This window comes from Melospiza melodia, chromosome W (genome assembly GCF_035770615.1).
Source record: "Melospiza melodia melodia isolate bMelMel2 chromosome W, bMelMel2.pri, whole genome shotgun sequence".
Lineage (NCBI taxonomy): Eukaryota > Metazoa > Chordata > Aves > Passeriformes > Passerellidae > Melospiza > Melospiza melodia.
In genome coordinates, this window is record NC_086225.1 from 17,033,328 (window position 1) to 17,105,416 (window position 72,089).

Here is a 72,089-nt window from a genome sequence, read left to right on the forward strand (position 1 = left end):
AATTCACTCAGTCATGAATAAAATTTACTCAGTCATGACAGTAAAATTTGCTCAATCATGAGTAAAATTCTTAGTGTGAGCTAAGTACCATAAGCAAAGGGTAGCTCAAGCATAACTGGCATTTGATGTCAAAAAAGGCAACTTGGCATGCATTTGTCACATCTACTCCATTAAAAAGCTTACTCTGTCTCAGAATCCTTTTCAGGGATACCAGTGCAAGCCATGAAACTGCATGAAAATGATGATTTAAAGAAGGATATCTTAGAAGAATGGAATAATGGTTAATGTTCTTTTCCTTCCAACTGCTTTGTTTTCCCTTTTAAATTTTTTAAGTCCTTTCTGGTATCACCATGGTAGCACTGCAGCAAGTGTTTGGTTGTAAGCTGTCCATATTGCCAGCTTCTGGACTGCCTTCAGAAAACTTCCCACTGGTTTTGTATAGAAATCACAAGCAGTAGAGATGGCAAAGACTGCAGAAACCTTCTCATCTCCTTCTAGAGCAGGACCATGTCTTTGACCCACTCTTAACTAGACAACTTTCATCAGTCATGAGGGAGTCTCATGTTCAAGAGCTAAGCAGTGACAGCTGTAAATGAAAAAAGCACACTGAAATTCTCTTGGGACCCCAGCACAGAGCAATGAAGGAGCTTGAATTTACCTTCTTGGGAAGTTTTAAAATGCACATTAACTTTAGGACAGGAGCTAAGCCGTGGTAACCTTTGTTGAGTATGTCTGCATAGACAGAGTTTCCATCACTGCAGAAGGAATGTCATTTAACCCACGTTATCACCTCTATCTGCTAAGCTGCACTTACTGCAGAGTATCCGCAACATATTTTACAGGGTAGGCTTTTATGTGTAAGCCCTGAGTAACATTCCAGGGAAAAGTATTTTGGGAGGGGGAAACTCCTAACTTTTAACTATTTCAAATAATGGTTACATTTGAAAGTCAAAAAAGATGTAAAACCTTTCTTTCCTAGACGTATTACCAGCACAAATGGTACCAGAATTTACAACACATTTGATTATGGCAGCCTAACTCTACTGTGAACGCTCTTGCTCTGCACTATTCCTTAAGAAACAAAATCCTCGCTAAAAATAAAACAAAATTAGCCCAAATATTGGGCTGGATGATTTCAAAGGCTATGTACTAAAGGCCAAACACTTGTAATAATAGTAATGAGTGGACTAAAAGTTAAATCAATACAGCATTACTCAGTTCAAAGACATCTAGTGTCCTAATGTTCTCACAGAAGACTGTAAAAAAATCTTTATTTTTGTGGGTTTGTTTTATCCATTTAGATGTACCTTCTACTTCTTTCCACTGTATGAGAATGTTTATGACAAGGTTGGAGGACCTCATGTAACCTTCTATAATTAAAGAAAGAGAAGCCAGTAAAAAAAGGCAAAATTGTTAATTGCAGGTGGAAGGAGGGTGGCCAACAAAGCAAAACAAAAGAACAATAATAATTAAATGCCTCTCTGTCTTCTGTGAAAAGTAGAGGCACAGACAAGAAAGAACAACTGCAAAATTCTCACTAGAAAAGCGCACTTTATCTGCCTCAAGTATTTTGTGGTACATTTCTTGCTGTTTTCTCATGCCAAACATCTAAACCATTGAAGGTGTCCCTTTTCTCTTTCTGGAATGCAGCTAGGAAGATGGCTGTGTCATTGCTGACAAGCTGCTATTCTCAGAGGTGTCCAGCTGAAAGTCCTAGATCAACTGATTTGCTCAGTCACTTTAATATGGCATGACTTAACCACTTACAGTTTCAGCAGCTGAACTTGCCCAGCCCTACAATTCTTTGCCCCTTGAATGGTTATATAAGCTCCTTGGCAACTGGCATTTGCACTGGCTCCTTGCACTGACTTGCTCATCTATCCTTCTTTTCCTTCCCAGTTGTCCAGCTCCAATCTTTCATTTCCTTCTCCTTCTAGGACTCTTATTGCCTTGCCTCCCTCTCTTTTGTGTTGCCTGGAAAAACCACCACTTGTCTTGCCTTGCCCTCGAACCCCTTTCTTGCCTTGCATTACCTTGCTCACCAGACCCCCACCTGGAATTCACCACCTCACAATTTTTGTGGAATTTCTTCAACTTGCATTGACCTGCGTGCTTCTCCTAGGATTCTCCAGGTTTCCACTGCCTTTTTTTTTTTATTCTCAAGGCCCCAGCGTTTCAGAAGCATGTGAGAGGAAGCCTGGAGGAGGTCATGTGCAAGCACACCTATCTGTCCTGACAGCTTTCTTCTGACATCTATCCTTACATGTCTTGAATTTTGGAGACAAAATTCCTCTTTCACCCTTGGGCTTCAGGAGCAGAATGACAGTTCTTTTGCATACAAAGGAAAGCAGGCAACCCAAGTGTCTTAGGTGCAGATTAGACATGGCCCATGCAAGATCAAGGGTGGACAGAGAGGTCTGTCCGGGCCGCTTTTGTGTACCAGCAATCTTTGAGTGGGCCTGCCACTTGCCTTGCTTTGGCAAGCCAACAGTTTCCTTGCCTTGCCCTACTGATTCTCCATTGCTTTGCATTCCCTTGCATGCCCATGCCTCACATTTGTCCTGCCTAAAGTTTTCCTACAGGGCTTTGCCTTGCCTAGCCCTTCCTGTTACGATTACTTCCTATGCCCAGCCTTGCCTCTGACTTCTGGGACTTCTCTCACCTACCATTCCATTGGCTTCCCCTCACGGCTTCAGCCTTGCCAACCTCTCCCTTGACTTGCCTACAATTGCCTACACTTGCTTTGCATTGCCTTACCTGCATGGAAGGCAAGGCAAAGAGTGGTAGACATGGCAAAGCAAAGCCAGGAAGTTATTTGTAGGGCTAGGCAAGGCAGACATAGGCAAGCAAGCAAAGCTAGGGTAGGGTAGGCCAGGAAAACTAGACATGCTACTGGAGGCAAGGCAAAGCCAAGTGACTTGGAGTGCCTTTCCTTGCTTGGGAAGTAAAAGATATGGTGGCAATGTTGGTAGGGCAGCTGATAAGTTATAGTGGGGAGGTATAGTCCAGCAAGACATTTCTGTCCTGGCTCCTTCTGTGTAGGAGCCATTGAAATCGTAGGCAGCAAAGAGCTTTCTCCACCAGCAGTTTTGTGAGCTCTGTTGTGAGCTCGGTCGACGTTTTCAAGTTTGTTACCAGACTCTACGAGAGAAAAAAAGTTTTTTAGGGCAGAAGAGCTGGTGTTGGCCTTTGAGTGTGAGGCAAAGAAGAGTATCCACTTGGAAGGGGAAGATCAGTGAAATCTTTTTGTCCCGACACAGTTGGTTGGAGAACAGGTACGTTTCTGACTTGGCTGTGTCCTGGGGTGGTTTTGAGCTGGGCTCGGTGTGTGTCCTTGTTTTGTGAGTTGTCAGTGCTGTGGTGTGGTTATTTAGATGAGCGCTGACAGTGCCCAGGAAGAAGCCAAGCACTTTTCTAGCCCAGCCCCATTCGTGTGGGAGCAGTGTTGGGGCAAGAGCTCCGCTCTGGATCCTGGCTCTTGGGCACTGACAGAATGAGATCCTGCATGTAGCAGAGAAGGAAGAGGAATCAGTTCATTATTGGCTGCACAGTTTATAAGCTTCAAAATAAAAGGCAATTGCAGCACGGCCTCTTCATTTTAGAACGTTTTCTGGGCCATCAGCTGCTCAACATGTAACTTGCACCCAGTGAACTGCATCCAGCTCCCTGGAGATATGCACTTTCCCTCAAGATCTATGTACCATCCTGCACTCTAATGCTTGAAGATGCCAAACCGCTTCAAAATGTCCAGTGGTTGCTCTCAAAGAAAAAGTCCCACAACAAAAAGGCAGTGCTGGTCATGACAGTTCCTTTTGCAGTCTGTCAACCAAACGAAACATACTAGCGATTTGCACATTCTTTCTCAATGATATATATACATGCATCAGCACATTCTCTCAAAGTGGCAGAGACTATCGTTACAGCCAAGCATTTTCAACTGCACTTCTGACTGACAGATGTGCCAGGACAGAAGGCATTTGCCAACCTACCCTCTTTCCTGTGCAAAAGGCATTCAGATTTTAACATTGGCACCTGGTGTGGCCACTGGGGACCTTGGATACGCCTTAGAGAACACATGGGTTAAAAAGCAGAACACTCCCCTGGGAAGCTCTTTAGGTTCCGGCAAGGGAAGCAGGTCGGACCTCCCCTGCCCAGCTCCCAGCTGGGCGGGGGAGGGGGAAAGCCATGCGGCCCGGGTGAGGTGGGCTGGGCCCCAAGGATGGAAGGGTGGAAGAGCACCGAGAGGCATCACGGGCAGCCCCCCCCCCCCCCCTTCCCCCCCGCCAGGAGACAGAGAGAGACAGAGAGAGAGAGAGCCTGTGAGACCTTGACATTTGATATCGTGCTGGCTACCCCAGCCCAGCCGGTGGAGAAAGTGGGGGGAGGTGCAGTGAGAAGGTGTCCGGCCTCTGTGGGAGGGCAGAGCCCGAGTCTTTTAACCCTTTTTTGGACAATGAAAACTTTACAGAACATTAACCTTTCCTAGAAGAGAGATAGAGATGGAATAGAGGAAGAAATGGACGAGTATGGGAGGTTCATGCGAGTGAAGATGCTGAAGAGGAAAGAAGAATCTTAAGCGGGAAGAGATGATGGAGTGGCTTAGTTGTACACTTCCTGTTATAGCCATGGACAGAACCATGTTCCTTGTGACACAGAAACTGCATCCAGGGGGAGGTGATGGCTCAGACTCACAAGGGTTCAGTGTTGAGACTCCTTTCCCCAGGGAGTGAAATTTGGGGGGGACAGGTGTCCCAAAGGTGTGACTGTGCTCTTTTTGGAACGGGACAAAGCATCCTTAAAAATGATGACCCTAGAAGCAGCTCTGGTCCATGTTCAGTGGTGAGAGCACTGGACATGAAAGGAAGAGGTCACGATGGCAGATGTTTTCTGGGCGGAGCCACGAGTGACATGGAAGCACAAGAGGTCTCAATGGTGTTTCTGGGGAAAGCCTATGGCACAAGAAGGACTCCTCTCCTCTTGATGAACTGAGAATTGATTATCTAAAGGGTGGTGATGGACTGAGAGTTGGTGATCTGAGGGATGGATGCATTGGAATTTAATGGGGGGAGAAGGAAATGTTTTTGGAAAATTTTCATTTTCTCTGTGTGTTTCTTGTTACTTAGAGTTGTAGTTTAGTTAATAAAGTTTTCTTTTTCTTTATTTCCAAGTGGGAGCCTGCTTTGCTTATTCCTGGTCGCATCTCACAGGAGACACCAGGGAGAGTGTATTTTCATGGAGGCACTGGCATTGCACCAGGGTCAAGCCATGACACTGAGATTGACCTGCCCTCACTTTTTCACTCTCACATCTTTGTTGCAAACGTCCAGCAGCTGTTTGCGTAGAAAAAGGCTCTAGGAATAAAAGTGAGCCTTGGGCTACACCTTCCGCCTGCCCCACGTAAGCCACATCAAACTCAACTGTGCGCTCTGTCTTTCCCTTCTCCACTGCAACTACCATTGCATTCTCTGGATCTTGGAACCTAAAGGTAGGCCCAGTTGTTTCCACAGAAGGCTTGGAAGGGCCATAGGTAGCAGCACAAACAGCTCTCACTGAACTTTAATCCTTACCACTGCCACCGTGAGTTTGAGTGGTAGGCCAGTAAGAGTCATGCTCCTTTTACAGCTGGTATGTTGCAGCCACCAACCCAGTGCTCTTTGACTCTTGATACCAGACCTGCTTTTACTCTCCCAGAGGGGAATAGGCATCTATTTCTCACACAGATCATTGTGGCAGCAGCCAAGGGCTCTAGTGCACTGCTCTGCCAAAAGACGCTTGAGCCAGGCCCTTAGATTCTCAGCACTACGTAGCTCCTGTGTATTCTGCATCTCTTGCCGTCCATATCATACTGCAAAGCATTTCACAGAGAGAAAATGCGCCAGGACAACAAGCTTGGCTGGAGCGTACCCCTGAACCTGGTGGAAATTTGTATTTGCACCACATTCAAGGGGCAGTCCTCTTTCCTATACAACCTGTAAACCACTGTCAAATCACAGTTCTCTCTGCCTGCTCCTTCTTACCTTGAAGGACCAATGTGCGTGTTACAGCCTCGCAGGACTAAAGATCCGGAGAGATGTCACAGTGCTTTCGTGCAGCACAGGCGCTGAAAACTGGCAAAGCTGAATGCCTTCGCTGAGCTTCAGTTCTATGCAGATTACACAATGAAGTAGCAGAGTATTGGGATGTTGTGTGCAGTTTACCTCATTGCAGAAGTCGAGAAAGAGTTCATTCACAGTCAGGTGAGAATACACTTGTAGCCATAGAACTTTATAATCCAATGTACAGTCGCCAGAGAATATGTCTTGCTTTTCTAAGCTGTCATCTTTACTTCTTTCTACTGAAATATGGATATTTTTGCCCAATAAGGCCTGATTACATGTACACATCTATGTCTCTATTATAATAGCTCAACTCTCAGTTTATTCTAGTACAATCACATGACTACATGACTATACTATAAAACACTTCCTTATCTAATACAATTTCTTACTTATCTAATGCCTATTCTTACTTATAACTAAAGAAACATAATGTCTGGTCAAACCACCACACATAAGTTGATGATTTCTCTGTTCAGTGTCTGTGCACCTTGATTTCACACCAATCTAGGCTTCTTGTAAGGCTGTAAATCAAACCCTCTTGAGTCTGTGACATTTCTATCGTTGCAATTCCCACACCTCTTCCGATTCTCTCAGGAAATTCCAACTGGAGTGTTTTTCAGTGTCTTCATAAGTGGACTTTTTCTGGCTATATCATGCAAACACTGCCTGTCTAAGCAAAAATCAAATGTCCCAGCTATGGAACATATAGACAGAGGTTTGTGTGTCATCAATGAGATGCGCATGCTCACAGACACATGCAGTGAGAGCAAAGCGGTGTTATGGTGAGGGCTGTGGCTTGCAGTCAGAGATGATACACATTCCAAAGGTCCTTGTGACAAACAGCCTGTTTTATTGTTCAGAGCTTACTTTTATAGGGAGTTCAAAATTCCCGGGTCTAGACAGCTCCTTTGGTCTGATCCTCACACAGCCCAGCTCCTGACTAATGAGATACCTGCAGCCCGGGCTAGAAGGTGATAGGTCCCTGCAGGTCCCTGGCTATCAAACCAGGGACTCCAATGGCACGGAGCAGAGTCTGGAACCCCTGATGCAGAGCAATGTAACAGCAACCCCCAACCAAAACTAAGAAGAAAAAGTATTCCTCAGTCAAATGTTTGGACAGTAAGGCAGAGACACATAAAGAAAGGAAAATTTCCTGCAGAACAGTTGTGATTATGCTAAGAGTGGCCTCTTATTAGAATATTAATCTTCATGGGGGGGATTTTTTTTCCCTTTTTGGAATAACTTTGCCTTTCCCACATATTTTTAGCTCCTTGGAGAGAAGGAAATTGTATTGACAGGGCACATTTCAATAGCACAGCAATTTCTTGCTTTATGTATTAAGCTTGCCCTGAATGAAACAAGTGAAGAATGGTTGAAGAGGGAAGACTTTGCATGGGTAGGGTGTTGTCTAGAGGCTGATACTGCAATGGGTTTGTTACTGGCATTTGAAGCATCTGTGTCATCGGAGACCTAATAGCAAACTAGTTGTCAACCATGGGTAACTATCAGCTGGATTAAAACCACAAGAGTGTAGATGTCTGAGTGAGGAAAGCAACCATTATTTTTATAGTTAAGGTTCTTATAAGACAAAGGGTAAAAATGTAAATGAAAAGTAGATATTTTCTACACTTCAGGGTGTATCTTCATACAAGTCAGTCCTAAAGAAGAAAGAAATTCACTTCTGGGGACATTGCAAAATTTGGATGCAGAGTCACGCTCATCTTTTGTTTCTTTGTTGTCTGCTTGGAATGTAACACACTGCTTTGCAGAGGGAAGTGCCTAGCAGACATTCCCCTTTACAAACCCATATGCATCTCTCTTCATCTGAGACCTCAGCACAGAGCCCTTATTGGCATGGTTGTTTCCTTCCATTAGAAGGGAAACTCATCTAGCCAGGCTTCATCACCTCCTGCATTTTTTGGGGTAGTTCTTGGAAGAAAATAGATAGCAACTTTTCCACTCGATGTGAAGAATTTTTCATTCTCTTCCTAATGTACTTCAGGGAAGAAGCTATCAATTCCCTACTATTTCTAAGAAAAGGAATGAAGCGAATAATTAAATTCCCATAGATATAATAAGGAATCAAAGTCTTTTATGCCTGCAAGCATGCCCTTATGGTATGAAAACTATGGATTGTCAAGGCTGGAAGAAGATATGTATGAAAAGGGAGAAAACCCAGAAGCATGCAGGGATTTTCAGGTATGAAAGGGAAAATGACATTGAATTGTCAACGGAAAGAAATTGAAAGAGGGAGGAGGGAGGAGGGAGGAGGAAGGAGTAGGAGGCAATTGCCGCATTTTAGGCAACTTACACAAGCACCGTCAGCCTCATGAGCAAACAAGAAAATCAAATGAAACTTCTCATCAACAACTTAGTGGACAAATGTGCAAACCCATTTGTTCATTTGTTTTGTGTCTAATATATATAGAGATGTTCTTCATTCTGAAAGAATTTTCAGGGAGCAAGCTAGTGTATGGCACCTGGAACCAATGGTGTGTTGGAAATGGCCAACATGCAGAACACGCTCCATCCTGAACGCGACCATACCAGAATCACAGGATCATGGAATGGCCGGGTTTGAAAAAGACCTTAAAGGCCATCTAGTTCCAACCCTCTGACATGGGCGGGGACACTTTTTACTTGCCCGGGTTGCTCAGAGCCCCATCCACCCTGGCCTTGAACACCAGATTGGGGTGTCCAAAGCTTCTCTGGGCAAGATGTGCCAGTGGCTCACCACCCTCACAAGGAAGAATTTCTTGCTAGGATCTAATTGCAACTTGCCCTCTTTCTCTTTGAAGCCATTGCCCATTGTGCTGTCATCACAGTTCCTAATGAAGGGTCCCTCTCCTGCTTCCCTTCAGATACTGGAATGTGTTGTGAGGTCGCCATGCAACCTTCTCTTCACCAGGCTAAACAGCCCTAATTCCCTAAGCCTGTATCCTGTGCTCTTGTCCTGAATACTGAGCTGCAGTACTGAATGATGATTTTTTGAATCCTTTGAAGGCATGTTCTTTTTCAGCCTTAAATTATGCTAAATAGCTTTGATTTGTGGGTATTGCAAGTGAGCAACAGAAATCACTGCCCTGGCTTGCCTTTCTTGCAGCTCCTTTCAGTGGGAGACTCGGTGCAAACATCACAACTGGTGAGACAGTGGGCACACCATCATTCTGAAAGAGCTGTGCACAATAAACATAGAGGAGGGTTAAATATTGAAATGCAGATGATAGAAGCTGACCAATGGACTCTGCTGGTGGAAATCAACTACTAGTCTGGTATTTTGAATGCAAATAATTCCTCCCAATGAGGCCAGACAGGATTGTTTGGCTTTGAATCTGAGCACGTGGACAGTAGTGGATGGTCTGCAGGTTGAAAACAGTGTAGATACTTCTCCTTTTTTCCATTAGCGGCTCAGAAACTGAAAAGGCAGCTACTAAATGGTGAATACATCCCTATAGATTCAAAAATGGTTGTTCCTTATTTGCATCTCCACCATAACAACAGATCGTTAGAACTAAAATACAGATGGGAATTTTATAGCTTCTCAGAAATGAAGCAGGAATTGGCCAATGGGCTTTACAAGTAGCTACAAGTTTTTCAGCATGAGGCATCTCAAAAGTATTTTAACCGTACAGTACTTTTCTGTACTTTTGGCCTTTTATCTTTTTATCTCAAGGATGCATTAAAAAAAAACAAAACAAAAAAAAAAAAAAGATAAAGAAAACAAGAAAAAGAAAAAAGAAAAAACTCCTACCAAATAGTTATATTTATATTTATATTTATATTACATGCCTAAGATAATAAACACAATCAGTAAAATACATAGAAACAGAACCCATGGTTTTTAACTTTCAACCTTGTCTTCTCAACACACTCTTGAAAATGGAATTGTTTCCCTATCTGCCTTGAAACATTTTGGAGCAAAAAACACTCTAAGGTCCTGATAGGTGTTTTGGTCAAAAATCTCTTCTTCTGGTTTTCTGTCCATAAGCGGAGTAATGTGTCTGTGCTGGTAGCTGGCCAAAGGAGGTAGGAAGAGTAATCATCATCCACAACCCTGGGGCTAAAGAAATTTCCACAGAAAATTACCTGCCTTTGACTTGTTCATGTGTTGAGTTGAAATTTCAGAATCTGTTTCCATTTTTCCCATCCCTTGAATGTTATATTTCACAGAATTCGAGCCCCTCAAACATCAGTCCTGCCAGAACAGCCCGCCGTGTGCTGTCGTAGGACATCTGCTGATGTCCACTGACTCTTACCAGTCTAGTGCTTGTAACTGTTGCAGATCAAGAACTTCTGAATAGTTTTGATTAATGCTCTTTGAGTGGTTGAAAAGAAGGAAAGAATGACTAGACATTTGTATGATCAAATCCCCTGATGGAATAAAAATAGGAGCATAATAAATGTATTCATTGTCATAAGAAGGGAGATGAAGGGTCCAAAAGATTACTTGCATACTTACTGTTCTAAATCCCTTGTTATCTGGCAAATTGCAGAAGATGCCAGGCTTTCACCAAAATGCAAATCAGATTAAAATGTGAAGCCTTACACTTTACTGGATATAAAACTTCATCATCCATTTTTAAATCTTAGAGATTGCCATGTATTTCCTATTAATACCCTGAGGTTTAGAGCTGTAATTCAGAGAGAAAAGAAAGCTATTTTGAATTCATTCTATTCAATCATCTTGTCTGCACTCTCTCCTCTTGCTTTTCACTTCTGAATCTCTGTATGAAAGGCAAAGAGTTCTGGATTAATTCTTTTCCACTGTTTCCCCTGTAATTCTTCTTTTAAGGCAAACCTGCAAAAATCCACACTTTCTTACCCCACCACTTCTAAAATTCCATTGAGAAGCAAAAAAACCCCCATCAAACAACTAAATCTCTGCTCCAATTTGTAGAAAAAACCCCATGCCATTAACTGCTTTCTTAACATATTCTTTATCTTGTCTTAATATGGCAACCTTTTCTTGCTTTTATAGATTAGAACCAAATTCTTAAAGCTATAAGGAAACACAGGTTTACTGTAGCTGATTCTGAGATACAGAAGTCCAGCAAGGAGTTCAGACGTCAAAAGAAGTGTCTGTACAACGAGATTCAGCACAATGTTGAGACATATTAGCTATTTTTCAAGAAAAGACGCCAAACTGAAACTGTTTAGACTTCTATACTATCATGGGTCCCTGCTTCCAGACCCTGACCCAAGTTACTGGAAACTAGCTGCAATATTACTGTAAACAATGCTGTGAATGTAGGACATTGTAATTCTTCTCTTCCATTGAAAACCACCAGTGGAGTCGCGTCACCTGTCTTCAAAATTCTGTATTTCCTTGCAAACTGGAAAAATAATGATAAATAAAGTGTTCTGTTCAAAAAGCCTAAATGTAATAATGTCCAAAATGAAAAAAAAAAAATCCATTCACATATGGTCTGAAATAATACAGCAGAGAGAAGATGAACCAGTCTGGCCTACAAAATAAAGTGAAGCAGAATTTGGAATTTGGAACACCTTATGATGTAATATTTAAAAGAAAAAAAAAAAAAGAAATAGAATATAACCTACCCAAACTCAATCAGTGATGCACAGACAGAGAAAATGAACTAATTACTCGTAATATTTCTTTCATTCTCAGACAAGAAGTTAAACGATCCTCTTGGATGCATGGAAGATTGTTGGGAAAGACAGCAGCCTTCTTCTTTACAACATATTCTTCAGAACTCCAGGAGACAAATCATTAGAGCTATGAGGATCTTTCTCTCTGTAAAACTCCCAGAGCATAGCCAATATCATATTCCTTTAGAGATCCTCACCGCCCTGGGTGACTGGTGGATAGTCTACAGCCCCAGTACATCAGCCAGACACTCTGCCTTATTTAGCATGGCTACTGCAGCAAGGACATCATCTATACTGGCTTTCTATCAAAAAAATATGCAAGGCACTAAAAAGAATACACCCAAAACACTGAGCACAGCCTATGGTCCTCAAAACAAAAATCTCAGGATGGCAATACTGGATCTTCTGATCCAAACCATCAGGAAACAGAATCAGAGAATCACAGAATCACAGAAGTTCAAGACTGGAAGAGACCTATAAGATCATCAAGTCCAGCCGAAGTTCTAACTGTTCAACTAGATCATGGCAGCAAGTGCCACATCCAGTCTTTTTTTGAATTCTTCAAGGGATGATGACTCTACGACCTCACTGGGTAAATGATTCCAGTATCTGACCACTCTTTCTGTGAAATATTTCCTTCTTAATTCTAACTTACATCTCGCTTGACGCAGCTTGAGACTGTGTCCTCTTGTTCTAACTGTTGTCGCCCGGAGAAAGAGGCCGACCCCCAGCTCACCACAGCTACCCTTCAGGAAGTTGTAGAGAGCAATGAGGTCGCCCCTTAGTCTCCTTTTCTCTAGGCTAAACAACCCCAGCTCCCTCAGTCGCTCTTCGTATGGCTTGTGCTCCAAGCCCCTTACTAGTCTCGTTGCCCTCCTCTGGACACGCTCAAGTAACTCGACGTCCCTCCTAAAGTGAGGGGCCCAGAACTGGATACAATACTCCAAGTGAGGCCTCACCAGTGCCGAGTACAGGGGAAGAATGACCTCTCTGCTCCTGCTGGCCACTCCATTTCTGATACTGGCCAGGATGGCATTGGCCCTCTTGGCTACCTGGGCACACTGCTGGCTCATATTCAATCGACTGTCAACCAGCACCCCCAGGTCCCTTTCCACCTGGGCACTGTCCAGCCATTCCGTCCCCAGCTTATATCGGTGCAGGGGGTTATTGTGGCCGAAATGCAATACTCGGCACTTGGACTTATTGAAGTTCATCCCGTCTGATTCTGCCCATACGTCTAACCGTTCCAAATCTCTCTGGAGAGCCCTACACCCCTCTGACAGATCTACACTCTTTCCCAATTTAGTGTCATCAGCGAATTTACTAATAAAAGACTCTAAGCCCTCATCCATATCGTCAATAAAAATATTGAACAGAACTGGTCCCAACACAGACCCCTGAGGGACACCACTGGTGACTGGTCGCCAGCTGGATGTGACACCATTCACCACCACTCTCTGGGCCCGGCCATCCAGCCAGTTCGGAACCCAGCAAAGGGTATTCCTATCCAGACCACGGCCAGCGAGTTTGTCTAGGAGTATGCTATGGGAAACAGTGTCGAAGGCCTTGCTAAAATCCAGAAAAACAACATCTACAGCCTTCCCTGCGTCCACTAGCCGGGTTACCTGGTCATAAAAGGTGATCAGGTTAGTTAGACATGATCTACCCCTCCTAAATCCGTGCTGGCTGGGTCTGATACCCTGGCCATCCTGCAAATTTTGCATGATGGCGCGTAATATAAACTGTTCCATTATTTTGCCAGGTATAGAGGTCAGGCTGACTGGTCTATAATTGCCAGGATCTTCCTTTACACCCTTTTTGTGAATGGGTATCACATTGGCCAGCTTCCAGTCATCCGGGACCTCACCAGTAATCCATGACTGTTGGTAAATGATAGAGAGTGGCTTTGCAATCTCATTTGCCAACTCTCTCATTACCCTGGGGTGGATTCCATCTGGTGCCATAGATTTATGAATGTCCAAGCATTTCAATAGTTCTATAACAGCCTCCTCTTGGATAATGTGGGGACCATTCTGTTCCCTAAAACCATCAACCAGCCTAAACGGACGGGAGTCTTGAGGGCAAGTCATCTTCCCATTAAAAACCGAGGCAAAATAGGCATTAAACACTTCTGCCTTCTCCTCGTCTGCAAATACTAACTTCCCACCTTTGTCCAGTAAAGAACAAAGGCTGGTCCTCCCTTTCTTCCTACTATTAATATATTTATAAAAACATTTTTTATTATCCTTAACAGCAGTCGCTATCCTGAGTTCAAACTGAGCTTTGGCCTCCCTAATTTTTTTCCTGCATACTCTAGCAGCCCTCTTGAATACTTCCTTGGAGACCTGACCCTTTTTCCAACTCTGATACGTCCTCTTTTTATTCCTAAGTTCCTCCAAGATCTCCTTTCCCAGCCAGGCTGGACGTTTGCCCCGTTGACTGATCTTTCGGGATACAGGAATGGTTTGTTCCTGCGCCCTCAAGATCTCTGCCTTGAAGTAAGCCCACCCTTCCTGAACTCCTTTATTTTTAAGGGCGGCTTCCCAAGGGACGCTCTGAATTAATCTCTTAAACAGGCCAAAGTCCGCCCTCCGGAAGTCCAGTGTACGAGTTTTACTGGTGCTCTTCCTAATATCACCAAGTATTGAAAACTCTATTATTTCATGGTCACTCTGCCCCAAACGACCTCCAACCATCACATCCCCCACCAGCCCATCCCTATTTGTAAATAACAGATCTAATGTAGTCCCTTCCCTGGTGGGTTCATCTACCAGCTGTAACAGAAAGTTATCCTCCATAGATTCTAAGAATTTTCTGGATTGCCTCTTTACTGCTGTATTAAGTTCCCAGCAGATATCTGGTAGATTAAAATCACCAACAAGAACAAGGGTTGATGATCTTGAAACATTGTACAACTGCTTATAGAATAAATCGTCTACTTCTTCTTCTTGATCGGGTCAACGATAACAGACTCCCAATATGATGTCGGCGTTGTTGGCCTTCCCCTTGATTCTTATCCATAAACATTCAACATCTTCTTCCTTTGTTTCAATTTCAATGGCATTGAAGATTTGCTTAACATAAAGAGCTACGCCACCTCCTCTTCTTCCTTTTCTATCTCTCCTGAAGAGTCTGTATCCAGCCAATGTAGTACTCCAGTTATATGAGTCATCCCACCACGTTTCCGTGATGGCAACTACATCATAGCTTTGCAGTTGTACCATGGCCTCCAGCTCTTCTTGTTTATTGCCCAAACTGCGTGCATTGGTATACATGCACCTCATCTGGGCAACTGAGTTCACCCCTATCTTACGCTTGCAATTCTTGGGCCTGTTTCCAGTTAGCTCAGCTGGTTCCCCTTCCCCCTTCAAGCTTAGTTTAAAGCTCGCTCAATGAGGTCTGCCAGTTCATGAGCTAAAATCCTTTTGCCCTTAGCGGAGAGGTGTACCCCATCTGATTCCAGCAAAGAAGATGCTGTAAAAGTTTCGCCATGATCATAAAATCCAAAATTATGTTGATGACACCAACCCTTAAGCCACTTGTTAATGATACGGATTCTTCTATTTCTTTCATCATTATCCTCCGCCACCAGAGGGACTGAGCACATCACTACCTGTGCTCCTGCCTTGTCAATTACCTGACCCAGTACCTTAAAGTCCTTTCTAATTGCCTTAATGCTCCTCTTCTCGATCTCATCACTGCCAGCCTGAAGTATCAGCAGTGGGTAATAATCAGAGGGCTGAATCAGTCCAGGAAGTCTCTCAGTAATATTTTGTACCCGGGCCCCAGGGAGGCAACAAACTTCCCTGTGGGATGGGTCTGGTCGACATATAGGGCCTTCAGTTCCTTTCAGGAGGGAATCACCTACGACGATTACCCTTCTTTTCTTCTTGGTACTAGAGGTAATAATTCGTGTTGCAGGTGAAACATAATTAGGAGGTTCACTAGGCAGACAATTCTCTCCTAAACCATCTAGTTGTATCTCTGGATCCAATATCTCATACCTGTTCTGTAGTGGTACTTGGCTGGATGATGGAGGGGGGCAGGTCTTTTCATTTTTACCACCCCTCACAGGGACCCATTTCCATTCCTCTTCATCCACCAAATGCCCTTCTGTCGTCTGAGAGTGGGAGGCATTTAAATCCTCAGTCTCTTGATTAGTAACCTCCCTTAAAGATGATAGGGCTGAGCTCCACCAATCTATCTCCCTTTCACTTTCCCTAATACTCCTTAATCTTTCAACTTCCTCCCTAAGCTCAGCCACCATTAAAAGGAGGTCATTCACTTGTTCGCAGCATAAGCAGTTCTCCTCCACAGCACTCCCTGATGCCACCAATAAACTCAAACATTCTGGGCAGGGGTGGGTCTGTACACTCACGTCCTTTTTGGAGGGCCCAACTTGATCACTTATACCAGCCACAGCTTTTGATCTTGTAGAAACCATTGTTAACAAACACCTCAGAAACAACCAGACGGCAGGGGATTCAAAATCCGGAGGTTCAGGAATCCGGGGATTCAGGAATCCGAGAGTTTAGGAATCCAAGGATTCCAAATCCGAGGTTACAGGAGTCCAGGGGTTTAAGAATGCAGAGATTTGGAAATTAAGGATTTAGAAATCCGGGCTTTCAGAGTTCCAGGAATTCTCCAGCAGCAAGTCGGCACTGCAGAGCTGCTAAGGTAGTAGCAGAGACTCTTCGAGGGGTGCAGAATGCAGGGAAGGGAGCAAAGCACAGCTCCACAGTACAGCTCCACGACACAACTCCGCGGCACAGCTCCAAAGCTCACCTCCGCAGCACAGCTCCGCGGCACAGCTACACGGCCTAGCTCCGCGGCACAGCTCCACGGCCCAGCTTCGAGGCCCGGCTCCGCGGCACAGCTCAGCGGCACGGCTCCGCGGCACAGCTCCACGGCCCAGCTACGAGACCCGGTTCCGCAGCACAGCTCAGTGCAGGGACACGGTCTTGTCCGCCATTAAAAAAAACAAAAAAAACAAAACAAAACATTTCTTTAGAGGTGAAAAAAGCTTCTGTTGATTGTACAAAAAATAGTTATGCAAACCAGAGTTGCATCACCCAGTATTTCTATTGAACTGGAACTCTTTTGATCAATATTATCGATTCATTTCTTTTCAGTGCATTTGGTAAAAAATGTAAAGTATCGTTTAAAAGAAATTATTGGATGCGTACTAAGTACTACGGATTGGTAAAGGTGTTGGTTTTGCATGGCTTGGTTTTTGGTGGGGAGGGAAGAAGCCAGCCACAGAAGTGAATATTTTGTGAAAAGCTCCTAGAAGCTTCCTCCAAGCTTGGCAAAGTGAATCCCTGCTTGGCACTAAGAACAGACATGCTGCTAAGCCAATTAGAGAAGCAGGTAGCACCTCGGTGATATATAAGAAGGAAATCAAAACTGCAGCCAGTTAACTTTTAAGTTTGCAAATTTTTCGCTTGGCACCTCTTCTGGTTTGAAGCTGTTGCAGTGTGTGTTTTTGATTGCCATGCAGTTCTAATAGTCAGTTTTATAATACTTCCTGTTTTGTGCTGCTGTAGCATATTTTATTATTAATGGATTGTTCCTTTCTCCCCTGTGTTGTTCGTTTTTGCCCGAGTTGTCCATCTCCCCAAAGACCTGCCCTTTTGTTCCCTATTCTTCCTCCCATTGAATATCAATCTCTCCCCAAGCCTGCCCCTTTCTCTAGAAACTTCCCTATCAATTTTATATCCTTCAAAACCCCATTGGTTTGTTTAAGTTATTCTCCTCCCCTGTAGTCCCCTATTGGTTTAAACATTATGTTCCTCGCCTTGTGGTCCACCCCCAGTTTCTCCCAGTGTGTTAAAGATTGTATCCTCCCCTGGGACCTCTCCCCATTTATAAGTTGATATATGCCTTTGAGTCAGTGTCTTTCTGTCCCTGACCCTCCAGGGAAGAAACTCCTTTGGAAAACATACAGAAGACCTCTCCCTGTTCCTTGTCCCTGCCCTCAGAGTAGTCCTATTCCCAATGCAGTCCACCTGTGCCATAGAGCAGATGCACCCCGGATTCAACAGCTTTCTGGGAGCAGCGCACTCTCGCTGTTGGTGTCAGGAGCTAGTCGGGGTGAAGAAATTCAGCACCGCAGCAAGACTCCAAGTCAGAAATACAATTTCTTAGGAAAAGGGGAAAACCCAAATACATGCAATAATACAAAAGAAAAAACACTGACAGAACACAACCTGACACCCTGCTAGTTAGGGTGGTGGCAGCAGTCCAGATGAAATGGTCTTGTTGAAGTGGTGATCCTGTAGAAACCATCTGGTAGCTCTTGTCCTCTGGAAAACCAGTGGGTAAGGGTGGTCGTTCATCTGGGAATCCAGTGGGAAGACTGCTTGTGGTGTCCCAAAACCCAGATTATATCCAGCTGGGGATGCTTAGCTCCTCCCCCCTGGACGGAGCATCTTGCAATGCGCTGATATCATTCTGAGTCATGCGGTAGGTCCTTGATTATCTGCTGAACAGAAATGGCTCCCGGAGGGAGTTATCTCTGAGTCATGTGGCAAGACATTGATGGGCCCATTAACAGGAGATAAGGAAAAAACGATGCCCCTCCTGGTTTCAGCAGCTCTTGAGGATGGGAACAGAATGCATTTTTATATTGTAACCTAGGACAATACAGGATGAATGCTTTTGCATTTGCAGGAAGTTTGTATGGATTTGAAAAGTATCCTTATAGCAGAGGCACAAAAGTATTCTCATACCCTTTTTAATCATCTTCAAACCAAGCAATTCTCACAATAACCTAACGCATGAATGACTTGAAAGTGAGTTGAAGAAACACGGCAAAGATAAGTAGTGCTCAACTGCAGAGAATTGTTTAGGGACACCATCCCTTTATATTTTAAATCAGGAAGCATGGATGGACTTTTTTTTTTCCCCTTAGTTGACTACAGAACCAGCAGTCCTTTGCAGGAAGATGTTTGGATTCAAGATGACACTGGCAACTAAGAGCATGGCTACATAGAAGGTGCTACTTTTAGACCAGAACATTCAGCTACTTAAAGGCAGATAGAAGAATAGCTGACTAGTGACAGCTCTGACCGGAAGAGTGTGGCTTATCCCGTGGGAACAATAGTAACACATTTCAATTTAAAAACCCATTCATTTCAGAGGACCAAGCATCAGTAAAAATAAAAGGTCAAGTAAAGACATCCTAGTGCTCTTCTTATCAGAAGCATGTTCCTCCATATGAAAGTATTTAGGAAAGGGCAGTCCATTCATAAAGAAAAGTGTGCCAGTTAGAAAACCTGTAGAACAACCCAAGACAAATTTACACAATATACATCCTCAATTGCAAAATGAAGAAATATTAATTTCAATCTTCCATGGAATTAATTGCATTTTATTTGTTCTTTTCATTTCAGCTGCTAAAAAGTTATTTTTTAAGACTGAATTTTATGAATTCAGCAGAGTTATCTTTTGAATGTCTGCATAGCCCTATTAAACACTGAGGTGACAAAGAGAACGGCAGTGGAAGGAAACCTGGTCCATGTCCCCCTCCTTGAAGCTTTAGGCCAGTGAGTGATTATAATTTAGTCACTTCATTTGAGGTAAATAGCTTTACCATGAGAGAATATTATCCAGCCTTTATCTTTCCTTTTGGAGCTGATCCACTTTGTAGTCATAAATTCTTGACTCAGTTGGTGAGAAACAATGGCATTACAGCCATGGATGTTAAAGTTTGCTGATGGGAAATGAAGTTTTCATCTTCAGGTCCTTGCTTCAGGAAATATTCCAAATCATCAGAAAGAAAGTTCAAAGACCAGTAATCCCCACTCAAATGACCTAATTCGAATAGTCTGTACGCATAAGAGACATCAAGCAGGTGCTCTCATCTGTTAGGGGAATACCCAGCTAGTACATGATTGTCTAGTTAGGCGACAACAATTTTGGAAATAATTTAATTTTTTGTATCGCAAGTGAATGGTCAATACATTTTATTACTGGATAAGGTAAAAGAATGTCTTCTGCATCCTTTCAGAGGGGAAGCTTCCCTAGATCTAAAGCTGCTCAGCTCCATGATAGGATGCTTTGTCTTAAAAGGGAACTCTAGTCTTTGTCCTTTTTGATTGCTTCCATAGCTTTTCACTCACTCTTCAGGTACCTGTTAATATGTCCCGTTATCCCATGCAAACTTTTATGGGCATAGTCACTGAATTGGTACGTATTCCATGAAGTCCACAGGCCCCGTTGAGATGGAGCCACAGGTCTCAAGGGTGTTAGCAGATGTTATTCTGAGGCCACTCCTAATCATGTTTGATGGATCATGGTGCCTGAGCAAAGTGCCCAAAGACTGGATGAAAGCAAATGTCACCCATCTTCAAAAAAAGGCAACTAGGAGGACTTGGAAAAGTACAAGCCAGCCAGCCTCATTTTTATCTCCAGGAAGTTGATGGAGCAGCTATTCCTGGAAAGCATTGCCAGGCACATGAAGGAGGACAAAATAATGTAGTCAGCATGGATTTACCAGGGGAACTTCATGCTGAAGAACTCTTTAAACTCCTCTGATTAATCAACCTGCCTGGTAAATGAAGGGAATATTGTCTGCCTGGGCTTCAGGGAGGTTTTGTGACATTTATCTACATGGCAGCACACATGCATACTGGAAGGAGTAGTGCAAAGAGGAGGGAACCAGTGTCTTTTCAATGATGCTCAGTGAAAAGAAAGAGGCAGTGGGCATGCACTGAAATACAGGAGATTGCCTCTGAACATCACAAAATGATTTTTTACTGTGAGGGTGACTGAACCATGGCACAGACTGCCCAAAAAGATTGTGGAGCCTGGATCTTTGAAGACATTAAAAGTACGCCCAGTTATAATCCTGGGCAAGAGGCTCTAGGTATCCTGGTTTAAGCAGGGGTGTTGGACCTGGTGAGCCCCACTGACCCCTTCCGCTCTCATTCATTCTGTGCTAGTGAATTCTCTTAGAGATGCATTTCAAGCACTGGCATGAAAAAGTCCTGTGCAGAGAGAGATCCAAATGGACATGGGATCTAAGTTCCTTAAGTAGTGTTCAGGAAGAATGTAAAACCCTGAGATAAGTGTCTCTTCCATAACTGAATCCCTTTCACAGGAAAATTCCCCAGCTATAGAAAGATCTTCTGATACGCATGCTTAAGACTGACACTGGCTGAGCAAATTTCTCCCTAGGTGTGTCTAAGACCAGTTAGGATCTTCACCAAAAGTGTTGTCAACATAGTCACAGAAGGTGCATTGTTAAGAAGTGACAACTTAGATCAGAATGGCAAATATTGGTCCACAAAGTGTATTAATGTATGGGAATTATCTACTTGGGTTCAAAATAAAAATAAAGAGTTAGTCTTTATTTAACAATTTCATTGCAATATTGATAAGGGAAGAAAAAGACCTAAGTCCTTAACTTTCTTAACTCTAACAAAGATTTTAAAAATTCCTTGTAAAAAATGGATCATAATTATCAGACTATGAAATAATTTTAGTTGGGAAAAACGTTCTAAAATTGTGTAGATAGTGGCAAAGAAGCCAAGAAAATTGGAAAGAAACAAAAAGAGAGAAAAAGAGTCAGCTTCAGTCTGCAAGCTCGTTCTAGAAGTAGTCTGCTAGAAAAAGGAACCTCCAGTTGAATTTCCAATGTATTCATGCCCTTGATTCAGTAACAGGTCTATGTAAAAACCAGTCATTTTGTACAACTTCCCCCAGCAACAACAACTCCAACAGGTTGACACCATCATCATGTCTGTCCCAGATGTATTTAAAAGAGAAATGATGCTTTCTTGAAAATCTACTTGCATAAAAGTTGCAAGTCATTGGAGGGATTTTCCACATTCTCATTCCTCCATGTGGCTTGAAAGTATATTTGATAAAATATGCAACAAAGCACATGATTTATAAGGTAGAGTAAAATGGATGATTTGGGAACTGATCTCTTGTTGATACTAAATTTCATATCCACTCTCTGTGAAGTTTCTAAAACAAATGATGGAGCTGAGGCATGAATCTGCCACAACAAGTGTTAAGCAAACATACACACTCCCCTTCACATGCCCCCCTTCCACACACACCTAGGCAGACACAGAGGTCAGCATAGCAGATCATAAACAACTTGGAAAAGACTGAAATGCTAAATACCTCTCTTTGTGGGCAAAAGAGCTGGTGCAATAATGCAAATATCTGGTACAAAAATTCTGTTTAATATCTACTTCCTATTTAAAACACAGCTTTTCATTTAATTATATTTACGGAATTTTTCATTTGTTTCTTTAAAATTACTTAGTTCTCCTGTGTTGTATGTCTAAGAATATTTTCTTCTAAAAATAGAAAAAAATAGATTATATATTTTCAGAAGAAAACATTGGTTTATACAATTTTAAACCATCACGATATGGAAGAATTTTTTTGTCCCTCACTAAGGTGGAAGAAGTATTTGGATCACAGATCATTTACAATTAAATACTTTTTATTTTTAAGATGCTTTCAATCAATTTTGACCCTCATTGCTTATTCATTGTAAACATTAATTTTTCAGTGACGGGAAAGTGTGTGTGGTATATCTACATTATGTTCAAACCCAATTCCTACTAATGGCCAGGCTGAACTCCAGTAAATAATGTCCTGAATGATATTTTACCGCCTTCTTTGGCACTTCATGAAATCCTAACATGATGAAGTGTTGAAATACGGAGATTTTCTCTTAGAGAGTGTCCCATGTAGAAGCCCATACCATGTATTTTATGCTGTTATTCTTATCTCTTTTAAAATTTGATATCTTCTGCATAGTTTTCATGAACCTTTCTGTTACAGTAGTGAAAAATCACAGATAAATGCAATTTTGTACAACTTTGAATTTACCCAAAGAGCTGAGAGAAAACTTGCTCCTATACTTCAATCTGAGTTTCTTCTATATTCTAACTTTGTTTCTCCACCATCAAGAGTCTCCTTTGTTGCTGCTCAAAGCCCCATCCAACCTGACCTTGAATACTTTCAGGGATGGGACATCCACAACTTCTCTGGGCAACCTGTTCCAGTGTTCCAGCACCCCCACGGTAAAAAATGTCTTCATTTTGAAGCAAAGTGAAAATTTTGCAGGATAGAAATCCATTTTAATTTAGGTGAAATGTACATTTTTGAGTTGAGTCTGTTGTTAGAAATCGTAGTTACTTAGCCAGACTGCAAGGCCTATGCTCAGTGAAGTTACTTCAGCGAAGGACAGAGATAAAGGGGAGGAGACAGAAGATGATAGAGAGAGACAGGGACTGCTGTAGGGGCAAGTCAGCCTGACCTCGGAATTCTTTCTGATAAAAAGGAACTAGTGGTAAAAATCACACGAAACCCATAAAAATGAATATGTATGAACCTATTGTGAAACTGTATGCATATGTATTTGAGAGGGGGATAAAAGGAGATCTGAAGTTCTCGGAGGTACGCATGCCTTTTGAGGAGAGTTTTCTCTGCATGTGTCCGGCGCTGTAATAAGCATACCGAGCTTTACAACTTTTATAAAGTTGTGAGGTTTCTTCTTTTCTCCGCAAAACACTTTCATCTAATATGTGTGAGAAATAATAAATCTAGGCATATAAACTCTGAGGAAAGGTTTGAAATTCTTTTGATTTGAAGCACATTTTATATGAATACTGACTTACAGATGACTAAAATATGTTGATGGACATTTGAGCTTTACACTTTTTGAACAAGTGCATGGAATTTAAAGCTAAAACCAGTAACATTAAAAACTTCTTGCCGTTTCCTTTTTCCTCTGATATTCAAAATTGCATATGTCAAATATCTGTGCTTCATACAAACCTCTCAGACACTTTCAGGGAAAAGCTTTTTCAGACTAAGTTGTGGTTTACGTAGAACACTGGTACTAGCGAAGGTTTTTCCAGGCATAAGGGGAACACCTTCTCATTGGATTTGTGTGCACAATGCATTTAATCCAAACTGGAAAATTGATCCCAGCTGTGTTCTATTCATCATTCTTACTGCATCAGGCCTCAAGATTCTTTGAAAAGTAGCCTGTGGGCCTTGAGCATAGCTCATGTGAAACAGATGAGAGGCGATGGAGAAGTTGAGGGAGAGAATAAAGAGCATATGTCCCAGTACAGACACCAGAAAGTATTTCTTCATGTGATCCATAGCCTGAACAATTGTTTAGCACCCTTTAAAGGCTGTGTTTGACAAGCAGGGCTGAAGCAGGTCTTCAAAATATCCAGGAGATCAAAATCCATTGAAGCAAATTCCCCTGGCCAGTCACCTTGCTGCTGTTAATTCACACTCCATACCAGCTGATCAGGCCTAACAATGCTGCTGCAAAAGTATTGTGAAAAAGGTAGGCATATTTTCACAGATGCAGGGGAAAATCCCCTTGGATGATAATTCCAAGGGATAACTTGATGGAGCAAGTTTTGTACCCTTATCTACTGTGCAATATCTAAGTTGGTGAGTTCACCATCTGTCAGCATCACTTTAGAAAAGAAATGTTTGATCCACAATAAAATATTTCATATGTCCTGTCTACCTGCTTCATTTTATCCAATGAGTTGGCTACGTTCCATCAGCAAAGGGTTTATGATCCTATGTTTCTTTAAACTGTGATAATTCTTTATGTTTTTCTAAATCAGACACTGTCTATTCATAAGATTCAGATGTCCATGGTAGGGGTGTAATTAATTTCACTTGTTAAAAAATATCCTTCTTGTTGTCTTTTTATTAAATTACCGACATGTAACATCAGTCTGAGAGCTGAAGAATACCCCTTCATTTGCTGTTTGCCAAGTATCATCTATGTGATACAAATTCTACTTGAGAAATCACACCCATGAAACACTACTTGTAATGCCTTCACAACCTTTTCTTCATCATTAGGTATTTTGGTGAAGTGAATGACTAGAACATAAGCAAGGGCATTTGTTCAAGATGCTCCAGAATGAGCTGTGGTCTGTTCTGTTCTTTGCTGCCTATGTTAGCACTGAGCTGCAAAAAATGAAAGATTACTAAGAAGAGTGTTACTTTTAGTCTAAATTTCTAAATAATGTTTGGAATACCCTGTTAAATGACAAGGTGTTATTTTAAAATATGGCATCTTAAGGGAAAAAGTCAGCTTTAAAGAGGTTTTGAGACAGTTGCTTCTAGAAAAAAAAAATTTGGAGGTATCCAAGGTCTTTAGCCATACCATTTTGAAGATTGATTCAAAACACAGTTTCTTCATCTAGGAAGAACAGAGGACCATAGATGCAACCCATTTGAAAATGGAGTTTTATATGTTTCTGGTTGGGATTACCAGGCATCATTTCTTGTGAAGTCGAGGGACTGCAGTTAGCTCTCCAATAATTTCCTTCCCTGAAATTCATCTGCATTTGCTCCTTTGTCCAGGGTCCCCATTTATTAGTGATGGTATACTCCATCTATGCATTAGAATATTCAACTAGAGTCTGTGACTCATACTTGCTAGTTAAAATTAGCTGGAACGGAATGGATAGTTACAGTTGCTTGTATACAATAGTCTTTTTTTGACAAGTTTTCTTTAGACAATGTTGAAGCAGCACTAGCAAATAGGAAGTACAGCTTGCAGCAGGGAAAGACACTCTTCTGCTTTCTCAAGTTTCCTGTAGTTAAATAGACGCCAAAAGGCTTTTCGTAGTACTACCACTGTCTTGTAGGAATACTTGATCTAATCCTGCCTTTGATAAAATTACTAATGGGTTACTTTTCTACAAGGCAGAACATTTTTCTTTTAATAATATGTTTTCTGTAAGTTGGAAACACGAACTTGTGCACCAGTCACGTGGAATGTACTCCTACTTCTTAATAAGTTTCACAACCTTCTTTAGAAAATATTGACTCTGTGTAACTTCAAAATAAGAATTCTGGACATCTTCATTCTATTGATGCAATTTTTTTTCTGCCGTGCTGGTATTGTTTTCTATCATTTTTACCAATGGAAATATTTTTCCCTGACACCTATAGAAAAGACCTATGTTTACTCAATAGTGCAGCATCAGTACATTGTTTAGAATTCTTTCAACGTGGTCCCAAACATATCTGACAGCTAGACAGCAGAGGTTAGCAACAGTGAATGGGAATAACTTCTGAACCATTTCAGTAGATTTCCCAGGAAGGGCTTGCTTTCTGCCACTGCAAATTTTCCCAGAGATATTGTCTGGTTAGGAGTTGCATCAAATGAGTATTTTTGCACAAACCTTGGGGCAAGCTCTGTCTCCGATTTACTAGTGAATGCAAAGAGGGTGAAAGTGCTGCTTCAAAGCCCTCTGTGCACTTTCTGTACCAAGAGGGGGGTGACCCCAGAAATAAGTTTTGATCTCTCTTCAGAACACAAGGCATGTCATCACCTCATTCATCTTCTGGGACTCAGAGCATCTAAAGACTAAAAGGCTCTCTTGCTTGCTAAAGTGTGTTCAGCAAAAAAAACTTGTCTCATCAGCAAATTTGAACACAACTACAATCGAGTCAATTCCAATGCTGGCAGGGCAATACTCTACCCCAGTAGTAACATGCCACTATTAGAAGACTGTGTAAAAATATTTGTGTACAAAGTAATCGGAGGGAAAAATAGAATTGGGAAGAACTGCACACTGTTCTGGAAAAAGCCTCCTGCCACAGTCTTAAAGACATCATTTGCTGGTATCATTTTTAATAGTTGGGGTTTTTTAAATTTTGTATAAGATAAAATATTACTGCACCTTTATGTTTCCTTAATAGAAGTACAGCCATTTCTTAATAGAAGAGAAGTAAGCCATTTGAATATGTACAAATGGCCTTTTCAAATATATATGCTATAGCACACTGTGAAAGTAATTAGCAATAAATAGAAATCTAAAAAGATTTTTAATAAAGTAAGTCAAAGGTGATAGAAGAAGAAGAAAACAGCAGTTTTCTTCTGGTGAAAAAAAAAAAACCAGAGGACATTGTACAGTGGAGATGTATTATTTCACTTCCTGAAAAACTGAGTAGGTTTGCTATTGCCAATGGTTTTCATTAGGAAGGAAAAGATTCCTTTGGCAAAAAAACCCCTTCAAATTGACTTGACATAAATGTTATGACACTTAAGTTCACCAGTCCTGAAGAAAAATTCTCATCACTTGATATGGAAATCACGATGGTAATGGAGACAAGGATGTCTAAGCCGTGCCATCAGGAACATAAAAAAGCATTAGAATGCAGGTAAGACTGAGCTCCTGAACTAGTGAGAAGAGAATACAACAAAGACATTTTCCTTTACGAGTCTTCAGGATGAACAGCAGATCAAATTTTTTCATGTGAAGTATTTATGAATAGAATGAACCTTCAAAATAACATTGTTTTCAAAAACCTGTTTACAGTATCTCTTAGAATGATACACAGTTCTTATTAATAGAAAAAGAAAAGCACTTTTTTCCAAACTGTTGAGCACTCTTAAGCAATCTACAATAAAAATAGTAATTTTTCATGCTGGGAATGATGTTAATTACAAAAAAGCTTTGTAGCACACTTGGCACTGTTGTCTCTTGATTGGCATAGGTTTCTATTCATCAAACAAGTTTCACATTGACTATTTTTCACCTTTAAATAACGGCGTCTTTGTACTTATGCAGCATCCATGAAGAATTTCTCGGGTGTTATTTTGTACCTGATCCTAAATGGCAGGTTCTGTATTCTGCCATCTGTCTAGCTTTCCCATTTGATGCAGCTTCTGAGAGGTATTTTCAGAATTGAGGACTACCTGCAAGAATGATGCTAAATGCATGCATTTTACTCCTTGGTTAATGCAAAACTATTTTTCCTTTACAGCACAATAATAATAGGAAAATAATGATGGTGGATTCAATCCTTATAGTAATACAAAGAGGACTATTATCATCATTTGAAATCAAGCAAGTTGTATTTGTTGCACATGCAGTACAACCACTAATGCAAATTCCCCTGTAAATTCAAAAGGAATCTGTATCATAGGAGTGGATTGAATGTTTCTATTGATATTTTGCTTAAAGCAGAAAATTAATTCTTTTGACAGACAACTCAGAATTGCGACCTCACTTTCAACTACGGCTTTCAAACAGTTGAAACATGCCTGTTTATAAAACGATACAGTACAGTACACAATAGCAAATCAGGTCATAGACATTCAACAGAAAAAAAAAAGATCAAAGGACAGATTCATTCACATCTGCAAGCCCTCAAGTGTGTACAGGTCAAATGTCCCCAGAAAACTAGGCTGGTGGCGCAAATTCTCTATGTTGGCACCAGCAGAACCAGCTGCTATCTTTATAGGATGCAATCTTGCTTTCACCACCCTTCAGAGCAATCTTCTGTACCCCTGTCCAATACACCTTCTGCTCCATTCCTTGGACTTCACGCTTGCATTTCTACAGAGTCCTGTCCTGCAAACTGACTCAAAGTTCAGGTAATAGATTTCCAAGATTTAGAAATGTTGTGTTAAGTTTATTTATTTCATATTTCATTCCGTCTAAGCAAACTGTAACTTTCTGAAGTGAAATATGTTGAGTATGTCACGTGTATTTTGCATGTTAGGTCTGCTTCACATGAAAACTTCTCACAGACCCCTGTGATGCCTTATTGCAGCAAAAATATATAGCTGCAAAGACTGGTTGTGGGTAGTTAAAGTGCCAGAAAACCATGTAAACAATCTAACAATAGAGCCTTGAATTTCTGAATATAATTGCACCATGTAAAGTCAAAATATAATATTTAAATGATTTTCATGTGATGATGAGTGTGGGGTAGAGAGAATCCAGATAGATTTTTTTTTTTAACAGTTCCAGGAATAACACAGCCTTGACTTGGAAGTATAGCATGAAATATTTTTATACAGCATGAGTTCGCATTACCTAATCATATGATTTGCATAACTGAATTGGAAACCAGGAAATGAACGAAGAAAAATATTGAAGCTATAAAAGATGTGAGTTTAAAATTTTCTTTGTATTTCTGATTAAAACTATTAGGTAGCTAAATGGTCAGCCATTATTTTAAAAAGCATCTAAACATTAAAAATAGATAAATTTTGGTGGGATTTGGATGTCAGCTATTCCTGAAAAACTTTATTTCACTGCTTCCCAACCCTGAATCAATCCACTTAAACGCAACTGTATTTCAGATGCTCAGTGAAACTGTCCGTGTAATGCATATAGTTGACAAATAATCTGCAGAAAAAGCCAGATAGATATGAAGATCTTTTCCTGTAAATGGCATTCAAATCATTTGTACAAACACACAGATGGGATTTCTGCTGTCTTCTTCAGGCCACTTCCTCCTGAGAGCTCTCCATCAAATCTCTCTAGTTCTGCTCTTCTGGTGATGCAAAGTCAGCACTGGGATGGTCCAACTGCATGGAATTACTGTCTGCTAGAGGAGCACCCTCAGGGCTTCTGTGTGCAGCATTACGTGAGTCCTACTAATGTCACCCTGTTGGTATAAACTGAGCTCGCTGGACCTTAAGGGACAAGATTGTGCACTGATTTTGTAATAGAAATTAGGTACTAAGAAGGAGGCTGGAGGATTTAAATATTTCTGCCTCCAGCTTAAGCAACACTAAATCTTGGTCTTTATCTGAAAACCTAGGTGAATTAACCCATTCGGCATTCCTATGCCAAAAATGTCAGTAATACAATAAGAACCGTCAAAAGAGCAACAATTCCAATCATTACTTTTTAAAAATAATTCTTTGGAAGAAGTCGGGAAGAAGGATGAAACATGCCAATATCCTACCCCGAGAATCATTCTGTTGATTTGCACAGGTTTCTTATTATATACCCATCTAATGCATTGGACATGTGTGCTTGTGATTACACAAATACTTGAAAAGCTTACCAGATAAACCTTGATGGTTGCATTTGCTAATTACATTTAAACTCAGTGTTCTTAAAGGTCTTTTCCAACCAAAGTGATTCCATCATTCTCCAAGTCGCACATCTGGCTTGTCCTGGTTTAGGGCAAATTTGGCAGCAAACCTCAAGAAGGGGTGATTTATTAAAAATATTGATCTAGTACTGATATTCAACTGTGACAGACAAAGACTCTCTAACAGTTTAAAGTCAGAAAGCGTATGTTTATTGCAACGCTGGGCAGCATGCAGGATAGCTCCCAAATACACACTGTTATTTAGAGGTGATAACAGAGTCCTTTTATCTATACAAGTATTGAATACCCCAAATACAAATACATATTCATAACTTTGGTACATCCCATTCCCCACTTCGTATGGTAATTAGTTCAAAAGCTATTAAGCATGTGTAGTTTGTTCCTCAAAATGAGTTGGTGGTCCCTTTCACGGGGAGGGGTCCCAAAATGAGGAAATAAATGAAGTCTTCCTCGTTCTGAACTTTCTACATTTTCAATGCAAATATGACAAATGAACTCATTGGTAGAACTCCCATTCATCATCTTCAACTGGTTTCAGAACAGAGGAGGCCTACAATTGTCTTATGTTCCTAAAAGCTATTTATCAGTTTCTGTATTCTTCATTATAAACCCAGCTAACCAAACATAATGTTGACAAGCAATCAATTATTAGTTAACTACTAACTCTTACCTTCATCAAGGCCTACCTATTTATTTAGATAAACTCTAATAAGGCTTATCTCTAACTAAAATGTCAGCTCCTCTAAAATCCCTAAATTCCTTAAAGTTTATGTCTCAGAGCCTCCCCCCCCCGCCCCCCCCCCCCAGAACGTCCACCCACACGTCCCCTCCTCTCAACTGGTTTGGGAAAAATTTTCTTTTGAGAGAAGTGGAAAAAACCTGTTCATTTAACAGGCAAAGCACTCCCCAGCACAAAAAATGAACAATACCAGATGACAAAACTCAATCGCTGCTCTGAAGAGACAACAAATTCAGAAAGTCTCTCCTGTGGATGCTTGCTCTGTTATCAATCTCTCCGGCACTGGGAAAGGCTGCTGCCTAGAGTAGGCCCCCATAGGCCACAAAGTGCAAGCTCTCAGTGCTCCCCAGGTCCCAGTCTGGAGCAGGTTTGAACAGTTCCAAGAAAAGGGAAAGAGAAAAAGACAGTCCAGGGAAAACTGGTCCTCAGCCAGCTAAACCAACTGAAAAGCAAAAGAACACTCTGTTCTGCTCCGTCAGTGCCCAGACAACACAGTGCAGCACAGAATGTGGAGCAGTGTTGCTTTTAGAAGAGTGAGTGCAGCCTCTGATAACAAACTCCGTGCTTCTTCTTCTTCTCCCCACCTTTGCTCTCAGAACCAGTCTTGCAGGCAGAGAATATAATATCCAGCATTAACAGAACAGATGACTGGGGATACAAGCATCATAAAGTCACCCTAGGACACTGCTCTACTGAGATATGTCACCAGACTATACTAAGACAAAGTTTTGGAACTGCTAATTAAATCACAGTGAAGCTGAGGAGGAAACACAGCTCACTACAGTTACCTTGTGGCATGCCAATACTTCCTTTCAATCACAATGTTTTTCGTTTTTAAGTCCGTGACATCAAAGGCATAATTCAACATGTTTTGGGCAGGAAGGAAGATATTATTCTTCTCATTATACTGATGGGTAAGCTGAAATGCAAAGCAGTTAATTCAAAGTGAAACAGCGATAAAGTCAATAGTAAAACTCACCACGATTTTGTTTACTACCCTAAGTCCTTACTATCCCAAAATACAAGAACAGCTGTAAGAGCCTTGTGGATACTTAATTTTTTCCTATACCTACATGGTAGGGTAAGGCATAAATGATCCCAAACAATGGTAATCCACAACAAAGCATTCTTGACATCATATTCAGCTTTTGCATAGCAAGCTCTTCACCTGATCAAGTTATTCCATTGCAATAGTTTGGGGAGTATCTTAGAGGGCTGTGTGTTGTTTGGTTTGAAACCATCTTGATCATTCAGGAACTCAGTAGCAATGAGAAAGTTCAAAATAAGATAGTGCTATGAATTGATTTTCCATATATGACAGACATATTTCTACAACACAGAAGGCTGACCGAATGCTTCACTACAACATGGCTGAAGTGGCATCCTGTTCCCCGTAGGTTTTCCTGTTTATTTTCAGCTGCTTTCTTACCAGATTAATGAGCTGAACTAGCTCAAAAAGGAATCAGACAAGTGCCAGAGCTTAAAAAAAAAAAAAAAGAAAGAGGCAAAATGGTGATTTGTAGGTGCATTTGAAAATAGAAGTTTTTTGTATTTCTCACAGATACATGGCATTCTCTAGAATGATATTGCTCCAACAGTTTGAGCTTGGTTTTCTTTTTCCCCCTCAATTCTAAATGCTATGCATTCTTTTTGACCATTTAAGCAAAACAATTTTCTGATACGTGCGAAAGACAGTTCCCCTCATTTGCCTCATGACCGTCCACAGGACCAATATCAGGACCCTGAGGACCCCGATGGGAATTCTGGCCTGCCGGCAGTGGATGAACACGAAAAATCCTGAGGCCCCTGAGCAGAATTCTGGCCTGCCAAGTGATTGTTTGCCTCTGTGTCTACAGTGACTGCTTTTGGCCGGGCCTGCCAAGGGGTCACGCGCCCTATATGCTTGCACCTGCTTCGCAACAATGGGCCAGGAATTTTCCCACCTCTTGGCCAGATGAACTTGCTGGGGCAACTTTGGCAGCCTCTCCCATGAAAAACCTTAATCTGCTCCACTACCACCGTGAAGGACGGAGATTGAAGCCCCCCTGCCAAGGACTGAGACTGAGGCCCCTGTAATTCTGATCCAGGGGTGCTGACCTGACTGAAGCAGGATGCCTGCTAAGTGTTGCCTGCAGATGTGTTCGCTGGACCTAGACTGGTTTCCCATAGAAAGCAGTCCTGAAACAATGGGTCCCACTCGCTGCTTATATTGACATATCCTGCTGAGAACATGGACTGTCTGCACCTGTCTTCAATACCTTTTTCCCCCTCAGCAATTTCAATAGACTTCTTCTTGATTGTATCTGTTCTGCCTCAGCCATTTCAAGACCTGTTTCCCCCCTCAGCAATGGACTATAATAGAACCTTGAGTTAACCAGGACTTTGAGATCTTGCCAACATGACTAGGCAAACTCTGGTGGCTGGACTATGAGGACTTAGTCTCTCCACATTTGGTAGCTATACCCCCTCTCTCTTTCTCCCCCTCTTTTCTATTCTTTTCCTCTCCCTAATTCCTTTCAGTCATTTGCTGTGGTCATTCTATAAAGGTGCATTTGTTTTGATTAATACTGCAATCCCCTTTCCGTGTTGTCTGTTGCACTCTGAGGTCAGTTAACGAACCATCACCACCCCCGTTGGTATGAGCGGATCGTGACAATACCTTCTTTCAAGCTGAAATTGGTTCTAGTCCATATAAGCACACTGGTAGGTGAAAGTAGACTCTAAAAGATAACATTCAGAATGTATTTCCCTTGTCTTCCCATTAAAGCAAGTGAAGAAACCAGACAGGAGATCGTCAGATAACATGCTATGTGAAGTGAAAAGATTCTGTCCTTATTTGAAGCAACTGAAAAACTCACACAATGAAATACAGTTGAGACAGATGGAAGGGTCACATATTATATCAAATTTATACTTTTAATGTTTGACTGAAAGAAGATATCTTGAAGTACAATCCTATAAAATGAAGGTGAATTTGCAGAAGCAATTGAACTGGGTCTGTTTTATAAACACAATGTTTTCTAATTAAACTGAGGATTCAGGAAGGCAACCTTGGAAGTAAAAGCATTTAGAGACATACAAATACCAAGACTGGCAGTTCATTAGCTTTAACAGTCTCTTTAAAATAAGATTTATTTTTAACTTCTTCTTGTAGTAGGTCTGAAGACATTAGGAATTATGCAATTAAAAAAAAAAGCAAACCAAAACAAAACCAAAACAACTTTTTCAAAAAGCTTGGAGAAACCAGAGAAATTATGATTTTTAGGGGTTAAGTAGTCCTTTAAAAGTTGTCTCTGGGAAAAGAGATAAAAAGCCACTAATTGACTGTGGAGTATATTCCAAACCTGTAATGAAGCATGTAAGGGGCAAGAGCCTGTAATAAAACTGCTATGCTGGGTTCATCTGTTGGAAGCATTCCAGAATGGTTGAAATGTGGGATTAAAAAAAAAAAAAGAAAAAGAAAAAAGAAGAAAACATAAGGAAAAATATTTTGAACATTTTCCCATTCCAAGATGGTATGTCTTTATTTCATTTTGTTCCTAAGACGGATTTATAGCTTATGAAGTGTTTTACAATCAAGAGTGAGAGTGTTCACACTAACCATACAATTTGGATGGATCTCTTTTACTTTGCACAGCAGCAGATATGGTTTAGCACTCCACAATTCAGTCCCTGAAAGTGAATGGGTGTGGCAGATTTAACCTAACTGCCCAGTCCACCAGAATGCTTAATTATCTTGAAAAATGCTTTGCTTTATCTCATCTGGACATGTCTCTCTAGCTCCACTTTGAGCTCTTTCATCTTTCATTTACGGGATGAGATCAAATTTAGCTCAGCAAGGATATAGCCTTTCAAAACCACATCTTTTATCTTCTGTATTCATACAAGTGCATTTCTACTGCAGGGAACAGTTTGGAAGATCCCAGTTGTTTTGTTTCTCAGATATGTTGTTGCATAAAATAGCTCTTCTTTTAACTTTTTCCCTGCTAAAGTATAGGCTCTGTGCTTAAATGATTGTGATGCTACCTCATTATCATCTATTCTTCAGTCGTACAGAGTATGCAGCAAAGTTTTCTTCTGAGGACATTCTACTCTTTTGATGAGAAATGCTGAAGTTCTGACTTTAGTTGCAAAGGTCACTTATTGACAGGTTGCAAAATTGTTAAGTCTAGTAACAGCAGGAAAAGTGTGCTGTTGCTGTGTCTGTAAATGTCATGTCAGCTGCTGTTGGGATAAAAAGCATGAGCATAAGCAAAGATATCTGCATGGATAGAAAAGAAACAAAGAAGACATTTGTTGCGATTTCTGCACTAAGGAACAAGAAGAAGTATGAAGCGCTAATTTCCGTGGCTAAGACAGTATCATCCTTGGGCCAGTTCTCTTCAACATCTTTTGAACAACCTGGACACAGCACTTGAAGAAATATTAAGCAAGTTTGCCCAAGACACTAAATTGGGAGGAGCTGTGAACGAACTCCCTTGAGGGCACAGAGACCTTGTAGAGAGATCTTGCCAAATAGGAGAGATGGGCAATTATCGCCCGCCGGGAGTCTATGCACAAATCACAAAAGGGGCGGGACTGCTGGGGACGGCGTCTCAAGCTGTTGTATTTTCCAGCATCAGTCTCATTTACATGGTGATGACAAGGGGAAGCTGCCAGCACCTCACGTCCCCAGCAGCAGACAAAGAACTTAATGTTACAACTTACTTTAAATTTTTTTTGACCAATCACACAAAGCAAAAGCATATTGACAGTAGTTCTATCCAATCACTATAAGCACATGCACCTGTGGTTCAAACACTGCTTGCTTCTTTCAAAGAAAAGACCTGCTTGTAAGCCTTAAGATACAATGCACAGAGCTCCATTATTAAGCTTAGAACTTCCTAACATCTGGCTAGATATACTTTGCTGTAGCTTAGGCAGTTATTCTAGACAAGCATTTATACACAGACCATTGTTTTATTTGTCCTTACTTTTCTACTTCTCATATAATTTTTCTGCTGACAAACCTTATGACTACTGCTTAGCTCCAATGACAGTTCTGCTGTCTCTGAGGCCTGCCTTTTGCAGCTTTCCCAAACCCCTCTGTTTTTGAGGATTCCCACAGGCAATCACCAACCAGATGGAGTTGAACAAGGGCAAGTGCTGAATTCAGCACCTGGGACAGGGCAATCCTGGTGTGTGTATAGACTAGGGAGCAAGAGGCTGGAGAGAAGCACTGCAGAAAGGGATCCAGGCTCCTGGCCAACGTCAGGCTGAATGTGCATCAGCAGTGCCCTGGCAGCCAGGAGGGCCAAGCTTGTCCTGGGGTGCATCAGGCACAGCATTGCCAGCTGGTCAAGGGAGGGGATTGTCTTGCTCTGCTCTAGTCACCTTGGTATTAGAAAGTCCTCAAATGAGGTCTACAAGGACAGGACTCAAAGAAATGGGATGCAGCTGAGTCAGGGGAGGTTTAGGTCAGGTATCAAGAAAAGGTTTTAACCAGAGGATGGCTGGGCACTGGAAGAGTCTCTCCAGGGAGTGGTCACAGCATCACACCTGTCTGAGTTTTGGACATTGCTCTCAGGCATATGGTGTGATTCTCGAGGATGGTCCCATGCAGGGCCAGGAGTTGGACTTGATGATCCTGATGGGCCTCTTCCAATTCAACTGATTCGATGACTCGATGGTTCTGTCCTGGCCACTCAAGGTATATTGCTTGGTCTCATCAGATTTTGATCTGCTCTTGTTGGTCAGACTTTGTCACTACTGGTTAGTGATATTTATCACAAAAGACAAAGTGCCTTTTCTCAAATTTCTCAAGAAATTGGAACATGCACCCTAGAATCCTAAAAAAGTCTTTTCCTTGAAACAACACTGTGTCCTGCCCAGTAGTCTTTCCAGATCTTAAGGAGAAAAAAGGCAAAATGAGGGGACGAATTACAATGAAGCATTGTCGATTTTCCGGTTCTTTAGTAGTATATTTGTACTTCCACTATTTTTTTCTATAAAATCATGGCTTTGTATAGCATCTAATTTTCTAGCAAGACACATTTCTGCAACTGAGCCCATCAGTCTCTTTGAAAATATATTGTCAAAAGCACAAAACATATGAATAGGCAGTGACAAGTGAGGGGAAAAAAAAGAGTATGAGAAGCGGCTTCGTAATACTAAAGTGAGACAAGAAGGAGGAGGAGGTGCTCCAGTTGACTGAGCAGAAAATCCCCCACAGTCCCTGGAGGACATCATTGTGAAGCAGGTTGTCTCCCAGCAGTCCCTGGAGAATCGTGGAGGAACACATACCTACACTGCAGCTCGTAGAGGGCTCCATGCCACAGCAGGTGAATGTGCCTTGAAGGAAGCTGCAGCTTGTGGAGGGAGGGCCAGAAAACCATCCTTGACCTCTTCTTTAGTGGAAGAGTATGTGCAAATGTTAAACAGCTGCTAACTAATCTATTCTCTTTTCACTTCTTGTCTTAAATAAGAAGACAATGCAAGAATTAGAAGCCTAAATTCTTTCTCTTGAGGCTCCCATTCTCTCTGCCACTCCCTTAAAATTTAGTTTGATATGAAGTAAAACTCATGATAAAGTTCTTAAGGCTGGATGTTCAGGCTTTTCAGAAAATAGGGAGTGCAAATAACTCTTGTCACTGTCATTTTTTTCATAGAATGAAAAAAGTGAAATTACCATTTTTGATGGACTTATGGAAATCAATTGGTAGAGGCGGTGATACTGAAGAGTATAATTAATCTGAAAAGACAATATCATGGAGCGACCTCAGGTGTGAACAAGATTTTTTACCAGGACCTCTAGACTTTTAAACAGACTTAGGACGCAATAGTTATCTCTGGGAATATTTTGGTATGTATAGTACATTCATCTTTAAATAGTTCTATCTGTTTTAGAGTTATGACTTAGGCTTTAAATTTTATGTGAAAAGAAATATTTGTGATTCAGATAATTTCCATTTCTGAAGCATTTCAGTTGTTGACAGCTTTTGCTGTCTCCTGAGGGCAGGAAAATAGTCTTTGTACCAATATGGAAACAAACTAGATGGAAAAAATTGTTTTCTTCATTCTTTTCTGTCTATTCTAACAGGCACAGCAGCAAGACCACTGCTGAGTCTGAGTGGCGTTACCACTCCTGGATGACAAACTTGTAGTGGCTAGTATTTTACTTGCACACATTTCTGATGCGGGTTGTTAACTGTTGTGCAGAAAGATCTGTCAACTGTTTTCACAGAAGGACACTCCTGAATTGCTTCACTTGACTCTGAACCAGAGAACTAAGCTGGCACTCCATTTCTGAGATCTTGCTGTGCTAGCCCCCAAACCCATTTCCTTCAAATGCATTTTACTTTCAACCAAAGCACTTCATTACTTCATGATGTAATCTCTTGTTCTTAATGTTCGGAGGATTGTTTTAGACCGATAAGAGCATATTCCAGTAAGCAGGTAGAACATACGTCTTAAGTAGTATCTATCCATCACTTGGCTTTGGTTCGTGCATCATAACATCTGCAAGGAATGTCATTTACAATCAATGGATGGGCTGGGGTAACGGGCCACAGGTTTAGGAATCTTTCTCCAATTAATTTTGCTTTGAAATTTAGCTCTTATCATTTCAAGTGTGTCTTTATTTAAAAAATCAACTATTTCTTACCTGTACCACAATGAAGAACAATCAACAGTGGCTGAGCATCCTACAACAATTCCAAGAAGAAGAATGGTCTGAGCTCCCAGTGCAGCACATGGCGTCTGTCATCAAGCCAGAGTCCTGCAGGCGTTTTCTCAGCCTGGAGAAGAGCAGACTCTGGGCAAATTGTTAGAACAACTCTCCAGTATCTGAAGACAGCCTACCAGAAGGAGGCAGATGAGCTACACAAGGGCACAGAGTGATAGGAAAAGTGTGGATGGTTTTAAAACCTGAAGAGTATATGTTTCCTTTGGATATTGGGAAGAAATTCCTTGCCAGGAGTGTTGTGAGACACTGGAACATGTTGTGGGTGACCCATTCCTTGAAGTGTTCAAGGCCAGCTTGAATGGGTCTTTGAGCCTAAGGCAGTCTAGGGGAAGGTGTCCCTGCCAATGACATGGGGGGTGAAATTAGGTGAATGTAAGGTCCCTTCAAAACCCAACCATTCTATTATTCTATGGTAATATTCATTCTGTGCAGTAGCAGCAAGTAGTTGAAGATAGAAATAACAGACTATTCATTCTGAGAAACTGCTATCCAATGAGTTTAACTGTTTGGGTCTCACATATATGTTCCATTTAGCAATACTATATCTAGTATCTAGTCCTCGCTCTTTATCATACACGCAAATATTTTGTCATTTTTAACGTTTCTGAAATTGGGGAATTTTCTTTCTTTCTTTCTTTCTTTCTTTCTTTCTTTCTTTCTTTCTTTCTTTCTTTCTTTCTTTCTTTCTTTCTTTCTTTCTTTCTTTCTTTCTTTCTTTCTTTCTTTCTTTCTTTCTTTCTCTCTCTCTCTCTCTTTCTTTCTTTACCTTCCTTCCCCCACTTCCTTCCTTCACTTCCTTCCTTCCACTACGTCCTTCCTTCCACCACTTCCTTCTGCCACTTCCTTCCCTCCCTCCCTCCCTCCCTTCACTTTGATGTTAATTTGCAAACTGTCAAGTAGTTACAGGAAATTACACTTGGTTAAATATCATTTTGAAACTTAGAAATGAAGAATTAAAAAAATTGTGTCAAAACAGTGCATCAAAAAGCAATTTTAAAATGAGAATCAGCTATTGAAAATTCAAAAATACAAAATTGAAATGATGGAATAGGTGGTTTTAAGGGATATTCTTTGTATTTCTGTGATACAAATGAGGATCTCAATTTTTACACCTTCTAAAAACGCATCTTGAAAGTTACTACTTCCAGTAACAAAAATATTTCCAAAACAAGGAAATTGATTTATGCAGATGAAAATATCATCTTCCAAATAGTCATCATCAACTCCAAAAGATTACCCTGCTTTTACACAGTAAGCTTTATGAAGATTTCTATTCTCACACAAACACAGAAGAATTTTTCAAATTACTAAAAAAATCTTGAAAAGCAAATTAAACTTTGAGAAAAAAGATCCAAAAAGGAGCAGGAAATTATGTACGTCCACACTTGCTATATGTTGGTTACTAAGTATTGGCTCTGATTTGTGGGCGATTACGCTTGTTTTGCGGAGAAAAGAAGAAACCTCACAACTTTATAAAAGTTGTAAAGCTCGGTATGTTTGTTACAGCGGCCGGACACATGCAGAGAATGCTCTCCTTAAAAGGCATGCGTACCTCTGACAACTTCAGATCTCCTTTTATCCCCCTCTCAAATACATATGCATACAGTTTCACAATAGGTTCATACATATTCATTTTTATGGGTTTCGTGTGACTTTTACCACTAGTTCCTTTTAATCAGAAAGAATTCCGAGGCCAGGCTGACTTGCCCTTACAGCAGTCCCTGTCTCTCTCTATCATCTTCTGTCTCCTCCTCTTTATCTCTGCCCTTCACTGAAGTAACTTCACTGAGCATAGGCCTTGCAGTCTGGCTAAATAACTACGATTTCTAACCACAGACTAAACTCAAAAATGTACATTTCACCTAAATTAACATGGATTTCTATCCTGCAAAATTTTCACTTTGCTTCATTCCCCCCTTTCCTAAAAGGAGGAAGTAAATTCTTTTAGTTCGTACAAATTCCTATGACAACAAGTGTACTTTAGTGGTTTACCATGTACATTTGATAATGGATAATCTTAAACCTATTCTAACTAATATTAACGAAACTATAATGGGATGACAAAACTTATTAAAGATTCCATTTGTAGTTGGTGACCACCTGAAGACCACATCCCACCAGTGATGATCTGCATTTTGTTCTATTCTTTGCAGAACTCTAGTTATTTCTTTTGTATCATGTTGGACAGTAATTAAGGTTTTCTTTCCACTTTCTTGGATTTCTTTCAAGATTTCCAATAGGTCTTGGTGCTTAATTAATTATTTTACTAATGTAAGGTTCATCCCAATAGGGGTAGGTGATAATCTGAGTTACATTGTGTAATTGGTTTTAACCAGCTGGTGGAATGTCACTGGGGCTGAGTACAAAAAAAAACACACCCGATAATCTTAACAAAATTACAAATACAGAAATTAGAATGATTTCTACTAGAAAAAATAACATCATTGCTATCAATTTTTACAGCAGCACAGGCAGTTCTCAGGCATACACACTCTTTTCCAGTATATACGAGAACAGTTTTCTGGTCAGTGACTGGATGAATCTCAAAGTGGCAAATACTCTGTTCAGTGTGTAAACACACATCCTGGGCATTAATAGTATTGCTTTCACAAATGAATCCCATCTGTTCTCTAGTAATGCAGGATTCTAAGTTTACTGTTTGACTCTTTTCATTCATCTTTCATGCCCACACTCTATGTTCTAAAGGGTAGAGTATTGTTTTTTCATGGTTTAATCTTAGGGCAATGAGCGGATGGATAACATAAACAGTGGCAATACGTATGGTAAGCACAAAGGCAGTGGCCACATTAGAAGCAGGACCATAGGTGAAATTCACCATAGTCCACCAGGATTGAAACTTCCTTTTAAAATGAATTGCATTATCCCAGACAATTCTCCGAATTTCAGCTGGAAAATTACCTTCACCCCTTTCCCGTATGATCAGAGCTGCTGTTGTTTGCATCTATAACTGTGCTTGTATACAACTGAAAGCTAAAGACACATTATCTTGAACTGTACTAAGTGCTTCTACTATTAACTTGTGGTCTTGGTCCCCAGCCTTTTCATACTTCCTTACTTTGGCAGTACTTTTGAAATCTTTCACTGGCTAGTTCCTAATGCCAATAGAGATGACTGTTAGGGCTGCTTCAATTTTGTTAGGCTACCTGCTGCAGTGGCCAGTTTATTCATGAGTATTTCTGAATCAATTCCATTTAAAACTCCTAATCCTGTCTCAAATATGCCAGTTAGATCTTTTCTTATTCTGCTCCTGAGATATGCCTTTCTTTGTAACCATGTTGTCCAGCCCTCAAAGGATGTTTTTAGGTAGGAAAAGCAGGCTGGTTGGATTTTTGAGATGTTAATTTGCATTATCAACTCCACACGTTTGAGAGACCATTCTGGATTGAATAATAGCTGTTGTTCTCTCACATTCTTTACTACGTAGGGGGCTATTTCATACACTTTAGCTTCAAGTTTGGGTAGGGTCTGAACTAGTATGGGTTGTATAAGGCCCTGCTGTCGTAAAAAGTGCAGTGTCTACTTTGAATTTAAGTGAAAGTCTGATAGCAACTCAAGCTCAAAGGCGGGTCACTTCTACAGGCTGTATCAAGGTGAAATTACACCAACAGTCTGATTCACTTCGGCTATTGCAGACTTCGTGGTGTTCATATACACCAGGAGAGGTTGAGACACTAATTGCATCTGGTCTCTCATAAGCCCTCCTATTGATGACCTGTCATCCTACTTTGATTTCTTCTCCTCTGATTCCTTGAAGTGTCTACAGTTCCCGTTCCTGCCATTCTTGCTCCTCATATACCTGATTCTCGTGGATTACTACAGTAGATACGTGTCGCAGAATGAGGCCTTTGTCGGGGATGAGCCATTTGCCGGTGAGGGGAGACTAGGACACTCAATATGAGTGATCAGCAAGTTCTGTTTATTGAAGAGAGCAGCAGAATTATACAGCAAGTAATAAGCTTATGAATATTCTGTAAGCCAAGCGATCTATTGGTTAAACTATCCCATCAACTCTTCCTCATTCCTTTGGGCCTGCATTCTCTATTTCCCACATCTCTCTGTCCACTTGTTATCATACCCAGCGAGGCCCAAGGACACGCAATCTTACAGGTGCAGGACTTGGAATTAGCCATGGCCTTGTACTTTTCCAGTCTCTAGTCAGCTAAATTCCCAACAGATACGTTTAAATCTTTTATCTCAGAAGATTCTCCCACGGATCTAGTATACTGATTAAAGCCTGGGACCAAGGCCATTCAGCATTGCTTTGGATAGAGGTACTCTTTACTTCTGAAACTTCAGTTACAATTACATACAAAACAATTCTGTAAACTAAAGTATGTTCTACTCCCGACCGCAGTATACTCATTTTGCCCGAGTAAGTTTTAGTCTCAGTTCATTCTCTTCTGGTATCACTCTCCAACGCACTTCTAGGGCTTTCTTCACTCCAGAGTGATGGATCCAGGCATTCTGCTCCTTGATTTTGATTGCAGTGAAGGTGGTCAGAAGCACTTGGAACGGTCCCTCCCACTGTGGTTCCGAAGACTTTTTTGTAAGAGACTTAACCTATACATCATCCCCAGGCTATCTAACTCCCTATTCCGAGTTCCAGCCACATGTTTCTCAATTTCTCTGAGCTGTTTGCTTAAAGCCACCATGTAGGTGGACATTCTGGACATTCTCCTTGTATTCTATATGGTCTTCTATAAGGCATTTCAAAAGGATTCAGCATTCCTTTAGCTCAAGGTTTAGTTCGAATTTGAAGTAGTGCTAGTGGAAGAGCTTGGGGCTAGGGTAGATTAACTTCTTGCTACCCAGTGTTACGATCTGCTGCTTAATCAAATTATTCATTTTCTCTACCTGGCTACTTGATTGGGGCAGTATGGAGTGTGAAGTTCTTAATCTATGCCCAGGTGGCTACTAATCTGTTGCACTGCTTTGGAAATGAAATATGATTCTTTATCTGAGGACATCGTGCCTGGAACTCTGAAGCGTGGTATTATTTCTTGTAAAAATAATCTGGTCACCTCTTGAGCTTTGACAGTTCTGGTGGGGAATGCTTCTGGCCACCCTGAAAATGTATCTATTAATACCAGTAAATACTGATACCCTCCTTTCCTTGGGAGTTCTGAAAAGTTAATTTGCCACTGCTGTACAGGCCCATGGCCTCTCTCAGTCTGACCGAGTTTCGGCCGGGGGGTATTTTGGGGTTAGTCTGGAGGCAAGGATCACATTGTCTGCTTACCTGAGTGATAGTGGCATGTGAATTCCTGACAACAATTCTTTCAATCAGATGCATGTTCTAGAAAGCCTGTGGAAATTACTACTTCAAAGTCAACACTTCATTTCAATGCACTCTGTATCACTGGCAGCCTTGGTCATTTTGATAAAGGAGCCACACTCTATAAAAGACTTTTCAGTAGTTAGGCCCTAGTGTGTTTTTTAGTGCCCTTCCTTCACTAGTAACCATGAAAATGGGAAGGGATTACTAGCTCTCTTTCAATGGCAGCCCACCACTGGTAGTTGTATGTCTCTTTTGATTAGTATTATTGTATTATGGCTTACCTTCGAGGAAAATCTGTACCTCACCCTTTGCTGCTTTCTTTGCCTCTCCATCCGCCAGCTCATTTCTTTCCTCCAATTTTAAGCTCACTCTCTGGTGTGCCTTAAGATGCTTTTTCAGGTAGCTGAACTGCTCTCAGCAGCTGGATTGTCTCTTCTTCCCTTGTGAGGTCAGAAGTCCCCTCTCCTTCCAGATGGCTCCATGTGCATGCACGACTCTGAATGCCTTTTGCTGTTTCTAAGGCATGGGTCAATGCATTTATCTCAGCCTTCTGTGCAGAGGTACCTGTTGGTAAGGGTCCAGACACTATTACCTCTCTGCAGGTAGTTACTGTGTACTTTGCAATGTCGCTTTCCACTGGCAATGTAGCTGCTCCTGTCAGCGAACCAGGTCTCTGAATCGTCCAGAGGAGTGTCCTTTATGTCTGAGCGGCTAGAGTAGGTAGCTCCAATGGCATCTAGGCAATCATGGTGTACTGCTTCTTCTTGATTTCCACTAAGAAAAGAAGCTGGGTTGACAATATTAGTCACCACTATCTCTGCGTCATCTTGCTCTACCATGATGGCCTGGTATTTCAGAAACCTCTGTGGTGAAAGCCAGTGGCCACCCTTTACTTCCAGTACTGCGGACACTGTGTGGGACACTAGCACAGTCAGTTTTGTCCGAGGGTAGACTTGGGTGCCTCTTGAATATTCAGCACAACTGTTGCTACACCTCTGAGGCAACCTGGCCATCCTTTGGCTGTTGCATCTAGCTGCTTAGAGAAGTAAGCAACTGCCTTTCAGTATGGACCCAAGTCCTGAGCCAATATTCCCCGGGCAATTCCTTGTGTGGAAAAATAGAAAGGATGGTTTACTTACATCTGGAAGTTTCAAAGCTGGAGCCGACATGAGGGCACTCTCTAGCTGGTGAAAGGCCCGTGTCACGTCTTCTGTCCACTGGAGATCTCTGTTTCCATCAGCAATAAGAGCATAGAGGGGTCTGACGAACAGTCCATAATTATAAACCCACAGCTGGCACTACCCTACCATGCCTAAGAAGGTTCAGAGTTCCTTCGTTGTCTGGGGTTTCGGGGTTTGGCATATGGCTTCCCTGCCTTAAAGTCTGCTGCTCAGCACTCACTTCTTACCCCAGGTAGATTACCTTCTGTTTCACTACCTGTGCCTTTTTCTTTGAGACTCTGTATCCTTGGAGTCCTAGGAAATTCAAAAGGCTTACCGTCCAGGCTTCCCTCGTCCGAGTGGCTACTAGAAGATCATCCACGTACTGCAACAGCCTCCTTTCCTCGTGTGGAGCTTCCCGGTAATCTGGGTCTTTGCAAGCTGTTCTCCAATCGGAGTGGGGAATCTTGAAGCCTTCAGGCACATGGACTATGTGAGCTTGTGTTTGAATGCAAAAATTTTCTGGCTGGCTTTGTAGATAGGGAGGCAAAAGAAGGCATCTCTTAGGCCTAAAACAGTGAACCAGGTTAGCTCAGGTGTTAAACTTGTTAGTAAAGTATATGCATTTGCTACCACAGGGTATAAATTCTGTGTTATCTTACTGACAGCCCTTAATCCAGTACTATCAATTATTGGGCTGATTCCTTCCTTATCTTCCTTTTGAGGGTACTACTCAGTTCTCACTAGTTGTGTTCTTTCCTTAAGCTTGATTACCATGGGGGGGCATTTTTCACTCTCCCTGGTACAGCAGAGGCCCATACCCTTGAAAATACTTATTTAATTATTCTAATATCTCCTTACTAATGTCTTTCTTAATTTCAGTGTCTGTTAATGTTAAGCGTAACATCTTTATCATTTGCCTCCAGAGTAACCGTTCTCATTTGAGAATGTTTAGCAAATTGAGTGAATTGTACAAAAGCTTCTAAGTACACACAGTACACATGTTACTTTAAAGGTTTGCAAAAGTACGCCTTCTCAGACTGGCCAGTTGTTCCCCACACTACAACATAAACATTCTCCACAGGTACTAAAGCTTTATTTAAAACTGAATATATGGCCCTTGTGTCACCGACATCTTTTCATAAAAATAATTTCTTTAGGATTTTCCCTCTTCTGGGAATCTGAGGCCCCAGAAAGAAAATGCAAACAATGGTTATCTGCTGCTGTGGAATATAACAGGTGCACTTGTGATTGGTCCATGTTGCCTGTGTACAATTAAGGGCCAGTCAAAGACAAGCCTTTCTCTGGGACAGATCAGAGAGAGCTCCGTTGTTATTGATTTCCTATTCTATTCTTAGCTTAGCAGCTACTGAACTTTCTCTTTATCCCTTTTAGTATAGTCTTAATGTAATATATATCATAAAATAATAAATCCAGCCTTCTGATCATGAAGCCAAGATTCTCTTCTATCTCTCTCACCCTGAGGAACCATTGCAAAGCCGTGTAACAGCCCTTGTGTTGACAAAAATTCTTCCCTTTTGGGGAGGTCATCTTTATCCTTCCTCCCTTACCTTGGGAGGAGCCTTTAACAAATCATATATACTCATTTTGCGAACTGTGATTGCTTTGCATTTTAGCATGATAATCTTTGCTTGACTTCATACGTTGCGCTCTTATGCTGTATGGTGAACAACACGTTTGATTTGCTTTCTCTTTGCATTTTTTTCCTTTTCAAGGGCCAAGACCAGAGGGCGGTCTGATCTCACAGTCTCTTTGCCATTCTGGGTGATTTCTTAAAGCAAAAAGACATTTCAGCATACAAAAACCCTATCCCATTTATCTTCCTATTTTAAAACAGTACTAACTGCAATGAAGTATTATAAATCTTTTTATTTTCTGAGCTTCTCTTACTGGCAACCTTCTCCCAGTGAGCCCCTCCTAAAAGGGGCTAATTTAGGAACCTCTTTGCTCTGGTCAGTTCTCATTATCTCTTTCTCCTTGCCCTATCTCACTTCCACCCAAACTTCTCTTTACAAAGCTTCAGAGTAGTTTCTCAGTCTTCCTCTTAAACACACACAGCTCCAGGTGGCAGGTATCAGATGTGATTTCCACACACGAGCCTTAAGATCTTAGGTTCTGAATCAGCTGGATCAGAAACCTTTGATTTACAGTCAGGGGCATGTGCCCTGACGCTTATTAGAACAGCAATACCAGCGTTTCTCACAAACACCTCACTGCAATAATACCTGCACATCCAGCTTTTGCCCACAGGTCATTCCTGTGTTCCCTGGGGAAACGGGGCAGCCAGAGCTGTCCCTGTGCTCAGGGGACAGCCACTGTCACCTCGCACAGCGTGCCAGCCTCTTGATGCACCAAAGGCTCCCCAAAATTGCCTGCAAAGGCAGGCTATTCTGTTTGTTACAGAGAGCTTTAAATCCCTACAGCAGGCTGTTCCCAGTCCAGACTTGCTATGGTAAACTAATTCATCTCTTCTATATAAACTCTGTTTTTACAAAATATCAGTCTTTTCTAGTTCTCTTCTTGCACAATCTAATTAAGCACTGTGTCTACTTACACTCGTTTTACTGCCTTGCAAAAAGGCTGTACTTGTCACAGCAGAAACTCTGATATGCCCACAGACACAGACACACATGCACCCCTCCCCCCCCTTTTATCTCAAATTCACTAGAGCCAAGGCTTGAATTGCTGTGAGGGGGAGAATTCTTGGAATTCCTTTAATTCGCTTTATCGTAGTTAAGCATAAATCACCATACCATAGTCCTTCTGTGTAACATGCTACTCGTGTTGCAAACAAAATCTTAAAATCTCCACAAACACCACTATACAATCTGAGAATCAAATTACCACAATGCAGTGGAAGAAAATCACCACACAAAATCACTGGGAAAGGGCATATCTCTCAAAGTGCCCACTCTTCTCAACACTACACAGCATACCATAATTCAGCATTTACTCACATCAGTTTTTCCTGGACACAATCAAAATAACAGCACACAGTCTAGAGATCAAGTCCAAACATCCAGGGCAAAGGAACTCTCTGAGCTCGTACTCACGGTTAAAATATACCAAATCTACACAAATCACTACATTTAAACACAGTAAATACCATCACTGATGTTCCTCCACTCGCTTCTCCGCGGGGCACTTCTCTCCCTGCCCCCACAGCCTGATGGAGCCGCTGCCTCAGGCCTCACTCGGCTGTTTCAAACACGGGTAGTACTGACCCCCCCGCACTGTAGATCTACTCTCTTTTATACACCATACACTTATACTCTTGCACGATTACAAACACAATGCACTGACCACACAATGCATTAACCATACAGCGACACAGTGTCGGGACACCACACACACACACACACAAACAAAACACACACGGGTTCAGCAGTTCTGCCCCATCAGAGCAATGAACCCCCAATACACACACACACACACACACAGGTTCACCCAATCCACCCCTAGAGTCGCTAGCGGTCTGCCCTATCAAAATTATTAACCCCGTCTCTACTGTAGCTGCTCCATCAGCTACACCCAAACGTCTCTGAGTGATTTCCTCCCTAGCTCTCTTTACCCCCAGGGGTCCCTCAGAATATACCGTATCTTCCTCTGCAGCCTGCAGGTCGTTGTCTGTCCTCGCAGGTGGCAAGTTGAGACAAGCGGAGCCTCCTCCAGGAAAATCCTGGGGCGCGCCTTGGAGGTCTGTCTATCCCCCCTGCCCCTGCGGGGACAGAGAACTCCTGGCTTGGCTCGCCATAATGTTTTGGGGAGAAAAGAAGAAACCTCACAACTTTTTAAAAGTTGTAAAGCTCGGTATGTTTATTACGGCCCGACACATGCGGAAAAAACTCTCCTCAAAAGGCATGCGTACCTCTGAGAACTTCAGATCTCCTTTTATCCCCCTCTCAAATACATATGCATACAGTTTCACAATAGGTTCATACATATTCATTTTTATGGGTTTCGTGTGACTTTTACCATTAGTTCCTTTTAATCAGAAAGAATTCCGAGGTCCGGCTGACTTGCCCCTACAGTAGTCCCTGTCTCTCTCTATCATCTTCTGTCTCCTCCCCTTTATCTCTGTCCTTCGCTGAAGTAACTTCACTGAGCTTAGGCCTTGCAGTCTGGCTAAATAACTATGATTTCTAACCACAGACTAAACTCAAAAATGTACATTTCACCTAAATTAAAATGTATTTCTGTCCTGGAAAATTTTCACTTTGCTGCACACTTCCCATTCACATACGCAGATACTCCTCTTCCTCCTGCACACAGATGTGTGATATTGGGTCTCAAAGAATGGACTATCTTTTTTTCTCTTAGGTATGTTTTGGTTCTCAAAGTCAAAGCATATTCTTCTGGAATGTTTTACCTGGAATTTTTTCCTGGAAGGTAATGATCTTGTGTCTGTTTGAAATGGGGAGGAGGGGATAGGGAGCACAGCAATTTGAAAACAACTTGCTACTTAACTAAGAAAGAGGGGCGTTTCTTGAATGTGTAGCAAATGAAAGATCGGGGACATAATTGGGGAAAGTTTGGAGTGCTAGTAGAGTTTCTCCTTGTGACAGCTTTTGAACCTATAGGGGACAGTACCTTATCAATGTCCTGCCTCTTAAACTCACATTAACCTTTGAATGGAAGGAGTTTTGGACAACCTACTTTTGCTCCTCACTAAACACTAAGCAGCACTCTGTGAGAATTCTAGGGCAAGATCAGGAGATGTGTAATATACTGGAACAGCTTCTCCTTGCGGGACAAAGTGGAAAAACTTTTTGTGAAGATGTTGGCGACAGGAGACACAGAAGACGGAGATACGGATCTCGCAGAAGCTAAGCATCGGTCCTGGGCGTCTTTCGGCAGAAGCTGCGCTCCTAAGCGCACGACGACCGTCGCAATGCTCTTCGACTGTCACAATGCTCTTAACGCACAGAAGCCGCTTCTTTGCCTTCGGGAGACGGAGAGGGAGGCAGCTTCCGAAAGGCAAACAACAAACCCGCAAAAAACTGAGATTGTGTGAGCAGCTGGCAAACTCATAGAAAACAGTACCTTACGATTCTCCAGCCTTTTCCATTCACATTGACTTTCAAATATAAGGAGTGCTGGGACACTTTCATTTCCTTCTTGCTAAACACTCTGCAGACCTCCGTGCCACTTCTAGAACAAGATCGGGGATGTTTTCTGTACTGGCACAGTTTCTCCTTGCTAGACATAGTGGGAAAGCTTTTTGCTAAGATGTAGGCGACAAGAGACGCAGAAGATGAAGATACGGAGGTCGTCGCAGCTAAGCGCAGGTCCCGGGCGTCTTTCGCTCTGAATCCATGCTCCAGAGTGCACTGCAATAGGCGCAATGCTCTGTGCATGAAGAAGCCGCTTCTTAACCTCCGGGAGATGGGGAGAGCAGCAGCTTCCAAAAGGCGAAGAACGAAGCTGCACAACAGCAACATTGTATGCGACCGGCACAATGCTCTGTGTGCAAAGAAACCACTTCTTCGGCTCCGGGAGGCGGAGAGAGCGGCAGCTTCCAAAAAGCAAAGAACGAAGCCACAAAGCAGCGGCATTATGTGCACAGCTTTCAAACTTAGAGAAAATGATACCTTACCACTCTCCTGTGTTTTCCATTCACATTAACTTTTGAATAAAAGGAGTTTCGGACAACTTTCTTTTGCTTCTTGCTAAACACGTTGTAGACCTCTGTGCCACTTCTAGAAGACGATTGGAGATGTTTTCTGTACAGGCACAGTTTTTGCTTGATAGACATAGTGAAAAAGCTTTTTGCTTACATGTAGGAGACAAGAGATGCTAAAGATGAAGATGCGGAGCTCTCAGAAGCTAAGCGCCGGTCCCGGGAGTCTTTCGGCAGAAGCTGCGCTCCGCAACACATCGCGACCGCCACAGTGCACTGTGCGCAAAGAAGCCACTTCTTTGCCTCCAGGAGACAGCGAGAGCAGCAGATTCTGAAAGGCGCAGAACGAAGCAGCACAAAACAGGGATTCTGTGCACAGCTTATAAACTTATAGAAGATGGTATTTTTCCACTCTCCTGCCTTTTCCATTCATATTAACTTTAGAAGAGGAGTTTTGGACAACTTTCTTTTGCTTCTTGCTATACACTCTACAAACCTCCGTGCCACTTTTAGAACAACATGGGGGATGTTTTCTGTACTGGCAAAGTGCCTCCTTGCGAGACAGATTGAAAAAGCTTTTTGCTACGATGTAGGCGACAAGAGACGCTAAAGACGAAGATATGGATCTCTCCAAACCTAAGTGCCGGTTTGGGTGTCTTTCGGGAGAAGCCGCGCTCCGGAGCGCACCGCGAGCCCCACCATGGTCTGTGACCGGCACCATGCTTTGCGAACAGCACAATGCTCTTCAACCGGCACAATGCTCTTCAAACGAAGAAGCTGCTTCTTCGCCTCCTGGAGCCGGAGAGAGCGGCAGCTTCCAAAAGGCGAAGAACGAAGCTGCACAACACTGGGATTGTGTGTGCAGCTGAAAACTTAGAGAAAACAGTACCTTGCAACTCTCCTGCCTTTTCCATTCTCATTAACTTTCGAATAAAAGGAGCTTTGGACAACGCTCTTTTGCTTCTTGCTAAACACTCTGCAGACCTCCATGCCACTTCTAGAACAAGATCGGGGATGTTTTCTGTACTGGCACAGTTTCTCCTTGCGAGACATAGTGAAAAAGCTTTTTGCTTAGATGTAGGCGACAAGAGACACTAAAGATGAAGATACCGATCTCTCCGAAGCTAAGCGCCGGTTTGGGCATCTTTCGGCAGAAGCCGAGCTCTGGAGCGCACTGCAACCTGCACAATGCTCTGTGCACAAAGAAGTCACTTCTTCGCCTCTGGAGATCTGAAAGAAGAAGCACAAGCTTAAGACCTAGTTGCCACAACTGTGTAGTGGTTTGGGCGGTCCAGGCGGGTTATTAGTGCCATTCCTTATGGCAGGTGTCACTGCTGGTCAAGCTTTGACTACCCCTAGTAAGTTGGGATTCTGGATGGTCAAACAACTAAAGGTAAGGTCAGCTAGTTTAGATCAGTTGCTCACTGACGTAGATACCATTAGACATGGCACACTGCAAAACTAAACTGCTATCGATTTATTGTTTTTAGCACATGAGTATGAGTGTGAGGATGTTGAAGGAATGTGTTGTATGAACCTCTCAGTTCATTCTGCAGTCATTCACTGAAAAGTCAAACAACAACAAGGTAACGAAGAAATTGATTGAGAATGGGTGGGGTATGAATGAATGGTTTGAGAGATGGGAAAGAACTGGATGGTTGAAAGATCTCATAAAGGGAGCTTTGTTATTACTAGTAGTCATTATTATATTGCTTTGTTTTATTCCATGCATCACAAAACTGGTGAGCCTCTTGGAAGAAAATACGGTGGAAAGAGTCTGGTTGATGCAAGAAGAAGAAGAAGAAGGGGGAATTGTTGCAATGTATCTGAACCGCTTAGACTACAGGGTGCACCAGCCATCCAGCTTGGAACTGTTCTTATCAGCATTTTCTCAGGGCCCTCTGGAATTCATCAAGGTTACTAAGATATAAGCTGTGCTAAAATAAGAAAGAGAAGCTGAGAAACCAAATTCCAAGACCACTAGAACTCGATAACTGGGGCCAGCAAAGCACCTGGACTGTAACCATACACATCTTCTGGGGGATGCACCCAGAATGAGTGGACAACACAAAGGCACCAATAAGAAATGCGGGACTTGCGTGTGCAGAGTTAGAATGTGTAAGTTCATCATGTCAATAATCAATGGCTTCTGCTTAATCCTCTTGGTCCGTTGTCCAGGATTCCTGAATTTCCCTCAAGGGATACTTACTAAAAGGGCTCCAATTTTAATGGTAGAGTTACTGTCTAGACCATGATTAATGGGAATAATTCTTTCAAAACTTTCCCTTGCTGACTTCAGTAAGTTTCATCTTTTGCTGATTGTACTGGTGGCTGTACATTAGTTATGAATAGAAGGGAATGAGTTTTAGGGATATGTTGCAAGGAAATAGATTGGTAGCTCTGCTTCCATTTCCACTGTCTAAGAAGAACTCCAATTAGTTTTGGACTTTTCATAGAGCTCTGACTAGATTAGCATTTGTTTTTGATTGACCTGGTAAATTTTAGTCTACTAGGCTTGACCAATGAATAGAAAAGGGAAAGTCACAGAGCTTAGGTGGTTCCATTGTAAACAACTTCTCAGTAGTAGGGAGATTTCTGTCCTCAAGTTTGTTACTTCAGCTAGCAGATTATGCTCACTCCAAAAGATGAGAAGTTTGCTTCCCTAAATGGTCCAATAATTCTTCCTGCTCATTTGTGCCTCTTTTGTATGACTGGATTTTGTATTACTGGAGTTTGCTACGAAAAGTTGGATTAAATTGCATGCATCCTCTCTTGGGGGAAAACAGAGTATTTAGCCAATAGCGTTTAGGCTTTTATCAACCTGAGATTGTCTGAACGGACCGGACGCCTAAAACACAGTAATTCCTGCTAGTTCCAATTCCATTTTTAGGCTCGACAAACCTAATGGTAAACCTGGACCAGTAGAGAGGGACATTGAATTGGACTTTCTCCTTTTTAGAGAGAAGCTAATGAAAAAGTTTCACCAAAATCAGAGCAGGCTGTAAAACAAGAAAAGCATCATGAAAAGAGGCCATTCCTATCCTCTTAGTATTGCTAGTTGTGACTGGACAAGAATGAAATGTGTCAACTCTGTGTTCCTGGGTATCCAATCAGTAACAGGTACTTCGGCTGCTGTACTTCTCTCCTAAAGTTAAGAACAGAATCCAAATAATTGTGATTCCATGGTCACAATTCACCCTGTGATGCTGACAGGTGAAAAAGGAGTGGAAGGTGCATGGGTAAATTAACTTGAATGGCCTATCTAAATCAGCAGCCACTGATTTCCTAAAGGCATCAACAAGTCAGTTGCCTATGTTTTTCTTGGAATTCTTTTAATCTTTGGTCATGTTTTTCTTGGGATTCTTTTAACCTTTCCCCATTAGTTCAGCCTCTGCTCTCAAGCCTTTGCTGACATTTCAAGTATCTTGATAGCCTGGAAATGTGTTGTCTTTATTGATCACTTCATTTTTCCCTTCAAAGGGTTGTTTGCCTCAAGTCTCATTTTTGCTGGTTTTCTGCTAGTTCATTGTCAGAGGGCAGCAGGTGTTTTGTAAGAGCAAGTACACAATCCCATAGCTTGCTTTTCTTTTTATTTGGCCTGTCTAGAAAATGGAATGACTGAACATCTCTGACAGGCTTTTCTCTCCCCATTATGTTTCGCTGGAAGGGCAGATGCAAATCGTCTACCTGAAGTCTTGGCATGGAAGAAACTAGTGGTTTGCTGCTGCATATAGGTAGAAGCTTACAAAAGGAAGGCCTTGGGCTGAGGCCCATTACTTTGGCTAAGTAGAAAATGACTATGGGAAGGTGAGGCAGCTGAATTAGAGGTAGATCAACAAGTTCTAGAACCTTCGCGTGTTCACAGAGAGGTGCATGGCGGTTGGTGTTGTTATCTTGTTATTATATTCTTGTCATGGTTTGACCCGGAAGCAGGATTTCTGGGATGCTGTGAATAGGGCCAATGGGTGCTCAGATTTGAATATTGCCATCTGGCCCAACCACTAGGCATTGGATCCACCTCTGAGAACACAGGGTAAAAGCAGGGCTCTCCCCCTGGCAGTTGCTCTTTGGATTTCCGGCGGGAAGGAGTTGGGTCTCTCCCCCGGCCCAGTTGCTGGCTGGGCGGGGGGAGGGGAAAATCCATGCGGCCCGGACCGGGAGAGGTAGGCCTGGCCCCCTCCAAGGGTGGAAGGAAGAAGTAAAGAAATGCCGGGAAGCAATGTGCAGCCTGTTCCCCCTCCTTGGAGACAGACAGAGAGAGAGAGTGCAGCCTGTGTTTGTGGTCGTTATCTGGAAATTTGGTAAACATGTGCTGGCAGCAGGCAGCCCGGCTGAGGAGATGGAGGGGGTGCAGCCAGGAGTCCAGCCGCTCGGAGGAGTTTTAACCCTTCTTGGACAATGAAAACCTTACAGAACATTAACCCTTCCTAGACGAGTGATGAAGGTCTGGACCAGAGAGAGAGAGAGTGAGAGATGTTGGAAGAATGGAGAAGAGGGAGTGGCATTTTATGCTGGACTCTTCTGTGTAGCCATGGACAGAGCCATGTTTCCGTGTGATACAGAGACTGAGTCCAGGGGGAGAAATGTCCCAGAGCCAAAGAAGATTCAGTGTGGGTACCCCTCGGCCCCAGGGGGTATATAAAATATGGGGGGGACAGATGTCCCAAAGGTGGGAAGGTGAGATACTGTGCTTTTCTGGAACTGGACAAAGCATCCTTAAAAAGACAACCCTGGAAGCAGCCCTGATTCTGGTTCGGTGGTGAGAGCACCGGAACAAGGACGGAAAAGGCCACCACGACACATGGAAGCACTCCCTCTCCTCTTGAGGAATTGAAAGTTGAGCATTCTAAAGGGTGATGCTGGACCCAGAACTGGTGATTTTGGAAGATGTATTGTATTGGGAATTTAGGGGGGAGGAGGAAGAGAGTGTTTTTGTGAGGTTTTCATTTTCCTTGTGCTTTCTTTTTTTCTTTTGTGTGTAGTTTAGTAATTGTTTTTTTAGTTTAGTTAATAAACATTTCTTTTTTTCAAGTGAGAGCCTGCTTTGTTTATTCCTGGTCAAAATCTCACAGCAGACACCAGAGAAGGTGTATTTTCATGGGGGCATTTGGCCTTGTGCCAGTGTCAAACTCTGACAATTCTTAAAGAGTCCATACATTCTCGCTAGTTCTCTGCCATGTAGCTCTTCTCTGTTCTCTGTAGTGCAGTTCCTCATGGTTTCACAGGGGAATTGGACTTGAATGAAATGTTTCAAATCTGTGTTCCTGGCTATCACATCAGTAACAGGTACTTCGGCTGCTGTACTTGTCTCCTAAAGTTAAGAACAGAATCCAAATAATTGTGATTCCATGGTCACAATTCACCCTGTGATGCTGACAGGTGAAAAAGGAGTAGAAGGTTCACAGGTAAATTAACTTGAATCGCCTATCTAAATCAGCAGCCACTGATTTCCTGAAGGCTTCAACAAGTCAGTTGCCCATCATATTTTTGGGATTCTTTTAACCTTTTCCCATTAGTTCAGCTTCTCCTCTCAAGCCTTTGCTCACATTTCAAGTATCTTGATAGCCTGGAAATGTGTTGCTTTATTTATCACGTCATTATTCCCTTCAAAGGGTTGTTTGCCTCAAGTCTCATTTTTGCTGATTTCGTGCTAGTTCATTGTCAGATGGCAGCAGGTGTTTTGTAAGAGCAAGTACACAATCCCATAGCTTGCTTTTCTTTTTATTTGGCCTGTCTAGAAAATGGAATGACTGAACATCTCTGACAGGCTTTTCTCTCCCCATTATGTTTCACTGGAAGGGCAGATGCAAATCGTCTACCTAAACTCTTTAGGGTACTGTTTGACCTGTACGGCTGTTGCCCCCTCTCTTAATTCCACATGTACTGGTTGTGTTAATTGAGATTTTCCAGGTATATCTGTCTCCCATACAGAGGGAATTACTGCATCTTCTACTTCCCTAGGGATTGTAGGAATTGGCTTTTCTTTATCATTAAAATTTTCCCTGTCTTTGATTCAGGTACTTTCATTAAAAATTCAACATTCTCGAAGGTTATTACTGCATCAAGCTTTGCCAGTAAATCACGCCCTAAAAGTGGAATTGGGCACTCAGGGACATATAAGAACTTGCATGTTAAAACTTTATTCCCAAAACATAAATCTAGGGGTTGTAGGAATGGCTGATCTTCTTCTGTCCCTGTGGCTCCAATAATTTTAGTTGATTTGTTCCAGATTCACTCTTCTAAATAATTTAATACTGCATGTGTGGCCCCTGTATCAATTAAAAATTTTACTTCTTTATCTCCTAACTTTAAAGTTTTCAGAGGCTCCTGAGACACTGATTGTCCCAACACCGTCACCTTGGAAACATCTTCCTGATGGAACTGATTGCCCTGGTTAAACCGGTTTGGGCACTCTCTTGTCCAATGTCCCTCCTGCTTGCAATATGCACACTGATTTAAGCCTAACCCTTGCATGACTGGTCCTCTGCGGCCCCTCCGAAGCCCGCCCTTCCCCATACTGCTGCCGCCTCGGCTGTCTCTACCACATCCCCTTGAATTCCCTTGTAATTCTGCCAAGAGACTTTGCCCTCGTTTTTTGTTAATATCTTTCTCTTTGTTATTATAAACTTTCCAGGTCACCTCAAGCAGTTTGTCTAGGTTCCTTAATTCTCCTTCCTTTAGTTTCTGTAACTTTTTCTTAATGTCATCCTGTGACTGGCCAAGGAAGATAAGAGCAAGTTGAATTTTTGTTTGCTCTGTATCTATTTGCAGGTCAGTATATTTCCTTAAGCCTCTCTAAAAACACAGTCGGAGAGTCTTTCTTCTCCTTCCTAATCTCACATAATTAGGATCAATTCATAGTTTTAGGTATAGCATTTTGAACCCTTGTCTGGACTCCATCTCGATATTTCCTTAACCTTCTCATATCCCTAGGTTCATTAGGATCCCATACTGGGTCCTCGGTGGGCAAGTTATTATCCAAAGTCCCTGTTACTAGTCCATTGCAAATGTCTTCCCTCGCCCTTTCTTTGGCTGCTTTAAGTACCATTTCTTTCAGTAGAATCCATGAGAGTATCTAATATCACTTAGATATCATCCCAGTCTGGGTTTTCAGTTTTCATAATCATTTTCACTACTCTTGCCACTTTATCAGGATTCTCTCTATAGGTCCTGGCTAACTTCTTCCAGATCACAAAATCTCCAGGGAAGAAGGGTACCTTTACAAAAACCGGTCCTTCCACTCCCACTACCATCTGCCCCACCTTTATCCTCTGACGTTGTGTCCTGGTCGTGGGAGGCGATTGGCACATGCGCCAGGAGGAGCCACGCCCTACCTCTGATGTAGGCAGGCAGGATTGCAGTACAGCCACTGGCTGGGGTCCTAAAACATCAGAGGCGGCCGATATGTGTGGACCCAACGCCGAAGGATCGAGGTAAAGGAAAAAAGGAAGGGCTCTATGCTTGTTTCTCTGAGTTGCCTTTATTTCTTACCCATGAAGAAGCGGCGCCGGGGCAGCCCTGCCTGGGATTGTTTATTGTTTCCTGTGGCGGGAGCAGCACCAAGGCAAGACAGGTGACACAACCTCACGGGCAGCGGCAGCACCGGCGGTGGCAGTCTTTCAGCAGCGCGGCAGCTTGCAGCAGAAGCGGCAGCGTGGGCTGTGGCAGTGGTGCAGGTGGCGGTGTGGGCTTTCCCGTCGCCGGAACGAGACGGCTGTTGCCGTACCACATGGGTGTTCTTCTCTCTCGCTTTGGAGGGGCGAGCCAGAGTTGCTGGCTTTGGCGCTGCGATGAGTGGGATGTGGGAATGGCAGGACTCAAAGGGGGGACAGCGGCAAAAAGTGGGGAAGAAGAGGAAAACAGCGTCTTTTATGGAGGAGGGGGGTGGAAACCCGGGAGGAGGCTCTCTGGCTAGCTGTAAACATAACCTGAAGCGGGAAAGACACAGACCAATTGCAAAAAGGAAAAATCATAACTAGCAGGGAATTCTCTAGACAAAGGGGCGGGATTTTTGAGGATAGACAGGGAAGAACCAGGAATTATTCTAGCTGCCTGTCCTGGGGTGACATTATGATGCTTGTATCCCCATTCATATGTTCTGTGCCTTTAAGACTGTCTCTGAAGAGTGAAAGTTTTGTTTGGGTTTCTCTTATCAGGGACACAAAGACAGGCAGTACATAGGGCTGCTTTCACTTTTTGCTTTTGGCTTTCTGCTTTGCTCTCTCTCTCTCTCTGCTCTCGCTTCTGCTTGCTTTTGCTTCTGCTTATTAGCTAGTTCTAGCTAAACAGTCCAAATTCCTTTCTGGACTGTTTCTCCTCTTCTTTTTCTTCGACCATCTCGAACCTGCTCCAGACTGGGACCTGGGAACACCGAGGGTTTGCACTGTTTGGCCTGCAGCAGCTGCCCCAGCGCCAGAGGGACTAACGGAGCAACCACCTCCGAAAGAGACTTTCTGATTTTGTCATCTCTTTCAGAGCGGTGTCATCCAGTATTGTTCTTTTTGTGTGCTGGGGGGTGCTGTGCCTATTAAATAAACAGGTTCTTTCCACTTCTCTCTGAGGAATTCTTCCCAAACTGGTTGGGGGGAGGGGCCATGTGGGTTTGCTTTCTGGAGGGGCCCTCCTTTGGAGATTGTCTACCAAATTTGCCCTAAACCAGGACACCGCCACGGCAAGACATGCGGTAAACAACTTTAGACATAGACTAAACATCTTCAAACCACCACTGCCACAAATCCCCCTTTTTTGTTTAATTTTTATGATAGTGTTGAGGGGATGATGGCGGTGGCAGTTAATTAAACTCCAGATTCTTCCCACCATCGCTGAGGGGAAGAGGGGTTTTGGTTGGAGCTGATAACACTTTTAACAAACAGTTTTTTTACAAACGCCAGTGACAACAGAAATTAAAAACATAATTCAAACAACTAAACAAATGTCTTTGATGACAGATGACATCCATCCAGACAAACCCCATTCTTTAAAGGTGTTAGAAAACCAGTCTCTGGTGTCCTCTTTTATCTCTTGCACAAGGTCTTTCATCTTATTGATCGAGGTGTGGATGCTTTGGCTTTTGTCAGTGATGTTGACGCAACACAGTTCCTCAAACTCTTGGCACCCATGCCCGTGTGCCAGCAATAAAAAATCAATGGCAGCCCAATTTTGTAAGGTCGCCTTCCTAGTCGCCTCCTCTTCTTCTTCTTCTTCTTCTTCTTCTTCTTCTTCTTCTTCTTCTAGGAGGTCGCTGATTGCTGTCGATGTTAAGTTGGCCTGTTTTACTACCCAGCACTCGAGATGTCCCAATTCTCCGAGTGCTTTTGCAGCTGCTACCCACGGCAAAAATATAGTCACAGCTGTCTTTGTTGGTTTGGACCAGATTTCTACTTTAGGATTGCAGTTTTCATCTAATTGTATTGTGCTGTGTTTACCTTTTTGAGGGGACAAATTATTTAATTTAGATTTCAAATTAACAATTTGAGTCTGGTTGGGGAAAAACAGGGACAGCTGACCAAGAGTACAAGGACCTCCTATAAGACGAGAGGGGATCCCCACCCAGGGTCTTTGCCCACAAATAAAGAAAATTCCTTTTTGGAAGTTTCAGGGGTTTAAGGTGCCCACTGGAATAGGTGAGAGGTAGCTGGATAATAGATTTACACCATGAGACTGCTTGAAATTCTTTACAATAAACCTTAACGGAAATATAAGTTTCAGGGTGAAAACGGGGCTTTTAAGGGAAATGAATACAAAAAGGGGCTTTTGTTGAACCTAACAACTCAAATTCTATGGGCTTTTTTACCAGTTGGGGTAAACTAGAAGACCATTTGTTCCACAAAACTAAAGGATTGGCAATAAGGAAATATTTTTTGAGATTCACGGGAGGGTTTTGGTTTGTACTGTTTACAAGGGACTGGAGATGTGAACAGTACTGATCTCATGAAAATGGGATCCCTACTAGGCAGGTCGACATCAGGTCATCAGCTGAGGCCATTGATAAACATAGATGGTCTCGCTGTAGCACACAAGCAAGGGTTACCCAAACATTTTTCTTCCGTCGAGGGACAATCCACACCTTGAAAATCTGAGACTGGAGGAGCACTAGGAGCAACGTGTTCAGCTGTTTCCACATGTTGTCTGGTATGGATGTCACTTGAACATAAAAGAAGGAAAACACATTAGGGAAACTTAACAATAACTTTCATCAGGGAATAGAGAAAAGAGATATGGGAGTTCTGAATGTTCTTGCTCCTTTTTCTTCTTTCGGTTGGTGGCTACACACACATTGGCTGCGTCCTCCAATGGCAACGGAGTGATAGTTTGGCGGTCTTTTTCTACTAACAGGTACAGTCTGACCCATTTGTGTGAGATCCACTTTGGACCAGAGGGTGCAGACACGTAAGCTTTGACCAAGTGATCAGGTCAAAGGGCCCTTGGATTTGCTGCGACTCGGGATCTTTTATTAGCAGGGGTGATTTTTATTTGAACTTTAACATGTGATTTTGGTTGGAGTGTCTCACTCATTGTGATGGCCATTTGTGCAGTGGAATGACCATCACCTCTGCCCTGGTGTCTATCATCCCTTGAAGTTGGACGTCGTGCCCCTCGCTTTTAAGGCCGCACCATATAAGGGGCTGCTCCTCTCCCAATACCTCAGTATAATAAACTGAAAGGTCCAGGTCATCCTATAAACATTGTGGCACTGGAATGGCCTGGGCGACGACCTGGCCCATTTGGTAGAAAGAGTGGGGGATGGACACAGTGTGCCATGAGAACGAGGCGCTCCGGGATAGGTGGTAGAGTCCTGGTGCAATCTCAATCTCACAGCATGTATGCTTTGTGTCCCCTAAAGCAAGGTACTCACATCCCCGCCGGTAGCGAGACTGGACCCATTTGCAGAATGCGATGTCCAGCTCCGGGTCCATGTAAAGTTCTTTCCAGTTTGAGTCGGTAAACGTCACAGATTGGGTAAGGTGTAGCCTAAAAGGCTCAGTCACGTCCTGTGTGGAAAACAAGCCAAAGGGGCTATTAATATGATATTGTTCACAATCATCATCCCCACTCTTCTGCCCCATTTATTTCCTTGCGCGGAGCAGCATTGCGCTCATGCGGTAGTTTTTTTGTTGGCTATTTTCCTCATGTTCCTTTCCCTTCCCCCTTCTTGGTGGAACTGGGGGGGCTTTCCCCAGATATGGACAGTCCCTTATAAAATGTCCTTTCTGCCTGCAGTGAAAACAGGGATATAGTCTTGACACTCGTGATGAGATGGCAGGTAGTTGAGTGTCAGCCACTGCTGTTGCCCGGTCTCAGATGGTGACTTTTTCGGCACTTCTGCTTGAGAAAGTCTTGTCTTCCTGGTGCATTCTTCCATGATTAAGTCTAGTGATGGTGGTGGTGATGAAGGAAGACTGAGGATGACTCTTTTGCAGTCTTCATTGGCACCTTTGGTTATGAGGTCTATGATGACATCATCTTGGGCATCTGATCTAGGGATTCTCCTTCCTACAAGTTCTCTGATCCTGTCTACAAAATCAAGAAATGCTTCATCAGGTTTCTGTTTTAAAGAGACAAGACTGGGCAGAGGATCTTTAGTGGGTAGGAGGTTAAAAGCTTTTTCTGACTATAATTATTTCTGAGACTGCTTTAGGAATTTTTTCAGCCTGAATTGTGGGTTGCTCCCACTCACCCTCCCCTACGAGATGTCCTATACAAAGGGGTTTGTTATCTTCGTCATTTGCTGTTTCCTCATTATCCCATAAAGTCAGAAGGAGGAATTCTATTGTATATATTGATTTAATCCAAGCATGGATTCTTGTAATTTCCATCAACCCCCCAAACATCATTTCTCATGATTCCTGTTATGAATAAACAATAATTATATCCAATTACCAAGCAATCATTGCATTTAACAATCATATCATTTATCATATAACAATAATTTCATTTATCATAGTCATTAAATGATTATACAGGTGCAGTTTTGCATGATCCAGTAAAGCCTAACATTTTCCATGGGCCTATCCCAACATTTTTCCAGGGCCTACCAGACCCAACCTTTCTTTCCAACTCCCCTGATTATCCCATGATTTTAGAAACAGTTTATCCCTATAATATCACTCCCACCGGAGCCACAGCCGCCCTCCTTCCTCCACTGCAGCGATGGCCCTGCCTTGCCGATGGCTGATTCAGTCAAGCATCACTGAGTTTGGGCAGCCATCGTCTCTTGAAGAAGCACATCCTGCCCGACCCCATCCACACCAAGCGGAGGCTTTCAAACCATCCCAAACTGTGGCAGCCTCTGCCACTGCGAAAAGCAGCTCATGGCCAATCTGTGCAGCAACAGCACCACTGCAGCCACTTCAACCACATTAAACAGCACCTTTTCCAGTTCCCTTTTCAGATGAACAGAGTACAATGAATATATTCCCAGGTAAATGGGAAGGGTCAGGACAAGACATCAGCCACAGCATATTTTCCCAAGACTGATCAGGAGAGCAGAGCTCAACCCATGAGTGGTTCAGGAACACAACTTGCACCACCCCAACATATCAACAGCAGCAACACTATAACCATCACAGCTGGACAAGACATTCCTATGCCATCACAGATCCCACCCTGCTTTTTGCCCACAACAGGCAAAACTTCAACATCTCACCTGCCTGCCCCAAGAGCCTTGTCTCCAAGGCAACAGTCCAGTTCCATGATTCACCCACATGATTTCCCATTTTCAAAAGACTTTTTATGACAGCTTTTCCTCAAACTCAGAGAATGTGCTCGGGAATTCCTACCATGATGTAGTACACACTTTCCTCTAATCTCCTTTCCAGGGCAAGATGGCAACACCCTTTCTTCATCCTCTGTAAATATTCCTTATATGTCTACATCGATCCCATATGCAGTGCCACCGATGGTGGGTTCAGACATTGCACCCTCATTTCCCCTGTGTGCACAACCACAGGTGTTCCTCCCTATGCCTCAAACAAGAGGGGGAGGGATACCTGGGATGCATGCATGCCTCGGGCCAGAAGAAGGTGCATCCAGGCAAACTACAAATCCACCAGACACAGGTATGGATTTGGTTTCAATTCCCAGAAATATTCTGCAAGATGCCATGTCAACGAATTGGGCAAATGTTAGAAGGACAACACTGAAAGAAAGAGTCTTTGATATATCAGACACAGATAGCATTGCATTGCCAGTGAGATACAGAAGACAAAATGAAAACCCTAGATGCGAACCACTGGATCATCAGGCCATCAAAGATTTATCAGAAGCTGTGAAAGCCAACGGCCTTGGCTCGCCATACTTCAAACAGCTTCTGAGAGGCATTTTCAACAACTACAACTTGGTGCCTTTCGATTGTAGGTACATTGCCTTGACAATTTTTACACATTCACAACTCCTGCTGTGAGATGTGAGATGATGAAGGGCTCTCATTCAACAGAGGAACAGATCTATAAGAGGGCCACACGCAGGTCTCACATTGGTTCAATTAGCAGGAGATGAATCTCGTTATAGACCTGAAGATCAATCGGCAGAGTTGCCTCAAGACATGACTGTAGACATCAAAGAGGCAGCACAAAGGGCAATTTTGCAAATTTGACCGATTGGAACTCCAGAAGGTATTTACACAGAAGTAAAGCAAGGTCTCTCCAAGCCTTTCACTTCATTCATCGATTGTCTCACACAAGTGGTGGACTGACGAGTGATGAAGTGGTGAAGCCACACTTGCTTTGAAGTCTCGCTTTTGCAAACGCCAATGCAGAGAATGTAGAGTGCAAATGTATAATTAGTGCCATGCCTGGTCAACCAACCATGAATGAAATCATAGAAGCATGCAGCAAGGCAAGTACACCTCAGCACATCGCAGCCATTCAAGCAGGTGTTTGGATGGAACAGGTCAGAAAAATTCTTCAAGAGTAGCACAAAGAAGTTTCAAAAACGCTCGAGGCACTTTGTCCAGCTCTTCAACAGGCTGGTTTCACAGAAGTGATGGCAACAGCATTTACTGGAGGACCATGCTTCAGATGCAGAAGATACGGACACATGAAAAAGAACTGTCCAGAACCAGCGAAAAGTGCAAAAGATCCAGGCCTTTGCCCAAGATGCAGAAAAAAGGGAAATCAATGCAAATCAATATTATTCCAAATATGATGTAGATGGAAATCTTCTATTGTGATAAATGCTTCCCAGGGAGGGAAATCATCATGTAAAGATAAAAGTATTAGAAAGACAGAGCATTTGGGAAACGTCAATCAGATCCTATCTGTAGGGTCATGAGTTGATTCCCCAATGTTTCAGAGTTTTAGGGATTGTTGGTATTGAGTTTGTAAACTTTATTATTTTTGGTTTCTATAGGTAATACTGATAAATAGTGATTGTTGTTAATGTTAAATGAATGCTTAAAAAAGGTTGTCTTAACCCCTTCAAACACTTCCTGTTAATAGTTAGATTGTATAATGTGAATTCTCGCATTTTGTGATAAGAATTATTATTAAGGTATTGTAGTATTTGCAGCTGGCTTTCATGTGTTTTACTATCTCTTTGTGTGATCACCTACAAGACGTGACTCTTCAGGATCCTGCCTTTTTGTTTCTTAACTACTCATATGGGTTTTTTTTATCCAGACTGCCAGTCACATGGTTTTCTTCAATTATTACAGAAGTACTCCAACAGAGAGTTCAGTTGTAGCATTAACTTCTTTTTTTTTGGGGTTTCAATTTTGTACTAGGTAATCAGTCTTTCATTCAGTTGCACTTCCTCCACCTTCACGCTCTCAGTGTCCAGATCCAGGCTCACAATCCTGACTGTGACCACTTTCAGATCTCTGAAGAAGAGGTTTGCTGTGTTTGAAGAATCTCTACCCTCAAAGAAACTTCGAAGGCATTCAATTACTTGATGGTTTGATTGGTTTTTACCCCAAAGGTTTCTTATTTATAGCTGTTATTTTTAAGAGTCTTGTTTTAAAATGTGTTAAGTGATGCCCACACATTAGAGTTTGGGCTCTGGCCAAGCTCTAGCTCTACTTGGATGGAGTGATTGACAGTCAACCCAGATGTTTTCTGCAAAAAAAAGTATTCAAGTCCTTTTGATTGACAATTTGATCATATATGACAGCTGAGCCGATTTTCAAGGAGAGTTTGGAGAAACATGAATCCGGACATGATTTTTCCGATTTTCTCTTTAATGGTTTATCAGCTGTCTCAGACTCTGGGATGACAGTTCAAAGTTGCAGTGCTTGGTAATTGTATGATTTTGCATGTGTTATTGATTATGTGTATTATTATTGTAATACGGCTCCCAATATTACCAGTTAGATTGTGCCTGGGCCAGTCTGACCCTTGCTGCTGGGCCAAAGGCAGCAACTGCGGTGTATCACCCCAGAGATACCTTGGCTTGCTGGAGATTGCAGCTGGGCACTGAACAAGTCCAGGCTTGTTAGGAACCCCGTTTACCTCAGGAGGAATAGCTTCAGGCGATGGTGAAGAGAAAAGGAGATGAATTCTGCTGGAGGGTTATATCCAGAGGTTTATTCCATGGTTACAGAGGTCTGAACGTGAGCAACTGCTCCAACAGAATCCTGGCTGCATGGTCTGATTCACCTTTTTAAGCTCAGGGACAGGGGGAGGGGAGGTACAGGTGAGCCACCAACCAGGTGAGAGGGGCAGGGTCTCAGGGGAAGATGACACCCAGTCAGGCCAATGACCCCTGGGCCTGAGGGGCATCCTTTGAACTTGACCAACCACACGACGCCTTGCTGGAATGTTAAGCCTGATTGACAGGACTCACTCAGCATGGGGGCAAGGGGGAAGGGAGAGAGGTACAGGCACACCTGGGGAAGTGACCTGGAAGTCTAAAATGGGACATTACAGCACACCACAACATCTCCCCCTAGTTTTGTTTAAAAAGAAGAGGACTGTGTTTGTGGTGCAGAATGATTGCCAAACCATGGTTGGTAAATCAGTTCTTCCTCTACAGGAGGGTCAATGTTTTCCACTGAAGCCTCCCGGTCATCCATTGGAGCACTGAGGGCTTCTAAATGGTAGACTCCAGGAGGGGGAGATGAGCTTGAAATTAGCTTGAGCACCATGCGTTTGATTAGTCCAAAAACAATGCTAAAAACTACAATAACTATAACTAAAATAAGCAGCACTAAAAACACAGTTTTCAGAATAGATCCCAACCAGCCCGAGAGTCCCCAGCCATTGAACAGTCCACTCAGCCAGTCGTCAGTTTCTCTCTTGATGTCGCTCACCATGGTTTTCATCTTGTCAATTGTGGCATGTACATTCTCTGCCTTTGATGACAAGTCAAGACAGCAGAGTCCTTCAAATTCTTCACAGTGATGGTTGTGCAGAAGGAGCAGATAGTCTATGGCTGCCCTATTTTGAATGGTGGCTTGCCTGGTAATTTCCTCATCTGATAAGAGGTCACTCAGGGCAGAAGAAGTGAGGTTTGCCTGTTTTGCAACCCAACATTCCAATCGGCCTAAGTCTCCCATGGGTTTTGCTGCCGAGATCCACGGCAGAAGGACTGTAATTGTGGTGGCCTTCAGTCTGGACCAGTGAGCAATTTCTGAATTACAGTCAGGGTCTAATTGCCTTAGGTCTCTTTTTTTGATAGCCAATGTATTAGGTTTGTTCGATTTGGTGTTAACAGGCTCAGCTTGCCAAAGGTACATGGACCTCCGAGCAGACGAGGAGGGAGACTTGCCCATGCTCTGTCTCCACATATTAAAAACACACCCTTTGGGAGCTCACGAGGCTTATAATCACCACCAGATGAGTGCATAACTAAGACTGAATTTTCACACCAGTTCTTGTCTGTGTAGTGTGGGTTGCTAGGGTCAGGATAGGTGTTTGGTTTAGCTTCATGATATGGTAAGTGGGAATTGAATTTAAAGTGAATGCAAAAGGTTGCATTCATGGATCCTAAGAGATGGAACTCTTGTGGCTCCCTTTTTGACACTGGTAACTTTCTCGCCCACTCCTGCCAAAACAGTAAAGGATTGCCAGCAGGGTAACGGCCAGGGGAAGGTGCGAGTAAGCTAACTTCATTTAAGGAACTCCACATTTCATTTGGGAACTCTGAGGATTTAAAAGGAACTCCCACCAGGCAAGTTGACAGAGGGTCAGAGGCTGTCGCGGTGGAGAGGCAAATGTGATCTTGTCCAAGGGCTCTGGCCAGAGTGGTCCATACATACGCTTTGGGCTGAGGGACTAACCAGGAGATCGCTGGAGAAATGATCGCAAGTAGGACGAGAAGCAGGCTTGGTCTCATGGCGTCTCGAGACTGCACACGAACAGCAGGATCTAAACCGGTAAAAGGAAACTTAAGACAAACATATATTACAAACTATTCCAGATAGGAGGCTTAAATGGAATTTCCTCCAGAGAATGTGTGCGGCGTTTTCTTCTCCAGGCAGCATGAGCAACCTGGGGTGCTTCTGTAGATTTCTCTGAGACCTTGGGAACATAGGGCTTTACCCATTTGGAAGGAACCCACCTTAAACCAGAGGGGGTAGACACACAGGCGTATCCACGTCCCCAAGTAACCAATTTGTAGGGTCCCACCATTTTCCAAGTCTCAGGGTCCTTTACTAAAACTGGAGGTTTTTCTTTCATTAACCTATGATTGCTCCCCCCAAAGTGGCGTAGGATGGGTGGGTTCAGGCTGTCAAAAGAACAATTCAGAAAATTGATTGTGAATAGTGCCCTGGACAACCAGATGTGGGGAGGTTCCACCTTCAGAACCTGTTGTTGCTGGTCCAGGACCCTTTTAATATCACGGTGAGTTCTTTCTACAATGGCTTGACCTGTAGGGGAGTAGGGGATGCCAGTTTTGTGCTCTACTCCCCATTGCTGCAGGAAGCTCCCGAATTCCTTGGATTTATAAGCAGGCCCATTATCAGTTTTCAGCTCCTTGGGGATGCCCATGAAAGAAAAAGCCTGTAAGAGGTGCTTAATAGCATCGATAGATGATTCTCCTGTGTGGGCAGAAGCATAGACCGCTCCAGGAAAGGTATCTACACTAACATGAACATATTTCTGCCGTCCAAAAGACTGTATGTGTGTTACGTCTGTTTGCCACAGTTCACAACTGTTCAGTCCCCTTGGGTTTGCTCCCGTACTCACTGTAGGGAGTGCATGTTGTTGGCAATTTGGGCATGTGGCCACAATCGCTTTGGCCTGTTCTCGAGTGATGTTGAACTGACGAACCAGGCCAGGTGCATTTTGGTGGAAAAGCTGGTGGCTGATTTTTGCCTGTTCAAAAACATTTGGGAGAGTGGCCATCACTGCATGTGCAGCAAGAGCATCTGCCCTTCTGTTGCCTTCAGCAATAAACCCTGGCAAGTCAGTGTGTGACCTGACATGCATCACATAAAAAGGTTGCTCTCGGTGAGTGACTAACTTTACCAGTTTTGAGAGCAATTCGAAAAGTGCGATGTTAGACACATCTTGCAGTATTGCTTGATCTGCCCTGGATACTACTCCTGCCACGTATGCAGAGTCTGTAATCAGATTGAATGGTTCTGAGAACCTTTCAAAGGCCCTAACAACCGCAGCCAATTCAGCAACCTGAGGTGAACCTTCCACCTCAGCAATATCTGTCTCCCACTGCTGGGTTTGAGGATCGTTCCAAGTCATAATGGACTTGTGGGACCTCCCGGATGCATCTGTGAAGACAGTTGGAGCCCTTTTTAAAGGTCTCCTACTTAGAGCATTCTCAATTTTAAGGTAAATTGAACATCTTGTTCGAACAATTTGTGAGCGGGCCGCGCTACCGAAATTTGTCCTGAGTAGGAATCCAGAGCAAACTGAGACACTTAATTTTCTTGAAACAATTGTTCCAGTATTTTCATAGTATTTTGACCTGATTTTAACTCAACTGGAATGTGAATGCACTTAAAATCACATCCTGCTAACTCCCTGATCCGGGTCCTTGCTTTTCGGATCAGTTCTGCTACCAGCTCCTGAGGCTTTGTCAGTCTCTTGGACCTTTTGTGACTGAGGAAAACCCATTCTATGATCAAGAGAGGGTCCCTCTGGTCTTGGTCCTTTTTTGGTGTGTTCTTTGCTTAGGTGTTTGTTTTTCCTCCCACTGGAAAATAATTCCATGGAGGTGTGGCAACTTACCTAGGATGATAAATTTGAATGGCAGGTCAGGCCGGCATCGGTTGGCCTGTCTTGTGGACATTGCAATCTGAACCTTTTCTAGAGCTTTCCGCGCCTCTGGGGTAATAGACGTAGGAGCACCTGGGTCCTCTCCCCCTTTCAATAAATTGAAAAGAGGGGCAAGGTCTTCATTAGTCAGACCGAGCCATGGTCTTACCCAATTCAAGGACCCACACAACTTGTGGACATCCGCAAGGGTCTTGATCCTTGGATTGATTTCTAGTTTTTGAGGAACAATGGTCCTATTTCCAATTTCTAAGCCCAAATACTTCCAAGGTGTCATCTTTTGAATTTTCTTTTCCTGGAGCTCGAACCCTGCAACAATCAATGCATCGATCGTTAGGTCAAGCGCATGTGTGAGTAAATCATCATTGGGGGCACACACAAGGATATCATCCATGTAATGATAGATGATGGCCTTCTCTGCGGCTGCACGTACTGGGGAAAGCAGGGAAGAGACATACCGCTGGCAGATAGCTGGAGATACCTTTAATCCCTGAGGAAGAACGGTCCAGTGGTACCTATGAAAATAGGGGATTCCATATTAATAGAAGGGACGGAGAATGCAAAACGCGGTGCATCGTCACGGTGCAAAGGGATTTGGAAAAAACAATCTTTAATATCAATAACAACTAATTTCCAATCTTGGGGAAGCATTGTTGGGGATGGCATACCAGGTTGGGGAGAACCCATATCTTCAATTACATTATTAATTTGTCGGAGGTCGTGAAGAATTCGCCATCTCTTTTTGTCAGCTTTTTGGATGACAAACACTGGAGAGTTCCATGGGGACATGGTCTCCACAATGTGGCCCTTTTTTAGTTGCTCTTCCACTAGTTCCTCAAGCACCTTTATTTTTTGTTTACTGAGCGGCCACTGTTTTACATCAACTGGTTTGTCTGTTTTCCAGTTCAGTTTTTGGGTGGGGCGCTGTTGTTCAATGACTGCTGCACAAATATGCTGTGGAGAGTCTGGAATATCAATTGTGACACCCCACTGGGCCATTAAATCTCTCCCTAACAAAGGTTCTGAATAATCTAACACAAATGGACAGATATTTGCCCATTGTCCGTTTGGTCCCTCAAATTGAATAATGCTTTTGGATTGTCTTGCCAATTGCAGACCTCCTACACCTCGAAGATGACCTGCAACATCTTGCAAAGGCTAATGTGCTGGCCAGTCTTGTACTGGAATCACTGTGCAGTCTGCACCTGTGTCTACAAGCATCTCAATGCGTTTTGACTCCCCACCCCCACTGACATTACACCCTAATTTGGGTTTGTCTTTCCCAATAACTTGGACCCGGGTGACTGTGGGCCCTTGTTTTTCGATATTTGGAGGTAAAGATGGCACAGGGATAGCTTGTGCAACAATTTGTCCCTTGGGAAGAAACAGGGGTGGGTGGAAACAATGCAGGCCGAGAACAAATTGCTCAGGATCTGATGTTGTCATTCCTGGAGCAATTCTGATCGCTTGTGGTGTGTGTTTGGTGTCCCCAATGACGATGTACGTACAACGAATTCGGTTCCAAGTACCCTTCTGTTCAGGATTGACAGAGACAAAATGCCAGCCAGTGTCCTCCAGGTGGAGTGACTCTGTCAGCTGCAACCTGTAAGGCTCATTGACAGAAGACATGGTTAACACAGGATCACCTAAATCATACACAGTCTTTGAAGCACCTGCTTCACTTACACAATCATTAATATTATCGCGCGCTTGATTTGTTTTGCTACCCTTCTTCCCTTGGCCTGCTCTTTTTGTGTCTGCGCGCCTGGCAGGCCGGCGCTCCCTTTTCAGTTTTTTTGTTGTTGTTGACCCCCAGGGAGGGCTTGTAGTTCTCCTCCCCTGCCATTTCTAAATTCATCAAATTCCCTTTTCAGGGGGCACTGGTTACTCCAGTGCCCTAGGTTGTTACAAAGCAGGCATGGCTTTGTGGGCTCAGCCATTGCTGGTCTCCGCTGCTGCCCAGGGTACTGCTGTGCTGAGGGAAAAGGCGCAGGGCTGGCAACAGCAACACGCTGAGGTGGTCTTGGCAGCAGCCTTGGTCTGGTGTCTTCAGCCACACTCATCAGAGGCACTTTCCTGTTACAGACTAGAAGCATATCTTTTAATGTGGGGGGAGGTTCGATAGGAAGGCTCAGGATTGCCGCTCGACACTGTTCACTTGCATTTGTAAATGCCATTTCCTCTAAAATTGCTTCCACAGCATTCTCTTTTTAACTTGTATTTCAATGGCTCTAGTTAACCTTTTAACCTTTCTACAAATTTCAAAAAAGGCTCTGATGATAGCTGCTTAATTTTACTATAGGGCTCAAAAGGCCCCTCAGGTTGTAGGGAAAAGAATGCTTTTTCAGCCGCTTCTTTTACTTTCTCGAGTGTTTCTGCAGGAATTGCAGTAGCTTGGATTGAGGGAGAAGACCATTGGCCCTCACCACAGAGGTTCTCAATGGTGATAGGGTTACCACTGTTGTCTTTGGCTGTGTTTGGATCAGCATGCAAGCCTGGGAGAGCATCATTTAGCATTTGTTTCCATGCTATTTCCCATAATTTAAATTCCGTGGAGGTCATGAGACAGGAAAAAAGTTGTTTTAAATCATGTGGGATCACCACAGTCCTACTCAGTTCAGAATTTAAAAGGCCACGGAAATATGGACTGTGTGGACCATATTCTTTATGAGACTTAGAGATCTCTTTAATCAATTGTCGTCCAAAAGAGCTCCAATTAGCAGTTGGGGCTGCTACTCCCTGAGCTTCAGGCTGAAAGGTAACA